This window comes from Mytilus californianus, unplaced genomic scaffold (genome assembly GCF_021869535.1).
Source record: "Mytilus californianus isolate M0D057914Y unplaced genomic scaffold, xbMytCali1.0.p SCAF_8, whole genome shotgun sequence".
Lineage (NCBI taxonomy): Eukaryota > Metazoa > Mollusca > Bivalvia > Mytilida > Mytilidae > Mytilus > Mytilus californianus.
In genome coordinates, this window is record NW_026262734.1 from 58565859 (window position 1) to 58637947 (window position 72089).

A 72089-nucleotide genomic window follows, 5' to 3' on the forward strand; every position below is an offset into this window, starting at 1 on the left:
ATAAAATTTATCAAGAACCTTCATTTGATCATTCATGCATATATTGGATTCATTTTGTAATATGGTTTCTAAACCAGAGGCTCTAGAGAGCATGTAATCGTTCACTTGGTTTAAAAGAAAACGGTTTCTCAGTAGAAATAGTTTGCATTTTTTCCCATAGGGTTCAATGTTAAACTATGTTCGACAGTGGCGGCCATCTTGGACTTCCGATCGGCACTAAAATCATAAAATTTATGAAGGACCATTATCTGATCATTCATGCATAAACTGGAATCAAAATATCACACAATGTCTCCGTAGACGTTGTTTGCATGCTTTTCCCATAGGGTTCTATGTTAATCTATGTTCGACTGTGGCGCCCATCTTGGATTTCCGATCGGCACCAAAATAATACAATTTATGAAGGACAACTATTCGATCAGTCCTGACATATATTGGATTCAATATGTCAAAAGGTATCTGAAAAAGAGCAGTTTTTATGTTTTCCCATAGGGTTCTATGCTAAACTAATTCCTGCGGTGGCGGCCATCTTGGATTACGGATCGGCACCAAATGAACAATCTTTGATAAGGTCTACCCAAGGAACATTCCTGCCAAGTTTGGTTTGAATTGGCCCAGTGGTTTCAGAGAAGATGTTTACGTACGACGACGACAGACGACGGACGCAAAGTGATGACAAAAGTTCACATGGTCCTTCGGACCAGGTGAACTAAAAAGAGCAGTTTACATGTACTACCATATGGTTCAATATTAAATGTCCATTTGTGGCAGCCATCTTGGATTTCTGATCGGCACCAAAATCATAAAATTTATTAAGGACTAATATCTGATCATTTATGCATAAACTTGAATCAGTATGACAAACGGTTTCTCCGTAAAAGTTGTTTGCATTTTTCTCCATAGGGTTCTATATTAAACCATGTCCGGCTGTGGCAGCCATCTTGGTTTTCCGATCGGCACTAAAGTCATAAAACTTTTGAAGGACCATTATTTGATCATTCATGCACAAGGCCAAGACAAAATATATGTTTCCTATTACACACTCAGGAAAAATAGTGTAGGTAGGCAGGTAGGCAAACTATTTTATTTTTCGGAAACATTTTACTTATTTATACATGAATTAAGAAAGATATTCCTTTTAACAGTGCTTCTTGAAAAACTGCAATAAAATGTTTAGGGTAGGGGATAACAATTAGGGTAGGTAGGGAAATAGGAAACATTGGTATATTTTGTCTTGCCATGGCCTAAACTGGAATCAATATGTCAAACAGACAAATAGAAATTTTTTTTACATGCTTTTTCCATAGGGTTATATGTTAAACTATGTTCGGCTGTGGTGGCCATCTTTGATTTCCGATCGGCACCAAAATTATAAAACCAATAAAGGCCATCATTTAATCATTCATGCATAAATTTGATTCAATATGTCATAAGGTCTCTCAAAAAGAGCAGTTTTCATGTTTTCCAATAGGGTTCTATGTTACACTAAATCCTGTGATGGCGGCAATCTTGGATTTCGGATCGGCACGAAATGAACAGTATTTCATGAGATCCACCCAAGGAAATGTCCTGCCAAGTTTGGTTTTATTTGGCCCCGTGGTTTCAGAGAAGATGTTGACATACGACACCGATGGACGCAGAGTGATGACAATAGTTCACATGGTCCTTTGGACCAGGTGAACTAATAAAAGTTTACGCCGTCTCGACTTTAGAGACTCGGACAGTCACAGGCGAGTCAGAAACTAAATGTATTGTTATCACAGGATTTCCACTTTTAAACATGATTAAAATATGTGAACTGTCCGCTATGTGGGACTAACACACCTGACATAATCAAGTACAATTAACTCCCTTTTAAGATGTTGGACCAGATTTGTTTTGCTTCATGCACATCTTCATATGGTGTACTAAGTTTCTTTGAAATCCATCCAACAGTTTAGGAGTTGTCAATACCATATGAATCAAATAAATGTCGAAGTCTAATTATCTCTCCTTCAAGATGTTGGACTGTCAATTATTTTGCTTTAGGCACATATTCATATGTTATACTACTCTGTTGTGTGAGGTTTCATTAAAATCCATCAAACGGTTTAAGAGGAGGCGCCCTTACAAGTATGATGGATAAAATAAATGCCCAAATTCAATTATCTCCCCTTCAAGTCATTGGACCAGAATTTATTTTTTCATATGGTGTGCTACCTTTGTAGGAGGTTACATTGAAATCTATCAGACAGTTTAGGAGGAGTTGTGCTTATAAGGTCACTACCATATGTTGAATTAAATAAATAAAATAAAATAAAAGTCCAAATATCTCCAGTTGAAGATGTCCGACCACATTTATTTGGCATATTCATGCACATCTTCATATGGTATATTACCTTTGTGTAAAGTTTCATTGAAATCCATCCAACAGTTTAGGAGGAGTTGTCAATACCATATGATGAAACAGCTAATCCCCTCGCCCATTGCCTATACAATAGGGTGGTTTGGTGTTGATATGACTAAGACAGAACTATGATTTGTCATGTTGATAATGTTTAATTAAAATCAAAAACAATAACGATGACCTAATCACACCATAATACAACCATACAATTTGTGGCCGTACAAAAATAGGAATTTCCATTCCAACAGAATACAAAAGAATAGTACTAATGCTACAAAATTCAATTTCCTGCCATACAATCTTGCATGTATATATATCAGCTTTACTGAGAAAAGACAAACTAAAGACTCAAATGAGGTTGTATTGCTCACTTGTCATCAGCTATCCTATAGTTTCAGAAGAGACATTTTGGAAAAATTTTGCATTTAACAAGTGTGAACAAATAAAAATGTCTCGCCCGAATATGGATGTGGACTCAGAATTAAGGTTATCCTATATCCCACATTGTCAATCAATGCGACACAATTCACTCAAGTGTGAAATTGATGTCAAGGTCATGTACATGTAGCATGTGTCAAACTGGCATGTACCCAACAATAAGTATTTGTAGACCCAATATGATGCAGGTTTTTACTGATTGTTTTTTCTCTTTGTTACCTTTGATAGTAGGATATGGGGAGGGTAGGATTCCAAAACTCGAGTTAACCCACCACACTTCCATGTGCCTGTCCCAAGTCAGGAATCAGAAGTTTCAACAGGTGTCTTTGTTTTTTATGTTAGTGCATGAAATTGAAGTCAAGGTCAGGTGATATGTGGCAGACTGGCATGTAGCCTCCAAGAAGTGTCTGTAGACAAAATATGGTGGGTCTAGTTATTTCAGTTGACGAGAAATAGACTTAATCAAGAAAATGTGACACAAGTCACTCATACGTGAAATGGAGGTCAAGGTCAGATGACATGTTGCAGGTTTGAATGTACCCACCAAAAAGTATCTATAGATCAAATATGGTGGGTCTAGGTTTATAGTTCCTGAGAAATGGACTTGATCACAAAAATTCAAGGCAAATTTTACAAATGTTTACGTGGTCATTGAACCATGAAAATAAGATCAAGGTCATCTGATATGTGTTAGGCAGGAAGGTTTTACATCAAAAAGTATCTGTGGATAACTTTAAAACTCGAGCGCATAACTGGACATCTATGGCGCTTGACATTAATTCTCCAGCACAAAACTTTGCACATCTCCAGCGCTAGACTTTACATCTCCAGCGCTTGATTTTACATCTCCAGCGCTTGATTTTACATCTTCAGCGCTAGACTTTACATCTCCAGCGCTAGACTTTATATCTCCAGCGCTTGACTTTACATCTTCAGCGCTTGACTTTACATCTCCAGCGCTTGATTTTACATCTTCAGCGCTAGACTTTACATCTCCAGCGCTTGATTTTACATCTCCAGCGCTTGACTTTACATCTCCAGCGCTAGACTTTGCATATCTCCAGCGCTAGATTTTACACATCTTCAGCGCTTGACTTAACATCTCCAGCACTAGACTTTAGATCTCCAGCGCTGGACTTTACATCTCCAGCGCTAGACTTTACATCTTCAGCGCTGGACTTTACATCTCCAGCGCTAGACTTTACATCTCTAGCGCTAGACTTTACATCTGCAGCGCTAGACTTTACACATCTTCAGCGCAGGACTTTAAAAGACACTTTATAATCTGTGTGAGACCAACAGGGCTCCGTATGTTATATGACATATTTTCCTATTCAAATTAAAAAAAAAATGTGTAAATATATGTTAGATTTCTTCTTATTTAGACAATGTCCCTTGTGGTAGACTTTTCGTAGATTAAAATCAATAATCCTTTCGGTTTTTGTTTGTAATCTTGGTTTGTCTTTTTAATCGATTTTTGAGATTTAAACAAAGGTAAACTACTGTTGCCTCAATGTAATCCTACAGTGTCCCAAATGGCAGCTACATTATGTTTGTATTCATAAATTATGTAGCTAATCGATCAATAACTCTGTCACAAAGGCATTGTCATGCTCAAACCATTAATCAGACTCAATGAAGAAAACATTTTTCACTTTATTTATCTATTGTTATAAGTATCCAATAACTACTGATAACTTGCAGATAAAAATGTAGAGCGTCAAATATTAGCTTTAAACTAAGATAGTAGAGTAAGGATATCAAATGAAAAATAGTATAGTCAAGCGATTCGGCTTATGATATTGGGATAGTTAGGAAACTTAAGTAGTTCGAGCATTTTTCTTAGTAGGTTTTAAACAATTTATAACAAATATACTTTATTGTGGGTAAGCATTCGTTAGCAGTCACTATCCTATAGATTAACAACTGTTAATTAAATTAATAATTAAGAATATTCATGCTGGAGAAAGAATGCGGTGTAAATTTACTCTTTTGATGTGTCATTTGTATGCAAGAGTGACATCCTTTGTTCTAATTCCAATTCCAACAAGTATATATCTAATCAATATATATATTGTCTGCATGGAACAGGTTCATTATGTCATATTTACGTACAGTTATTTGATTTCATTTTAAATCGTTACAACACTTATGAATTCAATAGATTTTAGTATTTATTATTGGTTTATTAATAACATTTATTTTAATATATAATTGTATCTATTTGTTTTGAAACGATATAAAATATGATATAATAACATGAACAATATAAAGAACCTTTCATAATTTGAGAAATATTATTAAGGTACAGGCCTAGGTTAGATATAAAGTGCTCTAGGGAATTGTACCCCAAGAGAACGTTTTATACATCACAAAAAGGGGTAATTCATCTTAAATAAACGGGGAAAGTGTCCATGAGACACAGATGATGCCCCCGCATACATATAACGTTATAAAGGGACATATTTAGAGAACTGTAAAAGTAACGCCACCCAAATTCGAACTTGATCTGTTTTTTGTTTCCATTGTGTATAACTTTAATAACGTTAAGTTGAGGCAACTAAAGCTAGAAAAGGAAAACCAATATTGGGACGTATGTACGTACGTACGGACGGACAAGGGTAACACTTAATGCCCATTTTGCCCGGCGGTGGGGGCATGAAAATGGGTAATGCATCTGTAACGAACTAATACTGGAATTGATTATATGGGTCATATTCAAAATCCGTCCATATGCTTGTTCGGCTGACCTGTGAGAAAAATACGGCTTAATCATCATTTGAATTTTTGTTTTCTGCATTGTGCAACGTAAGTTCTACTACTTGCAAAAGTAAAATAAGGAATAGGTCCGTGGGTTTTCATCGAAATCGTGCTCAAAGCTGTAAAATGACCCCAAACTGCACATGCTGCATGTCCCAACTAAAATAATACCACATATCGTATCAAAATAGACATTTTTATAATAAAACAAATCTTACAATTTTCTGTTTTAAGATAGAAAATGCAATGTAGATTGATATTATAAAGGCTTTAAATAGTAGTTGGCTATGGTTTCAGATTTAACTTATTGTTTTATAGCGTAATTGATATTTTGTCAACTAAATAACGAAAACGTTTTTGCGTGCTTTAATATAAATTCTGACACCCCTTTTTTATCTAGAAAGTGCCTCAGCACTAACTCTACATATCATTATAATAATGGAAGCATAAAAAGATAACTCTGTAAATGGTATCAACAATTATTGGCAATTAAGTCAATAAAGGTAGCCCCATATCTTTTAACTTGTCCACTTGGTAACGGGCTGTTTTTTTTCAAGATAACAATGGAACATCACACCAGTATCTATATTATTATAATCAATGTTCTGTGTTTTATAGAAAAAAGCACAGTTTTTGTAATGTTGAAGTAACAGTGGTATTAATAAGTGCCCCAAAGTGTGAATATGTCCACTACATAACAATTGATCTAATTTTGTTATATAGTGGACATTCTTGTTATGTAGTTGACAATATCGTTATGTAGGTGACAAAAAGCAAAAGTCAAAATCGGACGTTGAACACAGTGATAACCGAAGTAATTAAGAAAAAGTAAATTTATCTTATTGTATTTATGGAAAAGGTCATCATTTATTAGTACTAAACATTGAGATATCAACATAAATGCTATCGCTATGTAGTTGACAGTGGAGTCAGAGTTATATATGTTAACCGAATTATTTCTGCTTATGAACCAACGACATCGAATTAAAAGGTCTCAAGTATTTACGACTAACGACCGATATGTCACCGTGTACAACTGACGTCGATACAGACATCTCTCATAATAAATTACTGGATGCGCTTGTTAAAACATGTTGCAATGTTGTTATGCCGCGAAATATTCTAAAAATGTATAACACAATGTCGATGTAAAATGATCAGTAACATGAGTTTGCGCAATATCGTGGTATGTGAACACCCACTATTTATTCAAATGAACATAAAACAGGAAGTATGTATCTTACAGAATCACATTGTATAATGTATCACTGTCAAGCTGATGATTATATGTGAAGTCATTTTGTTTGGTAGTTTTTGAGAGTTTGGCACTCTCTCTCTACACTAAGCAACGGATTTAGCGTCCACATTCATACCATACGAGGCTTCGAATATATATATTACGCGCAACCAAACGGATACCCGAATTCTGCAACAGTTTTTCGACCGGGCGGAAGAAGACAAAGGGATGACCATTTTAAATCATTTCTCTGTCAAAAAGAAAAAGTTGTAGAATCTGCCGAAATGATTTTATGGGTGATAGATTTTAAAACACTTCCACGTGATAATTATGTGCACTGAACATTTCGAAATCTAAAATAAATGACTATCGAAAGTAGATAAATTATGTTAGTGGTGCATAGTGGTAGAATCAAGTGCTTAAACGATTAAAAGAAATCTTAAACTTTGTTAATCAATACGGACTCACCTTTTAATGTCGACAAGGACATTTTGGTTGCTGAAATATAAAAAGAAACACACTACTGAGGATTCATTTATTTTCGTGGGAACCAATTTTAATGGATTGCTTTTTTGTGGATGTGATTTCGTGCTTTTGGCAAAGTGTGCATACTACCTGATAGAAAATTTGTTATTCGTTAAACATTTAAATTTGTATTCTAAATAAGCTTAATTGAGGCGATAGAACGTGTCAAATAGTTATTTCGGTATAAATAAACACCAAAAAATAAAACATGATAGCAATCAGAACAAGTGGAAGATCATGAACAACAACTATGTATACATACGGATCAAAAAGTGATTAATAAAGAATATAATTCACTATTGAATCAAATCAAAACTGGTAAACGGATATAAGTACTTAACAAAATCAACGTTTAAACAGAAAGAACAGACACAAAAAACACAAAAATGAAAACATCAATGCAAATCATTTGATTATAGAAAAGAAAAGGAATAATTATATGACATGTGTACGAGTTGATAAAATCAAATCAACGAGCTATTAATCCCTTAATGCGTACATGTTCACATTCCATACGGTACCATCACAATTTGGTAGGCGGTTTTAGACATTAAGATAACTGGATGGTCTGATATGTAATTTTTACCAATTTTATAGCAACGCTTAAAGTTATATTTGTGTGTAGGTTTGTATGGCGGCAGATACATGCACTACAAGAATAACTGGCTTGATTGGCAATTACGATCTTGCTTTGTTAGAGTTCGATAGAGTTCGATAGATTTATCGTTTTTTAATATTGGTTCTTGTGATTTGTAGTCAGGACTTTTATGTGGACATGAGTTATATCTGTACTTTCAACTTTTCCAAATACATAGGATGTTCTACCCCAGGTGTGTTGAAAGGGTACGCGTCTTCCTTCTATACATGTATCACACGCCTAACGCATCTACAATCTTTAAAATATACAGTTTAGACAACTATTCTATAACCTAAAGATCTCAGACAAAGACATTTTGCTTTTGAGTTAAGCCACAGATATATAACACCGTTTAACCAATTTGTGATGGTGACCGTAAAACTTCTACAGTGTCGAATGCAGACGTTCTTCTTTATCAGTATGTTGGCTCAGTTTTGTGACCCCATATTCTCAAATGAAGTCTGTACAGTATAGGTATGCCCAAGCGTAACGTATCAACTGAGATAAATAACAGGATTCGACAGGGCAGCGGGTATTCAGCTCCTATCGTTACGTCCAGAAATCACCTTTAAACTGTAGCCAACAAAAGACACAAATCAATAATAAAATTTAACAAGATGTATTATACACAAGTTTACAAGAAGTAATACACAAATAGAAATGTCAACGTAACTGTCAAAATATATGTCCGATCCTTTGTCTTTTCTTTATCCGGAATTCTTCTCTTCACTGTTGCGGAATCCAAATAGAATAGTATGTTCAATTAGTCACAAGTCACAATCTAGTATGATGTAGTTAACGTAAATAAAAGTGCCAATCCAACTGAGAGAACTTCTGAGATTTTTAATGTGTGATCTCAAAGTCTAACTTAAGTGTCTATATATATATATAGTTGTCACGGAAATCTCTAGAACACTGTAGAAAGGAAACTTCTAGAAAACCGTAGAACGGAAACTTCTAGAAGAGGGTGGCAGCTTAAACTACACCTCGTAGATTATGATAATTCCAGAATTATTATGTAAGTCAAATAGAAAGTTCTGATCATTCCATCAGTATCTATGATTGTTCCAGTGATTTCTAAACTGCACAGTTATTTGGTTAACAACTATAATTGTTATGTAAACATATCATACATGTTATAAGGTCACACAAAACAAATTAGGCCAAGATAAATACACATAATAATTACAATATCATAACACCTCCCCCTTAAAAGAAGTTTGAGTGTAACGAGAACTTTTCATGAACAATATAAACAAAAATATATAGGATGTATACAGTGTTTTAATGAGATCTAGATAACGCATCTGCATTACATTATCTTTACCGTTAGTATGTTTTACAATAACATCATGTTCCTGTAACAATAAACTCCACCTAGTCAACCTCAGGTTCTTGTTTCTCGTTTTATGTATGAAGGTGAGAGGATTATGATCAGTATAAACAAGAAAAGGATGCATAGTGGGATTTAGATATACATCAAAAAGTGCAGAAAACAGCAAAACACGTTTTTTCAATAGTTGAATAGTTTTTCTGATGTTCATCTAATTTCATAGATAAATATGATATAGGTTTCTCAACATTATCATCTATTTCTTGATATAAAACTGCTCCAACTTCTACATCACTTGCATTAGCGGCAAGTTTTAATTGTTTTTCAAAGTCTGGAGTGATCAGAACTGGACTATTAATTAAAAGTGATTTGCTATTTTCAAAAACCGTTTTGACAATTATCACTCCAGATGAATTAAGAATCTTTTCGTAAAAGCTGAGTCAATGGTTGAACAACAGTAGCAAAATTTGAACAGAATTTCCTGTAAAATCCAATCATGCCTAAATATTTCAAAAGTTGTTTTTTATTTGTAGGAGGAGGAAATTTGGTAATTGCATCCACTTTAGCCATAATATGTTTCACTTCACCTTGGCTAACTCTTTGACCTAAATAATCAACAGTGGCCTGTCAAAATTCACCTTTACCAAGATTAACAGTCAAATTTGATTGTGACACTCTATCAAAAGTATCATATAAATGTGTTAAATGCTCTTCCCATCTATCACTACCTTCAATAAGATCATTAATATAAACATAACAACAGTGTAAATCTTTTATAACATTATTGATCATTCTTTGAAATGTAGCTGGAGCACTTTTCATACCAAACGGCATGACAGTATACTGAAATAAGTCGTCTGGTGTTACAAAAGCTGATATTTCACTCGCTCTATGTGTCAAAAGTACCTGCCAGTAACTTTTAAATAAATCAAATTTGCCCACAAATTTTGTTGGTCCAAAGTTATCAATGCAGTCGTCTATCCTTGGAATCTGATAGGAATCAGATTTTGAAACTAAATTTACTTTTCTGAAATCAGTTACGAAACGAAAGGTTTTATCTGGTTTGGGAACAAGGAGCCAAGAAGAGCTCCATTCATTGTTACTCGGCTCAGTAATATCACTGTCAAGCATATATCTAATTTCTTGTCTCATAAAATCAAGTTTGAGTGAATTGAGACAGTAAGGATGTTGCTTAATTGGAGAAGCATCACCTACATCGACATCATGACAAGCAGCAGTGGTTTTGTTGGACACATCTGGAAAAAGATTTTTAAAAGAAAATACCAAAGTTTTCCATTTTTCTCTGCGATCGAAAGTCAGGTGTGCAAGTTTTGAGTCTAAGTTTGACAAAATATCTGAATTTTTCAATCTTACTGTTTGTTCCATAGTCATTGAATCAAAAGATGATTCAATTATATCTGGTTTGTCATGATTGTTCTCCAATTTAACAATGGCTAAAGTGGCAACTGTCTTACCCTCACCTTCATTAGTACGCTCAAAATATGGTTTTAACATATTAATATGACACAAAAACTCTATTTTGTTTGCGCCGACCTGGAGTTTTTACAATATAATTCAAATCATTTCGGTAAAGGTCCGAAGCAGTCAATTAGTACTCTGCTGAAATGTTCTTCAAAGGCTGGAATTGGCAAAAGTGGTGCTGGTGGTATTTTATTGTTAGGCTTACCAACAACCTGGCATATATGGCATGATTTGCAGTATTTTGTGACATCATTTCTAAGTCTGAGCCAGCAGAAATGCTGCAAGATCTTAAGGCAGGTCTTCCTTATAACTAAGTGTCCAGCCAAGGGGGTGTCATGGGTAAGACCAATAATTTCTTGCCTATAGACTTTAAGCACCACCACTTGGTGTACTTCTCTCCATTCCTCCTCTGAGTTTGCCTCAGGGGGTTCCACTTCTTCTCCTCATTAAAATGTCGTCTTAAAGTAGTAACATTCGGCCACTTTGTCTGCTTCCTCCTGTCGTTGAGCCCTCTTGCGGAGCTGACGAATTTCAGGGTCTTTATTTTGTTCTTCCACAAATTTTCTTCTGTCTAATGAATGGCTGTTCACGTCTGGCCATGGCATTATTACATGCTTGTTAGTACTAGGTGGTCTTATTATGGCCTTTTCTGAGCCACAGGAACTGTCAACGTCGGCAAAGAAAGGGTTAGAAAGGTCTATGTAGTCAAACTGGTCTTCTTGTAAATCCTCATTTTGCTGTTTTCTTGAAATCGCCGTAGTAACAACACAAGCTTGCTACAGTTCAGCTTCATCATCCGGCGATTAAACATCCACAACCGGTTCACTGGTAACAATTGGTTCAGCAACCACTTCAGTTTCAGTGTCCCGTAAAATCTTAATAGGCTGAAGAGTAGTATTATCAACAATAGAAACAAACCCATCTGACATGAAGGGTTTATAATCCTCCATGTAATCACAAAAACTGGACTAACAAGCCTGACTCGCAGGACATTCCAACTTATTGGTAACAAGGGGTGTCGTACAAGCACTGGACTTGGGCTTATTATCGCTTTCATTCTTCTTCTGGAGTCTAAAACAATCAGCCATCAGGTGACCACTTTTCTTACAATAAGCACGTTAGTGACTTCTTCTCAAAAGTATCAAATTTTAGACTAGACATATTATAACTAGACATTCTCTTATTCTGTGGACAGGCTTGCTATCAGTACGCTCAGTATTTTGATTTTTGTAATTTCCACTCGAAGTATTAACATTTTGACCTTTGAAACTTCTTTTATGTGAAAGGGTATAATTATCGGAAACAACAGCTGCATCTTGCATGTCTCAACAGTTTTGTCATCTAAATGTGTTTTTAAGTCTAAATGAACACACTGCTTGAACTCTCCTAATAACATTAATTGTCTTATTTTATCAAAATTGTTATCTATTTTCTTTGACGTAAGCCATTTATCAAGAAGATCTTTTTTTCCTAGCAAATTCAACATAGGTTTGTGAATCAAACATTTTATAAAACCTAATTTTTTGTCTCAAAATTTCTGGCTCTAGCTCATAAGCTTTCAAAACTTCCTGTTTTACAGTGTCATAATCAGAAAATTTTTCTGATGAAAGTGCTGAGTAAATTTCAGCGGCCTTGCCCTCAAAAACACTTTGTAGCATTGTAGTCCGATAAGGCTATGGCCATTCCAAATTTTGGGCAATTTTTCAAACTGTGGAAAACGTTTATCAACTGTTTTTTTTCACAAAATTTGGGAACCAAACGTATATTTTTTGCTGCATCAAAATGTTATGATTTTGACACTACATCTCTAACCTTTCCCTCATTTCAAGTTCTGCCTGTTTTGATTTAAATTCATCTTCTCTTTCTTTTATTTTCTCCATCATTAGCCTTTCTTCTTTTTCCAACTGTTTTATTTTAACTTCGTTTTCTAAAAATTTTTCCAATTGTTTTAATTTAAATTCCTGTTCTAATTCAAACTTTTTAATTTGATAACATCAACATTTTCGACCCTCTTCACCAAAAATATCCGAATCAACTAAATTGTCTATTACCAAATTTTCATAATTTGTTTTCTCATAGATACTCTAAAATCAATTTTTAGATGATTAACAAGCAACACTAATTCCTCTTTCTTTAAGTTATCAAACCCTTCCAGGGTTGTCGTTTTCAAAAATTTACCGGCATCAAATGTAGATTTTTTTTCCTAATTCTATTTCAATAAAAATACTGAAAAAAATGTTAAATCTGATATGAACGTTATCCCTGACGAGCCCCCAATTTCTGTTGCGGCCAGAAGTCACCTTTAAATTGTAGCCAACAAAAGGCACAAATCAATAATAAAATTTAACAAGATTTATTATACACAAGTTTACAAGAAGTATTACACAAATAGAAATGTCAACTTAACTGTCAAAATATATGTCCGATCCTCTGTCTTTTCTTTATCCGGAATTCATCCTTCACTGAGGGGAATCCAAACAGAATATTATGTCCATTAGTCACTTTTCATAATCTAGTATGATGTAGCTAACGTAAATAAAAGTGTCATATTAATGTCTGATCTCAAAGTTTAACTTTATTGTCTGTATATATATATATATAGTTGTCACGGAAATCTATAGAACACTGTAGAAAGGAAACTCCTAGAAATCCGTAGAACGGAAACTTCTAGAATACGGTGGAAGGTTAAACTACACATCGTAGATTATGATCATTCCAGAATTATTATGTAAGTCAAATAGAATGTTCTAATCATTCCATCAGTATCTATGATTGTTCCAGTGATTTCTAAACTGCACAGTTATTTTGTAAACAACTATAAATATTATGTAAATTTATTAAACATGTTATAAGGCCACACTAAACAAATTAGGCCAAGATAAACAAACATAATAATTACAATATCATAACACTATATTATGACCCGACAAATAAAAACAGACAAGACTTTAACGTCAGGAAAAAACCAATAAGTGCTTAAAAAGGTTACCAATTCTTGGTTGTTGTTGAAGCAGTAGAAAATATGGAGACTCATGTGATACCTACCAAGGACATTAAGCTAGGAAACCATTACTTTTCATTGGACATTTATGTTGTCCCTATAGCTGATAGTGTTCATTTTAAGTGTGATATCGTAAATTAGATGGATATTGCAATTGAGTTAAAGACGAAAACTTGTATTTAATCCGTTTGTCTGTTTTGAGCAATTAAAATATGTCAAAACTAATTGAGGTAAAAGTGGAAAAAGCATAATTATCTAAAAGTGAGACAAAAATTAATGTTGCGAAAACGGGTTTTTACAGAACGTCAGGCAAACTGAAATTTGAAAATATTCAAATATAACTACATTGTATACACATTACTGACACAGCTGGTTTAGCAGCTGTAAAGAATGATTAACTTCTTGATTTTTGATACAATTAACAGGACATTTATCAACTATGAGGAAATATCTAAAGTTCAATATTGAACCTTTCCCTAAAGACTCTGACACAAAACTGACACAATACAATATAAAAAAGGAGAATTTTGTTTGAAAAATTGATAAAACTGTGGAATAGAATATTACTTATGAGTTTGAGTGTCCCTTTTGAAGCTTTCGTTCCTCTATTTAAATGCCTTGGATTAGGTACAACTAAATCACGACGATTTTGAGCATTGTTGTCGACTTACTTTGTCATTAATATCTATAATATTATAAAAAAGTAAAATAACAAAAATACCAAACTCCAAGGAAAATTCAAAACGGAAAGTCCCTAATGAAATGGCAAAATCAAAAGATCAAAAGATCAAACGAATGGAAAACAACTGTCAAATTCCTGGATGGTACAGGCATTTCCTTATGGTTTGATATCTAGCTAAACCTCTCACTTGTATGACAGTTATTTAGAATTTCTTTATATTGACAACAATGTGCGAACAAAACAAACAGACATAATATGAAAATGTAAAAAATTGAGGTACTGCAGTCAACATTGTGTTATACTCGTCATTCCTTTGGTTTTGGCATAAAGACACTCTATAGTCAAATCACATAAACAAAAATGAAAGACAAGAATACAAAAATGGTAAATTGCTGCTAAGGTTGGGGAATTTTATAATTTCAACATTAAAATCGTCTCGTTTGTCAAAGGTTCTGGTACTGAGATGACCACTTATGTCACATTCGAGTTACAAGTCTAAAAATGAGGCAGAGGAAGTCGTGTCTGTACTTTCTTAAATCTCTAGTTCTGGAGGATATATTAATGGAACCCAATTAGAAAGGTTTGGATTGTAAATCGAAAGAACATCATCAATATATCTGGATGTGAAATTGAACTATCTGGCTTCTTTGAACCTCTTGTGTGTGATAAGCGTCTGAAGGGATTCCTACTCATATGAAAATAAGAAGCGGTCTGCAAGGAGATGCTCACAGTTCGTTCCCATAGGAATACCGACAATTTATGGAAAAAGTCTACCTCTAAATTAGAAACTCTAGCATATTGATCACGTATTCCTCTGTGTAGAATGTTTTACCTTTTTTGTTCACTATTAACAAAATATGTAGTATGGTATCCTAAAGCAATAAATTTATAGCGTTTGCTACTATTTTTATATTGAAAAGCATTATGGACTATTTCTATTAGACGATTTCTCAATTTCACATGTGGAATGGTGATATGCAGGGTTGAAAAATCACAAGTTTTGACTGAATTAATTTCAGAGAAAGATCGAGATTGAAAATTATCCAGAAATTCTGAATTATCTCTTTCACCGCGAACAGAATTTTTGTCAATCAAATGGACAATTCTTTTGTAGAACATGCATATGAGCCGGCAATGTACCGTGGCTTGTACGGACTTTGGTATCAAATACAAACAAGGTAAGTCCTCAAATTTGCTTTTCAATGTTATGTTCATTGAAGCCATGGTGGACTTATGATTAGCCTAAATTTCATCCTTGTCAAATTATATGTTTTTGTATGTGGGATTTACATGAGTTTTAATTTATTCCTTATTTTTTTACAAGACACTCGTAGTAGTACGATGTGCATACCAATCAGGATAATTTAAAGCTTTGTAAACAGGAACAACAACATATTTATCGTAAAGAGATGATATAGATTTCAAAGCTTGTTTGTCTCTAAATACGGACTTTGGTCGATCATTCACTCAGTTTTTTAACCTATGAAATTGACGTTTTATCAGATACCTGATTGTTTTGACCCATTCTGACAAAATTTCCAGTTCAACGTCTTCTCGTTTGTTCAATGCCTTAGCGTAGTCCTCAATGGAATCCATTATTGTTTTGAATTTATGGTTCCAATTGATGTGTTGGGGTTCTCTCCATGTGTTATCACCTTTCGGAGATGGTCATGTCGCATTATGATTAGATCCCCAGTAATAACATGACCAGAGGGGCTGTAAGTTTAAGGCTAGTTGGAACAGTCACATATCAGATGTTTTTGCTCGAATTCGTGTACATCAAAATCCTGCAATGCTTGTTTATAGTTAAATACTTTAGGTGCAATGTTTTTGGTGTAACTGTAGGATACAACAGGAAAAGAACTGATTTTGAAAATAAAGTGGAATTGTAGATGTTATCTCTTTGTGATGAAAAACGTTGCTGATGTTTATAGCATCTATCCCCTTATTGGAAAAACGAACTGAAAGAAAAGTCCTCTTTTCATCATGTAAAGGTTCCGATCTTACTGGTTTAAAAAGACGGAAACGAGCTACATCACAAATTATACTGAACAGTCTATATATTGAAGAAAATGTATTTATGCATCCCTTGTCAAGTGCATAATCTCTCAAACATTTTCGAAAAAGAAAAGGCAATGAAAAAAGAATAGTTCTAATGTTATGAAACCCTAGACGATAATGAAAGTTGCTGATGTGTTGACAAATTTAAGCCAAACTTTTAGTTGTCTTACCTGATGCGTTATTTGAATATCAGTAAAAGTTTATGGACAGATGTCTTTTGAAATTGCCCCTTTGTCTGTTTCTCGTGTACTCGCTTTGGTTATTTCTAAGAAAAAAATAGACAGAATATATTAATTGATAGTACAACACTTAAATACCACAGAGATAGTAACATTCTAATATTTTGCTGTTACAATACTGTCATGGATACGGGAACGGTTGGTAAAACGATGCACTTGAAATTTTAAGTGCCTTGGATCGGGTCCAATTTAATCACGATGCATGAGTTTCATTTTAAATCTAACGTTTCTGTGTTGTCGTTGACGAAATTTTGCAATATTAAACGACAAACATAGACATACATAAAAATGACAATTCACCTAATGTAAAACTTCACCTGAGGAAGTTAGTTTTAGTACAGACGCACGTAAAAGGTATCTGGTGGTACAATCGTTTATGGCGTGTCGAACGTTGCATTATTCAAAAGACACAAAAATATATATTCATAAAACTAAATATATAATCATAAAAGTTATGTATATGTTTATAAATAATAAATGTATATTCAAAAAATCAAAATATGTGTTCTTGAAATAAAATGTCTATGCATAAATTTAAAAATATGTTGATAAAATGAAATATACATGCATAAAAGATAAATATATGTTCAGAACACAATTATTTGTTCATAAATAATAGATATATGTTCATAAAAACAAAATATTTGTTCATGAAAAATAGATATGTTCATAAAAAAACTAAATTTATATTCAAACAATCAAAATATGTGTTCATAAAATAAAAAAAAATATGTTCATGAATAATATATACATGTATGTAGGTTGCATAAAAGAAATATACGTTCAATAATTTGCACCATGGGATACCTTGTTGGTAGATTCTCCACTATTCGGAGCAGTCCTCGAGAGCTGCGATGTACAGTGGTATCCGTGTATACTCCCTATCGGGATTAATGGTGGAGGTAGTCAAAGTACTCGGAAACATCCAACAGGCTGCACGGCGGAAACAACTATCCGAACAGATATATGTGGGTACGTGGTCTAGTGGGAAAGACCGATGGCTGGAGTGGCGACAGCTTCGATTCTTACTCGGGGCGCTTGAAATTTCAGTACATCAGAAGGATGATGTTCGCCCTCTCCGACACACGTCTCTGGTACCCAGACTGGTGGTTAAACTAACATTAGACCTTTGGGTCCTCGGTTGGTCAAACTTGCACCAAACTGGAATAAGGAATCAATCTGCGTATATCTCTTCGGTTTGTCTGTTCCCGTCGTGCAGCCCGTTTATTCTCTCTGAGAAATTTGGTTTCCTCCACCATAATAACAGACTTCTCAGTCTTGTAGCGCTGTGTTTGAGTAGAGACTGTCCTTGTCAATACGTTAGTGACACATCTCCATTAATCCCGAGAGGGAGTGTACACGAATTCCATTTTACCTCGCAGCTCTCGACGGGTTCTACGAATAATCGAGTAATGGAGGAATCTGTCAGTACATACAAACAAGGTATCCCATGATGCAAATCATTGAACAATTTTTTTTTATGTAACCAACATATATATTGTTTTCATGAAAATATATAATCTTCTATTGACAAAAAGTAAAATAACAAAAATACCGAAAATTCAAAACGGAAAGTCCGTAATCAAATGGCAAAATCAAAAGCTCAAACACATCAAACGAATGGATAACAACTGTCATATTCCTGACTTGGTACAGGCATTTTCTTATGTAGAAAATGGTGGATTAAACCTGGTTTTATATCTAGCTTAATCTCTCACTTGTATGACAGTCGCATAAAATGCCATTATATTGAAAACGATGTGTGAACAAAACAAACAGACATAATAGGTAAACATGTCAAAATTAAGGGTACAGCAGTCAACATTGTGTTATAATCTTAATCACTATAAAAACAAACAAATATGTAAAAAAGAAACACAAAAAGGCATATAGACAAAGCACATTAGCAAAAATGAAAGACAAGAATACAAAAATTTACCATAGCACAATAACAAAATGACGGGATGCATAAGTACAGAGCCACGTCAAAGGAATATCACCATAAATAGACAAAACAGTAAAAGTAATATACATAAAGACAAATAAAAGAATAAATATAACACTTCAGTAAGATGATAAACAACGTCAGTACCCAGAATCTATACTTCAAGACTATCGTGTATTATTTGTGAAGTTGATACGGAATATTTATCAACAAGGTCTTGGTATTTTCCGATGAACTTTTTTAGGAAAAGGACGAGACATTCTTTGACATACCCCTGGTTCATCAACTTTCTACTCAGACACTGGTGACGTTTTATACAAAGTCTGAGTAGCAGCTGCAAGCTCTTGAATACCGAATAAGTTGGGAAATATATATCCCATATGCAGGTAAAGTTGGTATATTGCTACTAAGGTGGGGGAGATTGATAATTTCAAAATTAAAATCGTCTCGTTTGTTATAGATTCCGGAACTGAGATGACCGCGTATGTCAAATTCGAGGTATAAGTCTAAAAATGAGGCAGAGGAAGCCGTGTCTGTTGTTTCTTTAATCTCTAGTTCTGGGGGATATATTAATGGAACCCAATCAAAAACGTTTGGATTGTTAATGGAAAGAACATCATCAATATATCTGAATTTGAAATTAAAGGTTCTGGCTTCTTAAACTTCTTGTTTTTGACAAGTGTCTGAAGAAACTCCGACTCATATGAAAATAAGAAGAGGTCGGCAAGGAGAGGCACACAGTTCGTTCCCATAGGAATGCCGACAATTTGTTGAAAAAGTCTACCTTCAAATTCTACAAATATGTTGTCAATAAGAAACTCCAGCATACTGATCACTTGTTCCTCTGTGTAGCATGTTTTACCTTTTTGTTCACTATTAACAAAATATGCCGTATGGTATCCCAAAGTAATAAATTTATAGTGTATGCTGCCATTTGTATGTCGAAAAGCATTGTGGATTATTTCTTTTAGACGATTTTTCAATTTCACGTGGGAAATGGTGGTATACAGGGTTGAAATTTCAAACGTTTTGATAGAAATGATTTTAGAAAAAGGTCGAGATTTAAAATTATCTAAAAGTTCTTTCGAGTTCCACATTCCAGTTTTAGAATCCACATATAGTTAATACCACTTCGCGAGTAAACAGTTTCGCAGTATTTATGAAGACCCTCTTTCACTGTGGACAGAATTTTTGTCAATCTAATGGACAATTATTTAGTCGAAAATGCAGATGAGCCGTCAATGTACAGTTGTTTGTACGACATTTTTTGAAGCTAAGGTATCCAATACAAACAAGGTAAGTCCTCCGATTTGCTGTTAAATGTAATGTTCATTGAAGCCATGAAGGACTTATGATTCGCCTAAATCTCATCCTTGTCAAATTATATGTTTTTGTAGTGCTCATTTATTCCTAATTCTTTTACAAGACACTCGTAGTAGAACGACACATATTTTGATTTTTTGAATACATATTTAATTTTTATCAACAAATATTGTTGTTTATGAACAAATAATTTGTATTTTCGAAAGACATAATTTGTTTTCTGAACATATATTTTTCTTTCATGCATATTTTGTTTTCATTTTATCGACATATATTTTGATTTTTTGAATATATATTTTGTTTTTATGAACATATATTTCTTTTTGTGAATATTACAACATTTGACACGCCATACCCGTCGACCCATCATTAGCATTATTTCAACAATATATGTTATACTTAGTCATTTATTTTTTTAATTGCATGTTCTATGTTATATTTTTCGTATCTAATATCTTTTTATATCTTTTACTGAAAGGTTCGCTACACCGGCAGTGATATCGTTTGTCAACAAGGACATTATAACCAAATAGTTTCCCCCTTCAAGTTAAAAAGAACCCGTTTTTATAGAAGTCTACCTTCTATATTTCAATAATCATGATAATAGTATAAACCTTTATAATGTTATCCTGACGTCAAGCCTACAATTGAACCAAATGATACTAAGAGTAACTATCTACAATAACATCATACAGCCAATGCACGTATTAAATCTAACTAGCTGAAAATACTGGGTTCAAGTTCTACAGTGCAATTATTCATTTGTTACTGTAGTATCTAAAAATCTTTTTGTGAATTGACAAAAACATGTCGAATACATATATTCAAGGACTAAAATACTAAGGTGCTTTTGTACCTCATAGAATTAGTTTTGTATTGTTAGATTTAGTCGTCAGGCATATGTTAATCTCATCATTACAACTTGGGTCATTATATATATATGTAAATATAGTGCATACAAATCAACCTAACTTTGTTAGATTAAATTTCTTTACTTTCTGCCCAATCGCGGCTGGAATCTGTATTTTTCACTTCTCACTTCTACGACCGCCAATATATATTTGTATACGTCTCTTTTAAAATCTTTCCGATTTTTAGTTTTAAAAAAGCATGATAGAATAAGCTTTTTTGTTTGTTAAACGAAATCAAAACAAAGAGTTTATTTACAGGTAATCAAATTTCTTTCGTCAGCACAAAACACTCTCTGAGATTCTTTATTTTTTTGCGTTGCTATCGCTGTCATTCGAAGAGTTGTGAACAGACATTTTGGAAATGTTTAAAATCAATGATCTTAAATCTTTTATCAGTTTTCACTTTCCTGCAAACATATGTGCAGATAGAGGAGGGAGTCGCTATTAACCTTATAACTTTTCAATCTCTTAAATTGTAATGCAATCATTTATATGACACATTATACTCTCAGACACCTCCAAACAAATTAAGTAGGGAACGATATTTGGGAATCTTCTTTAAGCATATCATAATCTCGTAGGCATGGATAGAGTTTGGGTCTCCTGTTATAAAATGACCGTAGGTTTACGTATCAATATCGTAAGTTCAGGTCTGTAAGGTCTAGGAGTAACAATCAAAGTAGATCGTTGGTAAACGTCAATGCGATACAGCCTAACGATACACAGTACCAATCGAAAGGCAGTTAATACGTTAAGCTCCAAGATTTATGACTGTGACTAGGCAAATAAATGTCTCAGGTTTTGAAAAAGATACGAAAGGAACAATGGAAATACGAAAGTCAATGTGAAACCAAACATGCCTTAACAGAAAACGCTATAAAGAAGGAAAAAATATACAAGTCTTCCAAACATTTAATCAGAAAACTAGAGACTAAGCAAAAGAAAACCAATCAAATGACCAGAAAAGCGCTACGGACGCATATGATTAATAGCGTGTTGTTTTCATATTTTAATATACAGCACAGGATCGATATCTCTGCTGGTGGACTATCAGTTCCTGAGGTTATCATCATCTCAGTAGTCAGTTCCTCGGTACTGACATGATTTATAACAAACCTTTCTAACATTGACCGTTAAATTATTTTGGATTTAAAAGAAACTAAAGTTTCAGCTCACTCAGGGAAAGTTGACCTTAGATAAATGTGGCTAGTTTTTTAGGTCCTTTTTGGTCATATAGCTTCTTATTGTTCAGGTGATTATACATTCTTAGCTTCCAAATATTCGACTTTGAGAGTTCCCGATGAAGGTAAATCTAGAAAAGCGCTCCGGATGCATGAAATTTATAACGTGTTGTTTCCTAACAGCACTGGTTTGATACCTCTGCTGATGGACTATCATTCCCCGAGGGTATCATCAGCACTGTAGTCAGTACTTCGTTACTGACATGATTTATAACAAATAAAATCAACAGTAGTATACCGGTTTTCAAAGTCATAAATCGATTAAGAGAAAACAAATCCGGGTTACAAACTAAAACGGAGGGAAACACATCATCTATAAGAGGAAAACAACGAAACAACAGAAACACTGAACTGCAACAGAAACAAACGCCATAACATAAATAGAAACGGACAATTTGATAACAACTGCCTCAAACCTTTCAAAAATTCTCCGTTAAATAATTTTCAAATTATAAGAAACTAAGGGTTCAACTCACCAAGGCAAAGTTGACCTTAGATAAATGTGGCTATTTGTGAAGTCCTTTTTGGTCAGATAGCTCTTCAACTGTGTAGGTTAAAGTACATTATTTGCTTTCAAATATTCGGCTTTGAGCGTTCCTGATGAAGGTATATCCAGAAAAGCGCTTGGAATTTTCAACGTGTTGTTTTTATTTCTTAGAGTCCGAGAAATTACTTTTAAGTGCTTTCATCCATGTCATTCTGTTTCTGGGAATTACATTCTTATTTGCAATTAAACCAGCTGTCTTTATTTTTATGCTTATTCCGATATTGTTATGACAACAATACTTTGTTGACGGTAAGCAAAAATCCGGTCGCGGGGTATCACAAATACATTTCTCTTTTCGAAACCAACATATTGTCATACTGTCTTTTGAAATGTGTTTTTCGATCATTAGTGTTTTGCCTTTTTTGTTGACTGGTTATACCTGTCTTTTTTCTAAAGCTTTCGACATTATTACCAGTTAGCTTTCAAACTGTTTTCAAAACTTCAACAGAACCAGCTTTACACTCATCGTCCATCTATTGAGAGTCTGTCAATTGTCAGAAGTAACGGGACAGTACTAACCATGTTACATAAAAAGAAATTGCTTATGACTTTATAACGTCCTCTACTTTGATATTATTTAGGTTCCTTCTTTAAACACATTATAGTCTTGGTTTTTGTCTACTATAACAAAATGACCGCATGTTTCACATCTTAAACTCGCTTTACAGGTTTTTGTGGACTAAGTGTAACAATAAAAATAAAGTTTTGTTAAAGTTAATGAGACAGCAGTCTAACGATCTAAACAACCAACATACATTTAGTGGGTCAATTTGTAATCTTCAACGATAGGCAATCTTCTATACAATATGTCAAGTTTTTTGTGTGTTGTTTTCAATATCAACATTCGAAGTAGTATCTGTATTATTATAATTTTGATATATGATAGACTTTATGATAATTCATTATTTATAAGTATGGAGTCACGAGTTTTCAAACGTTCCAGCAATTAAATAGTAGATTTTAAAAAGGTCTTCTATTGCATATATTGGCGAAACGCAATTAAAATCATGTTCTCGGTCGTTTTTTCTGTCTATAAGAGGAAAGCGTACAGTAGATAAAGTGACAATTATAGGTATCATAACAACTTTCATCTTAATAGTAGTTTATTTCTGTGCAACCATTAATTAATCGTGCTTTTTTTACGTAAAAAATGTATTTCTCTTTTTATTATTATTATCAAGGACGAGAGAAACAGGAAACGAAATGTGAAAATAATTTTTGCTTTCTACTTACAATACTAAGTTAAAATTCCAGTTGTACTTTCTCCACAAGTACTTACGTATGGAGAGATACAACGACGTGATACACTTTATATCACTTTACCTGTGTAATTTGTGGAAAATCGACTTCTCATTATTTAAAACATCTGGTTTTATGGCTAGCCAATCCTCCCGCTTATATGGCAATGTCAACTGTATGAATGAATTATTGAAGTAATTATAAAATACGTATTTGCGTACACAATTTTGTTACGTGTATTAATGAATTATTTCAGTAATAATTAAATAGGTATTTGCGTACATAATTTTGTTCAAAGCGAAACTAATATTAATATTGACCGACTAGTTCGAATATTTAAGGATATGAAAATGAACAATGTATGTATTAAATGATGAGATAATGATGTCTTATTATGATTCTCTGAAGATATACTCTGTTACAAAAATAGAATATTGTGTCTTAGAAATAATATTGAGATGTTTGGTTTGGTTAAGGATTCGTTCTTATTTAAACATCTCTGAAAATATATGCTATTACAAGGATAGGAGAATTGTGCCATAGGGATTGTATTGAGATGTTTGAATTGGTTAAGGACTCGTTTTTATCTAAAAATAGCAAAGAATAAAAGTAAATTACCACCTTTATGCTTACTAAAAAAATATCATCCTAGAATTAAACAACTGGGAAAAACTTTACAAAACATTGCCACTTAATTTATAATGATAGCACAGCAAACCAATTATTAAAAAAAAAACCCATAATTGCATACCAGAAACACAAGAATTTAAAAGAATATTTAACATCTTTTAAATTAAAATAAAATATAGCAGATTAAGTTATACATGTTTAATAATATTTTAATTTAATATATGAAAACAGAAAGAAAATTCACAGGGTGTCGTGCCCCAGATTTTTCGTTTGTTTTTATCACTTTGCTGTAAGGCTACGGTACCTGATGAGGATACAAATGCCTAGGTAATATAAACCTTAACCGAAACACCAGGTGAAATTACATCATCAAATCAATTATATCTAACAATACATCTATTCGTGTATTAATGAATTAATGAAGTAATAATAAAATAGGTATTTGCGTACATAATTTTGTTCAAAGCGAAACTAATATTAATATTGACCGACTATTCAAAACATTTGAGGATATAAAATGAACAATGTATGTATCAAATAATGAAATAATGATATCGTATTATGATTCTCTGAAGATATATACTGTCACAAAATTAGAAGATTGTGTCTAAGAGATAATATTGAGATGTTATGATTGGTTAAGGACTCGTTTAGAGATTTAAACATCTCTGAAGATATATGCTGTTACAAGAATAGGTGAATTGTGTCTTAGGGATTGTATTGAGATGTTTGGAGAGGTTACGGACTGATTTTTATTCCCCAAAAAGCCATTAGCAATACATAGGAAATTTTAAAAAGATGCAATAAACTGTACAGTATATCTTGATTTGGATATTTTTATGTATTTTATGTGTTAATGGTTTAATTCATTAAACTTTAAGAGAACACTTCCTATTTCGGAAAATAGCTTTAATATTTTATGTAGCTGTACCTATTCAATAGTTATCAAAGGTACCAGGATTATAATTTAATACGCCAGACGCGCATTTCGTCTACATAAGACTCATCAGTGACGCTCAGATCAAAATAGTTATAAAGCCAAACAAGTACAAAGTTGAAGAGCATTGAGGACCCAAAATTCCAAAAAGTTGTGCCAGATACGGCTAAGGTAATCTATTCCTTGAATAAGAAAATCCTTAGTTTTTCGAAAAATTCAAAGTCTTGTAAACAGGAATTTTATAAAAATGACCATATAATTGATATTCATGTCAACACCGAAGTGCTGACTACTTGAACACTGCAATTAGATCTTTGAATATTGTTTTCATTGGTATCAATATTAGTTTTGTTATCAGTAAATTAAAAGCAAACTTAATATTATTGTTATATACATATGCACATTCATGGAACTACAATCTGTCGGTGTCTGTATCTTGGCATTGCACAAGGTCATGTTTTTCTCTGACTGTTTACGACGTCTTTACACTAAATCCCTTGGATGTTGGATGTGTAATGATTGACAATTTAGTCTAAGATGCATAATTTTTTTATTAGTTGTTATTGGCTTTGAACTAGCTGTCAGTAACTGCGAGTACTCTCAGATCTGTACTTAGTGTCTTTCTGTTGTTAGAATGTACCAGTACCCGGCCTCGTCCACTTTGTGTTTTTGTTAGATGTATTTCTATTTGTATCCATCTGATGAGTTGAGCCTTTTTCAACTGATTGTATAGTTCGTTCTTATGTTGTACCGTTAAACCACTGTCCCAGGTTAGGGGTAGGGTTGGGACATGTTTAACCCCACCAATTCTGTATGTATGTGCCTGTTCCAAGTCAGGAGCCTGTAATTCAGTGGTTGTCGTTTGTTGTTGTGTTCCATATTTGTGTTTCGTTCTTTTTTTTGTATATAAATTAGGCCGTTAGTTTTTTCGTTTGAATTGTTTTACATTTGTCATTTCGGGGCCTTTTATAGCTGAAAATGCGGTATAGGCTTTGCTCATTGTTGAAGGCCGTACGGTGACCTATAGTTGTTAATTTCTGTGTTATTTTGGTCTTTTGTGAAGAGTTGTCTTATTGACAATCATACCACATCTTCTTTTTTATAAATAATACTATATTCTAACATATGAATTAACTGATTTATCATTCAATGAATTGTGATAAACATGTAGTTTTTGACACTTGTTTCCTTGGGTGCTCAGACCTGTGTAATGTAAATATTTAGTTTAATTAAATATCATATTCTGTATTATTTTTTGTCTGACAAACTTTTTAATATAAATGTATGCAAAGGAAGTTCATGCATACATTTAAATTGAAATGAAAACAAAATGTTTTTATCAAAATTAAAAATAGACAACAGGTTATTAACAAAATTGAAAAGTATATTATTCATGTTTTTAAATTGAATTAAATCATCATGCACATTTCAAACGTATTTGACAGTTTGCACTAAGATATTAATCTACGTTGTGCATTTACTTTAACAAGAAGTTCAAATTGTTAGTTCATTCTGTCATGCGTATAAATTTCCATGACAAATATAAATTATGTCAGCTGTTTCTTATGACTTCTACATACTGCTAAACTATTTAATATAGTGTTACATGACCTTGTTTCACACTGAAATATTTATATCTTTACATCTTTTTTTTTTACAATTTTATATCAATTACATTTATGGTTTTCCTAAATCAACACAAATAAATCTTGTTTTCCGACATGTTGTGAAAAAAAAAATAATGGATCTTTATGAATACTTAGGTTTATTTAAAAAAAAATAATCGCCGACGTCAAAATTAATATCTATTGGTATACATCATTTTGTACATTTTATTTGTACTTGCCTTTGTTTTAAGGATATGTTTAAACCAATAGAGATTTTTTTCTAGTTTCTGTCTCAATGTCTCGATTAGATTTATTCACAACTGTTCATAAAAAGTTGAAAGAGCTTCTAATCAAACGATTTAGCATAATTGTTTATATATATGTAAGACAACAAAGACATTTTATTTGCAAAGTAAACATTAAGTTCAAAGGACATTGAAATGTACATTTTGAGATAGTGACTTTAGGAATGATTCGTTGTGTGTGTCTATCAAATTATCTACATTACCCGATATACACAAACATAAATAGTAACTGTACTAACATTGACTCGTTTGAAATTAGATGATAGATCGCATGTGTGGAACATTAACTGGATTGAAACAATGACTATTACTATAGTACATGTTAGGGGGAAGGTTGGCGCCTATTTAAACGTTTAAACCCGCTGCATTTGTTTGCACCTGTCCTAAGTCAGGAACCTGATGTTCAGTGGTTGTCGTTTGTTGATGTGGTTCATAAGTGTTTCTCGTTTCTCGTTTTTTATATAGATTAGACCGTTGGTTTTCCTGTTTGAATGGTTTTACACTAGTCATTATGGGGGCCCTTTAAAGCTTGCTGTTCGGTGTGAGCCAAGGCTCCGTGTTGAAAGCCGTACTTTGACCTATAATGGTTTACTTATACAAATTGTGACTTGGATGGAGAGTTGTCTCATTGGCACTCATACCACATCTTCTTATATATATGAACAAATTATTACTTTGGCTAATCGTAACTACCCAGTAAACAATCCAACGTTGACATTACGTTGTGACAACGTAAGACTATCGTTGTGACAATGTAGTAAAATTACGTTGGTACAACGTAATTTTGTGGACTCCAAGGCACGTGCTGACAACCATCCACACAACGTTGGCACAACGTAATTTATGACGTAATTTATGACCATCATAAGACGTTGTAACACCGTCACAACACAACTGTAAATGTCCCTTGTCCTCATTTGATTGATAGAAGCAATAGAATTCCATTAAAGAAGTACACAGGGTCTATATTTTATTCTTTTGACCTGTTTTAAGTTGTAAATTTTTCTATGTAGGAAAGATGGACACAATGTCGATATGTACTCTATTTGCAAACTGCCAGCTGTGTATAATATAGTAACAATCTTAATGGCGGATCCAGAAATTTTCATAAAGGGGGGCCCGTTCCAGTCATGCTTCAGTGATTCCCTATATAATCAACCAAATTTTTCCCACAAAAGGGGGGGGGGGGGGGGGGGCCTAGATCCGCCTATGAATCTCAAAAAAGGGTTTCTTTACCTTTTTGCCAGGTTTCAATGTCAAATGTATAAATATCTCTGTTATCCCTAAACTTTGCATTATGTTTTACATTAAACCTGTAGTTTTGTCCAATTCATGTTTCACACAGTTGTTTAAGGTTAAAGTCTTAGTTTTTAACTTTTGCAATACTGAAGTACAAGATTTACACATTTCCATTTAACAATAGCAACTTCTCTTTAAAACATTTAACACATAATATTCAAAAAAGGAGATTTGGTATGATGGCCAATGAGACAACTCTCTATCCTCTATCAAATATTGTTGAAGTATGCAATTATATGTAGCTGTACAGCCTTAAACATGACATCTTGGTACATGCTGCAACTTCTGAATGTTTAGGGTTTCAGTGTTCTAGAATATAGATTTCACTATGATGGAGGAAATTCTTGAATGTAGATTTCACTTTGATGAAGGAAAACATTTTTTAATGAAATACAACAAACTACTACATATACCTTGATATTTACTGTAGATTCATTCAGCTGGATTCACTACACAATGACACGATAGGAAAAAAGGTTGGAAAAAGGCCCATGGCTGACTGTCTAATTTACAAATATATATTCTACACAACTTATACATACTTCTAAAAATATCCCAAATGAAGAAAATACCTGAACTTCAATCAAACTATAAACTATTGCTTTTTTTCCATTGACCAACTAGAGATAGACCTATCCAAAAGTTAAGACTTTTTCTTTTTTCTTAGCTACATGAACCAATAAAAAGATAATATGATTCTTATTTTTTTTAATTTTTATTCCAAATTTTAGTCTTGTGTTGGTTGTATATATGTCATTCCAAATTTTGGTTTTCTGCCCTCTGATCAGCTGGTCTTGTGTTGGTTTCAGGTCTCTGAAAAAATAAATAATCATTAATTACTAAATACAAAATAAACTGTTTCGCTAAGCGCAGCTGGATACGCCCGCAGAGGTCCAACTCTGAACAGTTGGGGCAAAAATGGACACAATATTCAAGCTTGATACAGGTCTGAATTTGGATTGTAATTAAATATTTGACATATTTTAGGTTTCTGAATAAATGTAGTCAAAGAACTTGAAATTGGTTATATGAATTGAATTTATATTCAACTAAAGATTTCTTGCTGTTGTGCAATACACTGTGCTGTTGCGCAATACTTAGTAAATCTGTTGTCAGACTATAAACAAATAAAGTTCAATAACTTCTCAATATTATATCAGAAATTTAAAAAAAAACTAAAGGGAAGTAGGTTATCTTAATAGATATAAATCAGTCATCAAAGTTTAATGAAAACTGCTCTAAGCACTTTAAGGATATTGTCCAAAAACTTGAAAATCACCCCTTTTTTATGAATAAAATCTAATAAAACGGAACGTAAAATCTAAAATTTATAAAAATCAAAAGGGAGCTTACAACAGTAGATATCAACAATTTACCAAAGTTTCATAAAAAATGCTTTCAGCATTGAGTTATTGTCCGAAAACTGGAAAATCCCCCTTTTGTAATGAATAAAACCCCATAAATCGGAAACTTATAGTCTAACATTTATAAAAATCAAAAGGAGCTCATGTCGATAGAATTAAACAATTCACCAAAGTTTCTTGCAAATTGGTGAAATTGTTCTTGAGTCATTGTCCGAAAACTGGAAAGTCACCCCTTTTTTAATGAATAAAACTCCAAAATTCGGAAACGGTAAATCCAAAATTTATAAAAAAACAAAAGGGAGCTCACGTCAATAGATATAAACAATTCACAAAAGTTTCATGCATATTGGTTAAAGCGTTTTTGAGTTAATGTCCGACATGCTGACGACGGACGGACGGTCAACGGTATACCATAATACGTCCCGTAAAACGGGCGTATAAAAGAATTGATCCCAGCTTATGAATTACAGCAGTTCTTAAAAAACAACCTGTGTGTAAACATAATCAATATTTTTTCTATTGCTGGTGTTTAATAAATCTTGCAGATTCATAATTATGTTATGTTGTTACTGAGATGTTTGTACCTTTGCCAATTATACACATTTTGATAATTTATGTTAGAAATTTTAACATAATTTCAACAGTACATAATAATTTATAACTTTTGGTTAACCTTTGTTCTTATTTAAAAAAAAAACATTGTTGTTAAATTGAACATGTGTTAATGAAATTATGGCTGTTCCAGAAAATACTATGCCCCCCCCCCCCCCCCCCCACCACATATTACAAGGGACAACCTTTTTTTTAACCCCACCACCGACAGAATTAAAAATAAATAAGAACAACACTCCTTTTGCATTTTGGTATTTCCAATACAACCACCCCCACATAAAATTAAAAAAATAGCCTTCCCTGTGGGGACATAGTATTTTCTGGAACAACCACTAGTTATTCTACAAATAATAATGAATCCAAATTTAAAAAGGAAGTTTGGTTTCTCAAAATTGTCATTTATCAATTAATTTAAGATGTTCAAAGGAGTTTTTTTTTTTGATAAATTTAGAATTTACACCAATACAGCACGACCTTATATCATAAGCCAATGAAAGCAATCTATAAAATCAACAAATTATAATTTGATAAATAAAATTAATAAAAGAAGAATGTGTCTATGGGCCACAAATGATGTTATTAAAGGACATAACTAAAGAACAGTAAAACAGATGCTCTCCAAATTCATTCAAACTTATGATAATCAGCATTGTGTATAAATTTCATAACATGTGGTTCAATCAAGCAAACTTAAGTTAGAGAACAGAAACCAATTTTGAGTTCAATGTATGTACGTACAGTACAAGAGTAATACTATATGCTCCATTCACTCAGTGAAGGAGGGCATAAAAAGAGCTAATCAACTGATGTTTGCCTTTTATATCTTTGTCCATCTTTTTTTAGCTGGTTCATGCTTGAGTGTTTCTGCAATGCATTCCTCAACCTCTGACACATTGCATATGTGGATTTTTATACAAGAATCTGGAAAAAAAATTATAAATACATTCAATTATTTTCAATATTCTTACGTCTGTTTACATGCGTGTCAGTCCAACAAGTCTTTGGGAAAACTAGGTAAGTGACAAATTTACATGCATTCCAAAATTCATAAGTTTTATGATTGATTACGACATTGTTTCTGATCACACATTTAGTGAGAGTTGATTATAGCTCGTCATTGATAAACATGTAGATTGCATACCATAAATTGAATAGCAAAAAAGAAGTCCCTATATACTGTTTTTTTAACACCAGTAAACTGGGGTGTACCCTGAAAAAAAGGAAATTATTCCCCACTTTTCCTGACTTGATCCTAGTCCAAATAATTATGACGTCTTGGAAGGCTATTTCAATTTTTTTTCTGACTGTGACGCCTCCATATGACAGTCTTTATTGACACAATTGTCTACAGACCCAGTGATTGATTGTTGGTAGCTTAACGTCCAGTGACAAATATTTCATACATGTTCAGGACGACCCCAAGTGATATATGTAATATTATTATTAATAGGCTTTTGTGATATGCCAAGTTTGTAATGTGCCGAGTTCGTAATGTGCCGAGATGTCTTGCTTCGCATCTGTGATATTGATAAAACATTTATGCTTCAAACATTATTAAAAAATAACATTGCAAAAACACACTTGCAGCCTTAATATATAGGGATAGTAGATCTTGTCATGGATAGAAAACAAGTGCCTGTGCACCCACCCAATCCCCCCTTTTTTACTTCCTACAGTTTATTGCATATATCTTAAAAAACAACACAAGTTAATCGAGCAAATCGAAAATGGATTCAAATTACACACAAATTTTGGCTAAAATATCAGTGCAATATACTGACAGTAGAAGAAGAAGGGATATTGTATGTCAACATGGTCACAGACAACAGACTTGGAAGAGGCGCCCAACACGACAACATATGTTTTATTTTCTTCAATCATTCTTGTTTTTATCATGGAGAACCTGTTTGGCGTAATGTGCATTTTTATATTACCTTTTCTTTGTTCTGGAATCTGGATCGAGCTAAATTTCACTGCAAGTTTTATCACTGTTTAAATCAAGCGGTTAGAAAACACTTGTGAAAGTGCGCATGCTCAGACTTTTCATAGAATGCAGCGGTAAAACCCGAGTACTGCTGAACGTTCCACTATAACCAATCGTAAAAAAACGATATTGATATCGTAATAACAAATGATGACAAAACTTTAATGATATATTAGACAATAAATATTCATATTAAATATATATTAGAACATTAAAATTGGATTTGTAAAATTTTCTTGGACATTTTGGTGCAAATTATGTCTGTGCGGAAAAGGGGGGAATATTTTGGAAATCGAAAAAATCGTGAATATATTCTGGGAACAGGATATAGTCTAGTGAAGGTGAATGATATATCCAGGAATGCTCATACCCACAAAACCAGATTTAAATGTGTCACTAGTATTCACAGGGTTTGCTCACTACGTTATTATAACGTTGATACGACGTAACAAAATGTTACGTCGGATTATGACAGTTATAACCACATTGTCAAAACGTAATAAAATGTTACGTCCTGACAGGGTACTAAATTTACGTAAATTTCGACGTAATTTTATAACGTTGTCTGTACGTCTGAATCCAACGTTGGGTTTTTACGTTCCCACAACGTTGGTACGACGTAAACTCAAGACATGACGTTAAGACGACCATCAACCGACGTCGGGAGTACGTCGTGTGTTTGCTGGGTAAAGGTAGGATTGAGACCATTAATTAAATTTCGTCAAAATGAATACACATAGAAGCATGCAAAATGAATGTGTTTTTATAAATAATGTTAATATAGCTATTTACAATTTTAACAGAACACGGAAAGAAATTTACTAACTAATTTGATAAACCCTTCTCACTAGTAAAACTAAAGTATTGTAAACTATGCTGACACAATTATTTTCCACAATACTTATGTATTGTAATCGATGCTGACATGATTATTTTCCACAATACTTATGTATTGTAAACGATGCTGACACAATTATTTTCTACAAGACGATGTATGCATTGTTTAAGGAACGATAACACGTTAAACAAAATATGGCATATAAGACGACACGAGTTGTCTTTCTTGTACAAAATTCTGTTGCGAATGATAAACAAGTGTGACGTAAGCATTTATAATTCAGACGTGGAAAAACCGACGATTTGCGGGTCACTATTAGCAATAGACATGTAAGATAAATAACTATTGTTGACAATTGACAGTCGAGAGTCTATAGTTGAGATATTTAAACTAGGAACCATCTCAAAAAATTAATTATTGATTTACTCGGTACAGTAATGACTCTTTAGCATTGCTTCCCAGATGCAGATCGAGCTATTTTGAAAGAGGGAGGGAGCGGGGGGGGGGGGGGGTCCAACACTCTGAACACCATGAAACCTTCACATTATATAAAAAAAAGTCGGAAGACAAGGGGGAGTTCCAACCCCCGGAACACCCCCTGGATCCACCAATGTTACCTCACTCGACGATAATGTTTTGCAGTTCAGAGAAATGACTCAAATTAAAAGTCATGAATAAGAACGTCTGTATTATATTTAGTTTTTTTTGTGACATAGAAATATATTAACAAAAGTAAACGAGTCATATACTAGGATATTCTGATAATTTTAAGTATAATCAGAATCAGATACAAAAGCCTTGGTAATTTTGGTACTTGCTTGATATGAATCGGTCATATGCAACTGGTCTCCCAGAAATCGCATTTTGATGGTGATCTTGTGGTTAAAAACATATCCATGTTATTCGATTTTGTCTTTGATGTTTGATGTTTTTTCATTCACTATGTCACATACAAATGATGGTATAGTACCGTTGTTGAGGGAGATATTTTCTAAATTGGATTGGCCGTCGCATAACTAGTGATTGTCCTTGCAAGGCTGATGGCCAGAACGGCCAAACGCAGTGGCGGCAGTAAACGATACATCTCATGCAATTTATAGCTGGCAATATGAGCCGCACGAACAGTTTTATGCCGGACACAGACTTATGCACTGTATTCCCACCCAGGTTTTGATTGACAACCAAAACCACATACGACTTGTACGCAGCGGTTTCCCGGGCCACCAAATGATGCACAACAATTCAACTCGATGCCAGAAATAGGACACGGACTTCAACTTGATTTCTCAGAGAACCTTTTTATATTAGCGGATAAAATATATGCTAACCTTTATCTAATAATGACGCCTTAAAAAAGACACCAATTAAGTCATACAACAAGATGATGATAATGATGATGATGATGATTGATGGTTGCTTAACGTCCAGCTGTAAATTAATATGCATATTCAGGACGCGAACATGTTAATGTATTATGAATATTTACCCGGCGTTGTACGAGACCGACACGCTGAGCTAGACTTTTAACGTGCTAGTTTCACAAGAAAACAGTTCACACTCCACGGGAAGACATGTCACCTTACCGGGATACATTTTTCTGACTCCGAGCCCACCAGTCTTTGCTCGAACTCCTTAATGCCGCGTGCTTAGCAGAGAAGCAGCAAATATCAATTTTAAAGTCCTTGGTTTGATCCGGCCGGGGTTCGAACCCAAAATCTCCCGCACTCGAAGCGAACACGCTGCTACGAGACCACCGAGGCGGTTCATAAAACAAGAAGAGACAGTTCTAATTTCAAATGCAACAAGCTAAATCGTCGCATTGGAGAATGCAAAGTTAATGTCGAACATACTATTCGCAGACTTACATGTTATAAAGTACTTGGTACAATGTGGCGTCATCCACGCTGGAAAATAAATCAGATTGTTAAACTTTGCGATGGTTTGGTAGAAAGAGGGCACAATTTAATCAACTGAAAATATAAAATCCTTACTTTATCATGTTTCGTTTGACTTTACATAATGCATTATGTTAACGATAGAAAAATTCAATACGTCTGTTGAGACGACCCCTTAAACATGTTTATAGTCTCTTGACTGTTGTTTGTTGTTTGTCAAAAGTAATTATTTATCTAACACGTCTAACAGATGATGAAAAGAATGGCATTTTAGAATGAATAAATTACGAAAAAAGTAAAATAACAAATATACCGAACTCCGAGGAAGATGGTAGATTAAACCTGGTTTAATGGCTAGCTCAACCACCCACTTGTATGACAGTCGCATGAAATTCCATTATATTGACAATGATGCGTGAACAAAACAAACAGACATAATAGGTAAAAATGTCAAAAATAGGGGTATAGCAGTCAACATTGTGCTATAATCTTAATCACTATAAAACTGATTAGCAGTGCCCCAAAAAATCGTTTTCCGGACTTTTTGAATTTCATTTTTTTTATAATACTGTTTAAACTAGCCAATTCAATATTATTATGGAGCTCGCTTAGTTCCCCGACTGGTGAGGGTTACTGTAAACCAACTAATTTTTGCGAGCAATTTAATTTCGCGAATTTCGCGAGTAGAATAATAACGCGAATATACATCGTCGCGAAAATTTAAAACTTGGATCTTTCCTTATCTAACCACAACAAACGCAAAATAAAGTATCCGCGAAAATAAGTTGGTTTACAGTATGCTGTTAAAAAAAAAAACACGTGACAGAAATGTTGTCAATAAAAAATTCATTTTGAAGATGTCAATTAGAACTAGTAGGAATGAACTACTGACCTTTATCTTGTCGTTGAGCACATAAAAACAAGTTTATATATATATATATTTCATTTTGCTATGATTGGAGGAATTTTGTAAATTTGGCTTGATGTAATAGATTGTCCCCAACTTCACAGATATTTTGATACAAGGACTCTTCATTATTGTATGTAGGTTATCCTTTATAAGGAACAAAAATGTTCCCATTCAACGTACCAATTTGTTCTAGTGGCCGTCTAGTTTTCCTGCCTTTAAGTTGGATTTATTGTTAGGTCCTATACAGTAGTATATACCTATAGTGATTAAGATTATATTACAATGTTGACTGCTGTACACCAATGTTTGACATTTAGTTATTACCTATTATGTGTGTTTGTTTTGTTCTCACATTATTGTCAATATAATGGAATTTTATGCGGCTGTCATACAAGTGAGAGGTTTAGCTAGCTATAAAACAAGGTTAAATCCACCATATCCTACATTCGAAAATGTCTGTACCAAGTCAGGAGTATGACAGTTGTTTTCCATTTGTTTGATGTGTTTGAAATTTTGATTTTGCCATTTTATAAAGGAATTTACGTTTTGAATATTCTTTCGAGTTCGGTATTTTTGTTATTTTACTTTTTATACATTAACATTTCTGAAATATTTGATAGAACTCCTACAATGTTTTCGTTATGTGAAAATAAAACTATGGTAGTATAATTCAGTCAAAATGTTCCTTATGTATATACTCGTATTGTGTTTTTATGTATAGCCCATGGATTGTATGCATAATATAAAAAAAACATACACACTACATTTTTCGTAATAGATACACTTTTCTTTAGCATTTTGTCCGTTCTTCTCAACAGTGTCTTTGTTTAAAAATTACTTATGCATGTTATGTAGATCATTAAAACAATTAATAAGTGATAAATATGGATGTTTTAAAACTTAACTGAGGAGTAAAGCGGAAACTTTCTAAAAGGCATTTTGAATTTCGCTGTTTGTACAGTATTTGTAATATAAAGATCAAGGAATGTTTTACTTTATTGGTGGCCTAGAGCATTTTTCTGCTCTTTGGTCGAGGTGCTGTCTCTTAAGCGCATTCCCTGTTTCGTTTCCATTATCTATTCGATGATATATGTAAACGATATTCGAGGGGTTTCGTTTCCTATTATGATTTTCTTGAGTTCTTAAGTAATGATATTTGATATTGAGCTCTGAACTCTGAAATATGAATGATCCTTCTCGGCTTTCGTAATATACAGTTATTAATTAATTAATCAAGAACATGGTCAGGATTTGTTAACTTTGCTAAGTACTTCTTTGAACAAATGTGGTACTGTTTCCCTTTGTAATCCGATTGATCGATATAACAAAAACGGAAATTCAGGTTATTTAAACTCTTGTTTACAACATTACAATGGTATTTGATAATATGCCTATTCAAATTATTAAGGAAACCTATTTAGTGAATATTGTGCATGTACAATAGTGTATTTGAAGTATTTAGGTTCGATTGAAGGCCTGAATATCAGTTTAATATATTATTGACAACCTGTCTTTACTCGTTCAGCTCTAGATTTTTCTTTTTTAGTGTTAGGCTTGTTGACGCATTGATGTCCTCTTTTTTCTCTTATGAGGTGATCAATGACACTGATCTCAACAACAAGACAAAAAATGAACCGTAATATACTTGATTTTTTATTGACATCATATTATGTGAATAGCCACAAGGGTCGAAATACAGGTGAAATATGTCGGCATTCAAGGATAAAAATTAAGAGTTGTCAAAACAAACAGTAATTATAATGTATGCAGGAAAGTTTAGTCTTCCAATTACAATTCAAGGTAATATATTACCATTTTCTGTTTGTTTGTAAATAAAATATAACACCGATTCACTTAAATAACATATATTCAATTTAATTTGATGGCAAGGAATATATAGTTTATACATTATATTCTATCCAGTGAAGACCCAACCACGAGAATGGTAGGCTTATTAGGGGTACCTAGTCTAAAATGAGTTCTTCTATATTTTTCCAGTACATACGCTATTATAGATAATGCATATGTTAAGGTTTTTCTTGTGGTATAACACACCAAGGAGTGTCAGAATTGATCTAATGAAAGAAGGTGGTCTTTCTTTGGTCAATCCTGACATCACGAGGTGTGTTTTACGACAAGAAAACCCTTATAATATGCATTATCTGACTTATATAACGTCAAAAATATTATTTTCTGCAAAATATTTTAGGAATTGTAATCTATTTTACCGATCACATAGAAGAAGGATATCATTTTCTTACGCGTTTAGGTATAAACATGCCCAACGTTTTTTTTTAAATGTGAAATAAAACTAACTAATTAATCTAGATATATACTTTAGGAATAACTGTCCAGTTACAATATAAGTAAAGGCAACAGTAGTATACCGCTGTTCAAAAGTCATAAATCGATTGAGAGAAAACCAATCCAGGATACAAACTTAAAACGGGGGAAACACATCAACTATATGAAGAAAACAACGGAACAACAGAAACACTGAAGTGCAACAAAAATAAACGCCAACATACGATGAAACGGACTATTTGATAACAACTGCCATATTCCTGAATTGGTACAGGATATTTTAATAATAAAAAGAATGTTACTATAACTGCATGAAGTAAGAAGCAAACTAATTGTAAGATTATGAAAAATACAACTCTCTTGTAAGTTATTTATCATATATGCTAAATAAAGGGTAGCATATAAGCTATATAAAGTGTACAATGTATCATATAAGCTATATAAAGGGGATGCTATATTTTTTCACATGTTTCACGAAATTTTTGTCACGGGAAAGCAGATTATTTTTTCAACAGTTTTTAATCTGACTTTTCTCTCTTATGCATAGCAATACATTGTTTTTGTCTTCAAACATTGAGAATCAGGATTAAACATTATACCCCTCCTTTTATCAAATATATGGCTGTTCCCCCATCAAAAAAAGGAAAAATTTGTCATTTAATAGAGTAAACGTATGTATTTTAGCCTAATAAACGGAAGGAATGATTGTTTCTGCCTTAACTTTTAAAAATGTTCAAGATACAAAATTGTACAGTAAAACTCCAATTGGCATAAACACACGAATTAAATGTACTCTGTAGTTTGCATTTTGGTCATGGTAAACAACGACCTGACGCTGGAAATTATTTTATGCCTTGAAGCACATTTCATTGAAACTTGGTATCGTCCAGATTGTTTCTGCAAAAGAATGACCTGTCGTTCTGAAGAACTCCAGATAGGTATATAATGAAAGAAAACACCGTGATAGAGGATATAGTGACAGATTTGTTGAAGAAACAGTGTAACGGGTCTTTTTGTATATCAGCATAAGTAGCATATTTTGATAAACGTACACACGTTTGTTTATGAATTACAAATGAATTTCATTGTCGCTGCGTTAACAGAAAATTGTTATTGAATACGAATTTCAATTTTGATATTTATGAGAAAAAGTAATGCATAATGTACCAATGAAAAAAAAATACGACAGAAAAATGCTTCACTAAGATGATCATGTCTTTAAGACATAAATTAAAAGAATAAATTTTACCGAACGTCACAAATTCATGTTTCCGCTTATGATTAGTTCTCTAGTTTTAGCTAAAAGCTTCAAATTACATTTCATATGTAATGCTAAAAAGCAGGCTTTAAATTCAGTTCTTATCTTGTAATCTTTTTACAATCCAAAGAGTGTTCTGCTGGGGTTTTTTCTTTCTTCAGAAAATGTAACTTAAACTTATTGTAATGAATTTATTGAAATATTTGTCTAGATGAAAGCTGGTATAATATATTGTTTTTAATTTGTCTATTAAGATTTACTTAGATCCACGATGCATGTCTTTACCACACAATGCGTTCGAAGCGTAGTATTCAGTTGAAAAGTAATTTACAAAATAACAACTCATAAGTGTATCTGATACGATGCATTTAGTTTAATGAAACAATTTTAATGAAAACTCTGTAGAGTAGAGGATTTAAAATTTTAAACACATTGATATAAGATTATCAATTTATTCAGGTACAATTATTTTCATTTCAAACAAAATTTTAATATTTCTTCAGTATGTATGTACTTGACAGGAAAATTTGAAGCCAAAGGGAAATGTTATACCTCCTTCATAAATACTTCAAAGCGTTATTTAACTTCATTCAATCAAATATAGATAAAATCGAAGGAACTACATGTATCTGAATACAATTATACAATTGTAAATGTTTGATTTTCCTTCAATTCATATGCATATGACTTACCTGGCTTCAAATTTAAAGTAAATCATATTTTAAATGTATAATGCAAACATGATTAACAACTTCCTTGGACTTCTATAATTAATGTTAAATACAGTTTCAGTTCTTTTGTGTTTAATTATATAAAAGGTATTTTGAGGATTTGAATTCAAAATAATATATTGCATATTTTCATTTCTATCGTTTTATATTAACTGAATAGCCCTTACATACCAAATTCGACTTTAGAAAAAAAAAAAAAAACAAGCTGATCCTGTTGTAATACTCTTCTATTCTTATTGATGGTAAAATAGTTTGCACATCTATGTAGATAAAAGCGTTGAAAATTATACAAAATGGGAGACAGTCCTTTGTTGAGCTTCTAAAACTAAACAAATTACGTTCATCTTGAAAGATTATTAGCTGTATAAAAATATAATGTCAAATGAATACATTTTGAACAAATTGTTTTAATTGTATAACATAAACATTGTCTGTTCAATTCTGTGGTGTTAAAAGGCATACCAAAATGATTGCTTGATAAGCATGAAAAGATTCAATATATAACTTACATTGCCACCCTTTCGATTTACGTACTTATTTTTTTATTGTCTACATTTTATAAACGCCAGCGACAGATATCACATGAACTGTGTACTATTTAATACTAAGACATAATCAGGGCAGATGTCAACAGTACACACACATTTGGAAATTATTTAGTATTGTAGCATTATGGATTGATATTTAATAAGCATATATGAGAAAATGTAATGCACAATGTACCAATTGAAAAACTACAAAAGAAAACTGTTTAATTAAGATGTTCATGATTTTAAGACAGAGATTTAAAGAAGAAAATGATACAGACTGTCCAAAATTCATGTTGCCGCTTATGATCACTTCTCTAGTTTTAGCTACATAAAGGCAACAGTAGTATACCGCAGTTCAATAGTCATAAATCGATTACTCGAATATAAATCCGTGTCACAAACCAAAACCGAGGGAAACACATCAACTACAACTATATGAGAAAAACAACGGAACACCAGAAACACTGAACTGCAACAAAAACAAAAGAGCTTTGAATTTTAATGTAGTATAGAAATAACCTGTAATGTCCTTATATTAAATCAAAGTCCAGATATGATATCTACCATATGTAAGTTTTATAAAGACATGTATATTCATGATGTCGATAGTGTTATATCCTGGTTTAATTATCGCACAGAAAATAAAGTGTATTCAACTAAGTTTGAAACAAAACATCTACAACTATAAGAAATGTTTATAACCATAAATGGAACCTGTATTCATAATATCCATTTTTTTCTAAAATTATTAGGTGACATTGAAAAAAATTAGTCCTAGAAGAACTTGTTCATCGTATATGTAAGATTATCTCATAAAAATATCATCGTTTTTATTAATTTTAAGAATATTTGCCTATACACATAATGAAACTCGTTCAAAATTCACATACTTTACCATGCATAGACTATTATAGTTCAGTTTGGGGAAATATATCTCAAAAGTTTCCGATAGACTCTAGAATAGAGCAGAAAGAATTATATTCATATGTCCATCAAATATAATGCTTTTATTCTTTATATGGTAATCATTCACGGAAAGAACAACATACAGAAATAGAATTTAAATGTATAACATTGTAAATGGACTAACTCCTGAAACTTTATTCATTCTGAGCAATTAAATAATGTTAACACTAGATTTTAAAATCAGTTTCTTATAACGATATCTTTTACCAAAATCATCTAAAATGTTCAATGAGATATATTTCATTATTCTTCAATCAAGGAATATACTGATTTAACACTCACGATAGATATTTACCATTATGTAGAATTATTCAAGAAACATTAATACTGTTACAATTTTTATTATTTCACTTGGAATATAGAGAACCGTGACAAATATTTGTGACCTTTTATGCATAAACTCGTGATAATCTGATGAGTGAAGTCCTATCCATCAGATTTTTACAGTTTGTTTTTATGTCATGCTGTTACACAAATGTCTAACGTTATAGGGAATTATGTAAGGTTATGTGCTCAATCCTGTCGTTACATAAAAAGTCAACCTTAATTAAATAAAAAAATTAATTGTATCTGACTGTTCCTAGTAAGGAGCTTGTAATTCAGTGGTTGTCGCTGATTGCTATCTATCAAGTTTATTGTTTTAGCATCACCGTAGCCGGTGATTTTCTTGTTTAATTTCATATGTATTGGGTAGTGAGAAATTCTATAGCTTACTTTACGGATTAGGTTAGACTTATAGTTGCTTACAGCCATAGATTGGGTTTCTTGGGGAAATTTGTCTCAACGGCATTCACACCACATATCATTATTTTTATGCTCATCCAGAAATTTTGTTTTTTTTTTATTTAAAGAGGGATTATTAGTCAAAGTCGAAGATATTAACATGACATCATAATGTGTTTTACAAAATGGCAAAATCTGTGTCACGAAAAGTCGAGTACGATGTAAAATGCATACCTATTAGATGTTTTAAATACTAGGTAAATTCAATCGCCATAACCAAGGCTTAGATTATGTTAAACTTAACACTACACGAAGGCTTCCATCGTCTAATGTGGTCCATTATATATGTTTAACATTACTGTTTTAACATGTTGTTAAACATTCGAAATGTTTGCTTGACCAAAGCATGTTCAAATAAAGGTTTTCTATTCACAAACAGAATTAAGAAATTAATGTAATAGATATTGAATATTAATACACTACATAGTGTTCCTTATCGAAAAAATTATCAGCATGTATATATAGTCACGAAATGCTTTCCTGAAGTCTTTACTTTTAGTTGTTAAGTCTTGATATCGCTACCGTTAAACGAAAGGAATAATAATTATGTCCCAATTAGTCATGCTGGATATGTATCATTAGGATTGCATCCTGAAACTCCTTTTCCTTGAAAACACATTCCCAAGAATAACCCAATGGAAAGACGAAATAGGTTTGAGTTGCTCTGTTTGCGCGTTGGACGACCCACACAGATAGTCGAAATCTGTTTGGCGAATTAAGTTGTTTCAACACGCATGCACAGTCACGTACGGTCAAAATTGGGACGGTAAATTTGATGACTCGTAGAAGGTTAGTGTTATGTTTTCTGCAACTCAATAAAACTTTTTATTATGTAACAGCTCTTTCAGAGGTTAAACCATTGCAAGGCGAAATATATGCATGTATCCAACATGTCGAATTTCTCAGTGTCAGTCCAAATATTTTGCCCTTCACCCTTGTCAAACCGTTGTGTTTTCAGATTTATTTGTAAATTTTTATCAGTACAAATGCAGTGATAAGTCTCATTCGGAGGTGTCATAATCGAAAAAATAGAGGATGGATTAATTGAATTATCAAACAATTATATGATTGTAAATAAAGACAACAGTAGTATACCGCTGTTCAATAGCTATAAATCAATAAAGCGAAAACAAAGTCGGGTTACAAACTAAAACCGTGGGAAACACATCCATTATAAAAGGAAAACTTTAGAACAACAGAAACACTAAACTGCAACAAAAACAAACGCCAACAAACATAGAAACGGACTATATGATAACAACTGTAAATTAATAAAATGACACATTATTGTTGAGTGTTTGAATAATAAACTCCTTTTCTATAAACAAAATATTTAGCAAAAGAATCCAACTTCCAAGGTAGATTATTTGATGTAAGAAGTTGTAAGCTTTTGTATATCTCATTAGACAAGAGTCTGTAAAACAAGAAAAGAAAAAAATATTTAAATTAATCTTGAAACGCCATCTAAGTTTAATAGCTATAAAACTAGACACTTTGATGAGTAAATAAATCTATTTAATTTAGTTTCACCATTTAAGTTTTATCTATTGATTATTCACGTGCCTCCAAGTGCCATATAGAATCTGCCCCTGACAATCTATAATTCTAATGATGAATAGGTTTTACACATGTAAATACATATGTTTTCCTTTCACGTTGATTGCTGCATTGCCTAGTTCCTAACTCTTTGCCTTTCCAATGATTGATTAGCGTTTTGATCTTGTCCTGAATGTCCATTTTATTGTTTCTATCGGACGTTAAACAAACAACAAATCAATCAATTGATCTAACATATTTTATCTGAAACTTCAATTACATTTTTAATGTGTATTCAATTTTGTTCCCGAAAAATACTTTTCTCGTTTAGCATTAGTCATTTATTAAATCTTCCCACTCGAGAAAAAACAACCTTGATTTCTTCATGTTCTGGTAGCATTGTTTCTTTAATGCTACTTAACACTGAAATTTTAATCTCGGATAATACTTGAAGAACATTTATAATTAAGAACGTCTTTTACCAATATGTTTTAATCCAGTACTGCAGACTTATGGCATTACCAATTATTCTACGCATTAAACAATCAATGTCCGTATGAACAGCTTTCTGAGAACCGCTTCTATCAGTAACAAAACGACAAAATTTCACAGTGACCCATTCAGATCATGCGATATCGCCCTAAAAGGTAACCAAAATACAAACCAAATTTGAAACTGTAAATTACTTGAAACTTTTTATATAAATGTATGAATACATTTAAATATACTTTTAAATGCATCCTAACAACACAAAAACATAAACAACTTTTAGAGGTCAATAGACAACCTTCAACAGTATACATATTTCTACGCAAGATGTAACATCGCTCATAATCGAGTCTTACAGACATAAACAATCAAAGATGTGTTCTATAACAATTACAAAAATATATCGAGATTTGACAAAAGGCAACCAATAACGAGGTTCAGAACTTGAACTTGTAGATAGATTGATCTTGTTTGTTAAGTTCTCCATTGTTCTCTATGCTCCTCCCTTTTTATTAGCTTACCGTTCCGAAGGAAATGTGAGCTTTAGCCATCACTTGGCGTCCGTCGTCGTCCGTCGTCGTCGTCGTCCGTCTGGTGTAAACTATTTCAAACATCTTCTCTGAAACTATTGAACCAATTCCAAATAAACTTAAGCTGAATGATCCTTCGGGTATCTAGAATAAAGTTTGTGTTTTATTTTCTGTTTCGTCATAAAATATGGCCACCATGGCTAAAAATAGAGCATAGGGGTAAAATGCAGTTTTTGGCTTATATCTCAAAAACCAAAGCAGTTAGAGCAAATCTGACATGGGGTAAAAGGGTTCATACGGTAAAGTTCTCTCAGCCCTAAAATTTTCAGATGAATCTAAAAACCCATTGTTGGGTTGCTGCCACTAAATTGGTAATTTTAAGGAAATTTTGCAGTTTTTGGTTATTATCTTGAATAGTATTAATGATAAAGATAAACTGTAAACAGCAAATATGTTCAGCAAAGTAAGATCTACAAATAAGTTCAATATGTCCAAAATTGTCAATTGACCCCTTAAAGAGTTATTGCCCTTTAAGGACAAGTTTACACAATTTGTTTATCATGCTTTCTAACTTTGAAAAATCTTCTTCTCAGAAACCACTGAACCAATTCCAACCAAACTTAAGCTAAATGATTCTTAGGGTATCTAGAACAAAGTTTGTGTTTTATTTTCTGTTTCGTCAAAAAACATGCCCACCATGGCTTAAAATAGAAAATAAGGGTACAATGCAGTTTTTGGCTTATATCTAAAAACTAAAGGAGTTAGAACAAATCTGACATGGGGTGAAAGTGTTCATTAGGTGAAGTTCTATCAGCCCAAAATTTTTTGGATGAATCTAGAAACCCATTGTTGGGTTGCTGCCATTAAATTGGTAATTTTAAGGAAATTTTGCCGTTTTTTGTTATTATCTTGAATAGTATTAATGATAAAGATAAACTGTAAACAGCAAATATGTTCAGCAAAGTAAGATCTACATATAAGTTTATATGACCAAAATTGGCAATTGACCCCTTAAATAGTATTGCCCTTTGAGGACAATTTTACACAATTTGTTTATCATGTTCTCTAACTTTAAAAGATCTTCTTCTCCGAAACCACTGAACCAATTCCAACCAAACTTAAGCTGAATGATCCTTATGGTATCTAAAATAAAGATTTTCTGTTTCGTCAAAAAACATGGCCGCCATGGCTAAAATTACAAAAAAGGGGTTAAATGCAGTTTTTGGCTAATATATCTCAAACACTTAAGCAATCAGAGCAAATCTGATGAGAGGTTAAAATGTTCATTAGGCCAAGTTCTATCAACCATGAAATTTTCAGACGAATCTAACAGTGCATTGTTGGGTTAATAGGGTTACGATAGCATATTTAAAAAAAAGAAGATCTGGTATGATTGCCAATATGATAACTATCCATCAGAGACCAAAAGGAGTTCAGCAATTATATGTAATCTTTACGTATCAAATAATTAGAATAGTTGTATGTTCGTTTCAGGTTTTAGTTAAAGATAAGAAATAAATGGAAGGTGAGTTCATCTTATTTCATTTAAGATTTCTTGTTTAAAAGTCGGTTACAGGTCTTTAAGCACCATTTACAGATCTGAAATAGAAAAGAATTAATTGCCTGTTTTCTGAAAACATTATTTCGGGATATATCAGTTACCTCTATAACGAAACGTTTCAAAAACAAAATTTTAATGAATGATCCCGTTAAAATGCGATAAGCAATACATCTGAAATAATGATTTTCACTAGGAAGAATCAAAACTAAATATTTAAATAACATGTTTTTTTTTGCATGAACCTCCTGAGGGGTTCACGCTTATATATTGGCGAGTTTTGGGAGTGTCTATGGGCCACTCAATATCCTCGGAATCACGATTCTCGGAACGTCTCGAAAATTTTCCATAATTTATATAGGTAGTTATATTTATGTCTTTGATACCGTCCCTCTATGGATAGGCTACAACGTGACATTGTATATTTCAACAATCTGACATTTATATGTTAGAACCTATTTGCCTTTTGACAAAACATATATGTTTTCAATAATATGAATGTTTATTAAATATCAAGTATAATGATAACGCAATTATATAATTCATGCTTTGAGACGGTCCCTCTACGCGTTGTGTGTGTTGTATTTAATAAACCTGGGAATAGTTTATTGATATATAATGACCCAGTAAAAACTGATTATTTCTGAACGTTTATCATTTGATATTTAGAATTTCAATCATAGCATGAGAAAATGTCGGAAAGAATGAAGAAAATTAAGAAAACGAAATTTCTGTTAAAAATATTTATCTAAGGTCGGAAACACAGTGGTCGGAAATCAGAAAGATAATGAACTTAAAGGATTTTTCTGTAAAAAAAATTATCTAATTTCATTGATAGATACTACCATACTAAGAGAATATTCATTGTTAAGGTAAAACTGAGACTGAATTTATTCCTAATAATTATAGAATATACATTGTAATTAAAATTGTAATGTATACGTGCATAATTTTTTGCACCTGTCCTAAGTCAGGAATCTGATGTTTAGAAGTTGTCGTTTGTTGATGGGGTTCATAAGTGTTTCTCGTTTCTCGTTTTTTATATAGATTAGACCATTGGTTTTCCCGTTTGAATGATTTTACACTAATAATTTTTGGGCCCTTTATAGCTTGCTGTTCGTTGTGAGCCAAGGCTCCGTGTTGAAGACCGTACTTTGACCTATAATAGTTTACTTTTATAAATTTTGACTTGGATGGAGAGTTGTCTCATTGGAACTCATACCACATCTTCTTATATCTATATATTATGTCTCGCAGGTTTGATCAGTCATTACATTTATGAAAATTATATGTAACGTATGAGCATCAATGAGCAGGGATGCGTTCCCAAAGTTAGCTAAATATCTAAATTTTAAACGGTCGTGAAACAAAATATAAAGATGTGATAGATAAAATAAATGCATCCAGATTACAAAGCAATCAGAGTGCTTAAATTTATATTGCGATTGGTTTGTGCAATTTGCATTATACATCCGGTTTGTAGAAACTGGGATTTGCAATAGGATTATAAAAAAATGATGTACAATCCCAAGTAATAAATGAAGTAGTCGAGCTTTAAAATGTATATTCAAATAGTAGCTGCATATACACTTTTCTATTCACATCTATCCAACATTGCTCTCAACTGACCTGTGCAAGAATGTACACACTATTACATATTTTTGATAAAGGTAGTTTAACTTCATCATAATCTCCTTCTATTCACAGTCAATTATTTCAATTCAAAATCAAACAAATTTTCAGCAACAATCTTTTGATGACCAGTCAGCGGTCTTAGGTTCCCGTATTGCTTTTCTTTTTTTAATAAAGAATTTGCAATATTTGATATTTCCCATTAATATGACCATTATAAAAATAGGAAGATGTGGTATGATTCCCTATGAGACAACTCTCCAAAAGAGGCCAATTGACACATAAATAAACAACTATATGTCACCATACGGCCCTCAAAATTAAGTACAATCAATAACGCATAGTCAGCAATAAAAGGCCTCGAATTGACAAATGTAAAATAATTTAAACGAGAAAAGTAACGGACTCATTTATATTAAAATAATAAACAAAAAACAAACATGATATACAGAAACAAACGACAACCACTGAATAACAGCCAATACTCCTGGCTTGGGACAGGCACATACAGAATGTGGCTGTGTTAGATGGCGCCAATCCCTCTCCCTAACCTGGGACAGTGGTGCAACAGAACAACACAAAAACAGACTATACAAACAATAAACAAAAAACAAATACGAAAAACAGCAACAAACAACAAGAAACAACAACCACTACTCAATTACAGGCTCCTGACTTGGTACAGGCACATAAAGATTGTGGCTGGGTAAAACTAGTTTGAAGGCACCAACCTTCCCCTAACCTGGCGCAGTGGTGTAACTGTACAACACAAGAATAAACTATAAAATATAAAAAAAATCAGTTGAAAAAGGCTAAATAAAATACAAAGCACAAATACATCTAACAAAACACAAAGTGGATGTGGCAGGGTACATCTAGTTCAAAGTCAATAAAAACAACAAAAATTATGCATCTAAGTCTAAAATGACTTTAACTATGACAAATATTAAATTTGAAAACACTTCACATAGTATTTTCAGTTATACTCGTTATAATAGACCTATAGTATAACATTTATAACACCAATACTAGTACATAAAATTGAGAATGGAAATGGGGAATTTGTCAAAGAGACAACAACCCGACCATAGATCAGACAACAGCCGAATGCCACAAATGGGTCTTCAATGCAGCGAGAAACTCCCGCACCCGGGAGCGTCCTTCAGCTGGCACCTAAATGTATGGATTTATTAATTTGAGATTCTTACCTGCATTGTTTTATGCATTAAAGACGATCCTTTCCTGAAATTATCAAAACGGAAAACATATTACATACACTGATTTATTTTGTTTATATATATATCTTATGTTTTTCTCGAAAGAAAATAGTTGCTGACAAGAACTCAGCTTTTCGTCAATAAAATGTGGTAGGAAAAATAAATTTCAAAATTTTAATTGAACTGTAACGGAATGTTGTTATATTTTCTTCAAATCAAAACTTTGCTATATTACTTAATTTTTAAAATGTCTTATCATGAAGTTGTGGTATTTTAGATCGAAGTGCAGAAATATTCATATAAACAAAATCGTACTGCACCAAACATAATTGCAACACACTCACCCGTTCAACCAATGATTTTACACGAATTTACACACCCAACATTTACTTTTTCCGAAATATAGATGAGCAATTGTATTAGGTTTTAGGGGTTTGGATAAATTTGACGTTCATAACGAACGCATACAAAACTCGTTGATAACATAGTGAACATATATCTTTAAAATCTTGGTTCATGTTGTGTCTTTTGTTTTGGCAGATCTGTATGAAGAATGAATGGATGTGTATCGTTCAACTGAATCAAGTTATATGAAAGAGATGCGAAAGATACCAATGGAACATTCAAATTCATAAGTCGAAAATAAACTGACAACGCAATGGCAAAAAAAGAAGAAGACTATACAACAGTACACAAAACACATCATAGAAAACTAAAGACTGAGCAACACGAACCCCACCAAAAACTGGGGGTGATCTCTGGTCCTCCGGAAGGGTGAACAGACCCTGCTCCACATGTGGTTCCCGCGTCGTGTTGATCATGTGAGTGCAAGCCCGGTCATTAGTTTAATTCGGTAGGCAAGATTCTATGAAAAGGGGACGGGATTGTAGTTACTACAGTTGGAACATATCCGTCGTCATCTATCCGTAAAATGTACAAAAGAATGATTTCAACTTTACCACATGGAAATATTGGTTTAATATCTTCCTTGTGAGCAGCAACCATCAACAGGAAATCATAGTAGGAAAAACAAGCCATGGAATATCGTATCAACTTCAAGATATATACTCCGTAAGCAGGCGCTGCTGGAATGTTGCTACATAGAAATGAAAAAATCACAATTTGAAGCTGAAATCATCTCTTTTGTCGTAAAGTTTTGTTTTCAACCTACCCTCATTGTCAATTTCAGGATGTAATTCGAGATATGATGCAGAATTACCTGTATTTGTTATATCACCCTTTATCTCAAGTTCGATGTGATAGCTGTTTTCAACATATCACCACATTTTGAATTATGTAGTGAGAGAAAATCATCTATATAGCGGAAAGTGAAGTTAACGGATACTGCTAACTTCTTTTCTTTCTTCCTATGTATAAAAATAAAATAAACTAAAGATACAGTTTATCACATGATCAGCATCAGCAAGTTTTTGATTTTTTATCATACAATCATATTTTAAAGTATTATACCAGGTCATTGATGAATATGTATTTGAATAAAGTGGTAGTCTCATTTTATATCAAAGCAACATCGATAATTCACTTACGATAACAAAGGATTTTCATGCAATCACTCAAGGAAGGAGAAACACTCCCTGAACCAAAAATAAAACGTCGTCAGGATTATATAAACAAGAGTAGCAAAATCAGAGGTCTTTTTTATCAAGTGGAACCCATCTTCTGTACTGGATATATGTTATACATTTAAATGCATTCCCGAATGAAAACAAATAAAGATATTTCCATATAAAATATAAGCATTGGTTCATCGTGTCTCTGATGCTGAATTGTTAAAACAATTTCCTTTAAAGCTTGTAGCTATTGTCTTTATTTTTATTTATACAAAGACGAGAGTTTTTATCATGTTTATGTCTATGCAACAAGGCTCCGTGTTGAAGGCCGTACTTTGACCTATAATTGTTTACTTTTTAAACATTGTGACTTGGACGGAGAGTTGCCTCATTAGCACTCATACCACATCTTCTTATTTCTATGCTCTAGTTCTTTTTATGTTTTACAAATGTGTAAGTGTATGTAAAATAGAGTCGTGTTTGTGTTTTCTCATAAAATTATCAATTATTAATTTCTGGATGTTCGAATATAATTTTTAATTTATGGGGCTCTAATAACGAAAGACACTTACCTGGTGGGTAAGAATCCCTGCATATTTTTACACAATCTTGTTGAATCACTGTATATATATGAAATATTAGGATATTCACTACTTATTATACATTATATGTTAACATACAAAGACAGAGATTTTTGAAAGACATGTTATGGGTCCTGTTAACAGTTTTGTATTAAACCCAAATTGTATTTGTTCTTGGATTCTAAAAATGTTGATGGCGAGCAAACTTGATGGAAGTTATGGACGTGAAGCGTTTAAAATTCAACAGCAGAAAAAGAAGCTTTTAATTCTTTTAATTACTTTTTATGCAATAATCATGAAACAACCAATTAGATAAAGATTTTTTGTTAATTCTATATGTTTTGCTGTGTCTATGGCACGGAGATCACGGTAGTTATCGAATTTTTGAATGTCTGTTTATTGTTTTATGCCTATCAATATAAAGGAATCTTTTAAAACATCTATTTGATATAACTTTATTCTTTCAGTTAGAAAGGCTTTCGATGTTTTGATTATTGCGAATGTTGGGACGAAATAGAAATATCGCAATAAATGCAGGCAATCAATTATGAATTTACATTAATTTTAATCTTTGGGAAATTTAATCAGTGGGCAAATTGTTTTGATCAACATATTGTGTATCAAACTTGTTGAATTAGTGAATAGATAGAACCACACTAGTGTTATTACTATACTTTATCAACATTGGTTCTAATGCAAACTAGTACATAATCAGTATTTGAAATAAAAAATCTACCAAACTGCCACATAACTGGCTATTAGACTCAGATGACCTATAGTAATATTTAGAACTGTAAATAAGTATTATCTTACCATAATACATATGAGGCTCCCTATCTACAATGCAATACTATATACAAGTAAATCGGAAGATACAAAGCATGTCCTACAGTCCTTGGATGGTGTAAACTTCCCACTAACACCATACACCATTACACCATTCACCATACACCATTACACCATACATCCTGTGCCATTACACCATACACGTTACACCTTTGCACCATACACCTTACACATTACACCATAATGCAATTTAATTTTTAAAGAAAGCGTGCGACTTCAAAATTATTTATTTATTTTAAAAACGAATTTTGATCACAAAATTGTAAATTATTGTTTAAAATTAAAAATCAGTTCTTGTTAATATTTTGCATAGTTTTAAATGTCGTACACCATTCATTCACACCATTTCCGATCGCACGTTACACCATTACACCATTCCCCTTACATCATACACCATAGCACCATACACCTTCTACCATTGCACAATATGCCATACACCATTACACCATACACGTGTTTTTGGGAAGTTTACATCATCCAAGGGCTGAATTATAAGAGCCTGGAGATGGAAGCCTAGCCATCAGTCATCGAACTGTGCAGCAATATTAGAAACAATGTTAGTGATAGTACTAATACTGATAAAGTATTACTTACTCTCATCACCCAAGACTTGCTGAGTACATGTCAAAACGACTAATTTCGAAAAAGTAGCAAATATGTTCATGGCGTCGCAGTCGTTGAATATTATGAACCTGAAGTTAAACACAAAAGTATAATTGTTTATTAACAGAGGAGTGTTTGGCTTTCATACTTCATTTCTGCGATACATGTTTACTTGATTTTCTCAGTTCATTTGGTGTTAAAACAAAAAACAACAAAACGACCTTGCTTTTACAACAAATATGTCATCATCAAACATTACCTTGCTTTTACAATAACGTATCAATATCAACAATAACCTTTTTAATATATTTATTTTTATAAGTATATCTCAGATGAAACAAAGGTGAACAACCTTGTGAAATTTCTAAACTATTGTATGATGCCTATCAGCTAATAATTTACATTTCATTAGGAACTATAATTTGTTTTTTTTTTTGTTTTTTTTTTGTGCGCTTTTATATACAAATGTATATTTTATTGTAACACAGTCAACCCTGTCGGTTACAGTTTCATATAATTACTCGCCAAAATGTAATACTAAAAATAAATTTAGGAATGAGCGTATACACTGTATACATGATATTTGTGTTATCTGAATTTACGGCGCAGTTACTACATAATAAAGCCGCCTACCAAGACCAATGACAACATCAACAATGACCTTGCTTTTAAAACAAATACATCGACATAAAAAATGACCTTGCTTATACCATAAATGCATCAACAACAAAAATGTCCTTGTTTAACAGCAAATATATCAACATCTTGATATCATATGTCACAACACTTAGAAAATCGAACTGTGAGTTTTCAATTATGATCTTTTAGACACAATGACGTTATCTTTAAGATTAATTTTATATCTTGATCTCCTTAGGTTTTACACCGCGTTGAAAACAACTCAAATTCAATTTTCAAATATTGGGAATGAAATAATTTTATACCTTTTTATCAAAATGCTTTTAACAAGGATTTTCATTATTTGTATTTGCAAACATGTTCTGACTATTGTTTTTATAAAGGATTTTAAAACAACAAACAGACAAATATTTTGTTTTCTTATTTGCAAACATGTTCTGACTATTGTTTTTATAAAAGATTTAAAAACAACGAACATATCTAACTTTCATCTACTGTCTTATTAAGACCATTACGTTGCTGTGTAGGATGTTGAACATCTCAAGATAGATAGACTTCTATGACCTTTCTTTTACAACAAATCCATCAACATAAAAAATGACCTTGCAAATACATCCAGATATGAAATGTTGAAAATATAAATACTTTTTTTTGAACGACAACTCACATGGTCATTTGAAAATAATCCCAAAAAGTTTATATTTTCGGAAAAAACTTAAATATTTTTGAAAATCGTAAATTTTGAGTATCATATTTTCTGCTACAATTTCAAAGAATTTTTATGTCAATGATATTCCATATTTCTATTAAAGTTAAATCTTTGATGGAGAATTACTTTTTGCTAAAATATCACATATTTTAGAAACAATTTTTTGGCTACAGTTTCAACAAAAGATGATATATAGGTACAATGCCTTACACTGGCTTTGAGATGAACACAACAAAATAAATTTCTGTTCCGTTGAATTTTGTTTATGGATGTGCGCATATTCATTTTTAGAGCACTATTCCGTTGAATTTTGTTTATGGATGTACGCATATTGATTTTTAGTCATGAATTTATACTCTATATCTTAATTTTTCATTGTAATATGCAATTCCAAATTGATTTCTGCTGTCAAAAATGAAAGTAAGATAATATAAAAACAAGGAGATGTGGTATGATTGACAATGAGTAAACTATCCATCAAAGTTCAAATGAAATTGGTGTAAGCAATTAGATGCAACTGTATGACCTTCAAAAAATGAAAAACCCACACGATATAGTCTTCTTTGAAAGGTATGAAACAGTTTAATTGAGAAAACTAACGGCCTAATTTATACCAAAACAATTTACGAGAAACAAATAAAACAGTCATGAAACAACAGCATCCACTGAATTACAGGCTCCGGACTTTGAACAGGCACATGCAGAATGTGGCGGGGTTTAACATGCTATTTAGTGCTCAATTCTCTCTATAACCTGGGACAGTGGTATAATGGCACAACATAAGAACATACTATAAAATCAGTTGAAAAAGGCTTAACTCATCACAAATCGTTACAAAGCAGAAAACCTCTAACAAAAACACAAACCAGACGTGGAGGGTATCTATACATCATTATAGTCATACTGCATGGGTTTTTCTCATTGATGTATAAAAGAAAATTTAGTCATGTGTATATATACTTTCGTAAAATATCACTGTTATTTTAAAATAAAAAAGTGGTTTGATAAGGTTTGTGTTATTAAAAACCAAAACTATAATTATGCATTCCACTTTCACATTTTCAAAATAGACCTAAATCAAAAATGGATTAAAATTCTACATAATATGTGACGTTTCTATGCATTTCATTAATTATATATATTTATATTCATAAAATTCTGATCATCATTTTTGGGTAAAAATTCAGGGATATGACAATTTTTTTAATCGTGACACCATAATTCTCAGAATGAGTTCAACACTCTTGTACATCCTTATTTGTACCGACCACTTTACAAGGCATTCAATATTAAATACGCCACTATCCCGATAGGATATGTCCCAATGAAATAAGAAAAAATCCCTGAAATAAGGAATGCACTTTCGTTCAAGATGCAATATGTTTTACTCATAGGAAATTCTCTATGTTTTAGGTATATTTAATAAAAAATATCAGATAAGACATCGGCAGATATTACATTTTTAATTTTATACAAATATATCTAAATACAATGATGGATACCATATTTGGTAAACTATAACGTGTACGTGCAATAACTTTAGAACTGTTAGACCAAAGACTTTTTCGTTAAGATATGTAGTAACTGATTACAGAATAAAAGCTCAATTTAGTATTGACATTTATCATTTATGTCGATCAGGATTTCTGGTCCATAATTGTTTTAACAATGAAACAGATACATATCATTTGGTCGTTATGACAGGCCCATGTAATCAGTATTTGTTCTAATGTGAGAAAGAAAAGAGTCGCTGTTGCGTTTACGGAATTCTCACAATTTAATATAAGAATACTGACAATTCATCGTTAAAAATTAGCTTAAATATAAAACCTGCTACATCAAAGAAGAAGTGATCAGAATGCTTAAGTTTTTAATAGACAACACGTTTGTTGAATTTGAAGTAGAGTTTTCCCGCAGGCTGTCCGCATTCGTATGGGCACCAACTGTGCACCTCTCCTGGCTGACCCTTTCTTATTTTTATATGAGTCGGAGTTCCTTCAGACACTTGTAAAATACAAAAATATCAAAGAAGCGTAATCATTTAATTTCACATACAGGTATATTGATAGTCATCTTTCCATTTTCTGATTGGATCCCATTATTAAATCCTCCTGAACTAGAGATTAAAGAAACAACAGATACAGCTTTCTCCGCCTTAATTCCAGATATTTACCCCAAATTTGGCAACAGCAGTAATCGCAAGACCAGAATCTATGACAAACGAGACGAATTTAACTTTAAATTATAAATATTTCTCACCTTAGCAGCAATACACTAACTTCACACGCGTATGGAGTATACATTTCTCAACTCCTATGATATTCAAGAGTTTGCAGATGTTACACAGACTTTGTGAAACATCCTCGTTGTCTGAGCAAAAAAATAATGAAGCCAGGGTTTTTTCAAAGATCTTCTCGTCCTTTATCTCCAAAATTTCCCCGAAAAGACCTAAAAGATAAATATGTAGTGTCCACTACATAAATAATGCAAAATGGTCTTCAATCATAGATTATTAGTACTGACATTGTTTTTTTTACAGTGCTGTTCCCATTTTTTTCACCCTTGTATTTGTATTCTACTTAATTTGTAATTTATCGAAATGGTTTGTGCTATAAAGTAAATGCACTATCAAATACAAAAAAAAAAAATGATCGGCGTCTCTGTAAATATATTATCAATTACAAACACGTTTTTGTTGACGTCTTTGTTTAAGCTATGATAGTGGGCGTTTTTTTTTGCCCCCTCCCCAAATTAGTTAATATTTATATCATTGATGGTCTTAGTACAGTGCCTTGAAAAAAAAACCCAATTATTTTGTTGTACTCCGGTGAATGGAGGGTTGCCTAGCAACGGTTTTTATTAAATATCAAAATCATCACATATTAATTGCTTTATCAGTACAAATTAAAACAATTCCAAACATATTGTTTGTTTAAGAAGAACTTGAAGTCACAATGAATAGTCCCTTTGATTTCGTTTATTATATGCTTTAAAACAGCCTAGCAACCGAAATGTTGCCCAGAAACTGTTCATTACTATTAGTTAGAAATGAAAAGACAGTTCAATTGTAGTTCACTTAATGCTTATCAACAACTAAAGTACATAAACAGTGCTGAGCAACCGCTCAATAATGGGTTTCTTATGTTATCTGAAGTATGAATTTAGTAATTTTTGAAGAATCTACTTCCCAAGATGGTCTTACACTATGCTAGTAATATAAACATCAAGATTATCGTTAATCTTTTCTGTCAATGTCCATATCGACTTACACATGTTGCTTAACTACCAAATCTATGGTTCATGTAAAGGTATTTTCATAATATCAATAATATAAATGATTTACTAGTTAGGGTTGAGGTCTGAACATTTTTAAAGACATTTAACAGTTATTGAAATACAAGAGGCGTGGATTGTAACACAAAGAGACATCGTCCGGAATAAAATGTCTAATCATCCAGGCAACTAGGAATTAATATGATATAGGGGTGGGAATATGAATATGTCTCCTGGGTACAAAACCTACAATGAATTACAAATGGCTTATCAAGACAAAGAATGGGGATATAAATCATTTTGGAGGTAATAAACGATTTATTTTATAAGGGTGATATGACATCTAGGGATAAATCCGTCGGTGCAGTTAAAATGAATCGACATAGCTTGTAAAAATATATATGGTTTTTTGATTGGATATATTAAACTCAATTATTTTAACTCAATGATATTAGACTGATATGATATCTTATGGTTATACAATTTATGCCAAATATCATAAGTCAAAGTCAAAAAAATAAATCATTGAAGTGTTGGCCCTGGCAAGTTTGTATGAGAATATAGAATCCAAAGGAAGCAGAAGAGAAATACAACTTAAGTTAAAAATGATGTTTCCATTCCTTTTGAAGCCATGGAAATATGATAAAGAAAACTGAGAACTGAGTATTGAATAATCTTGCGTTTCTTTCATGATGAAATGAAATAATTAACTATTTTTTTTGTTTTGTCTGTAAATATAAAGTGGATACTGACGGAAACGAAAATGGTTTCCCTTTCCTGTCGTTGTCGATTGAAGCGTGAATTATCATTTAAAATTCATATTATGTGTTATTTTTATTTTGTATTTTTTCGTTTTGTTTTTGTGTTTTATTCGTCAAAATGAACAATTATATTTGGATATGCAAGTTACTGATAAAAGTATATGATTGCAGAAGTCAATTCTTTGGGTGCATGCGTATGTTTAAGCAAGGATTTATATAATAAGAAGGATTATAATTATATACACCCTTCATTTTAATTCAGAGTACAATTTTATAAATTGAATAAATAAATTCAAACTATTCAAAATCTTGTCAAAACATTAATTTTTTTTCAATAATTACATAACATGTATTTTGTCGGGTAGTTGATGACGGAAAGCGTTTGACGTCTTTCGCCGAGCAGTTTTATCATTTTTATTTTATTATATTCCTGTGTGCTGGTTCATATTCTGGACGCCATTCATTGCTCTTTTCAATGTTAAAACGGATAACAAAAAAAAAATAATGAAACTTCGAAATGGAAAAATACTTAATTCTAAACTCTGTCACAGGGTATCTACACGTCTCAATCTTCAAAATCGATTATCTAAAAATACTACAATCGCTAACATTTTTAATAACAAAAATCGTGGTTACCCTTCTATCTATAAGTGTCATGCCAAAAAATGACTTACATGTCCCCGCCTTTCCACCAGCAATACGGTAAGGTCCACGTTTAATGGTCGCACATTTTCCTTAAATTTGAAACTGATATCACTTGAAAAAATAACAGTATCATATATTTACTCACATGAAACAAACCGGGATGCGGTATTCAGTACGTAGATGAAACTGGACGATATTCATCTAAACGCACGCAAGAACACCTTTATCGTTTTTAAAGACCCAATAAATTCAAAAGTATCATTTATCAACACCTTAAGAAGCACAATCATCCTTTTAAATATTTAACAGTTCAAACTTTAGAAGTAGTTAATAAGCAGCCTGGGGAATCTCATTCAAAATTTGTACGATCACGAAAAATAATTGAATTAAATTGGATTAAAAAATTACAGACAGTCTATACTCTTGGTCTTAATGACAATATCATGGGAATTGGTAATATATCTAGAACAGATTATGTTAACATTTTGGATATAGTTTCTAAAACAGTTCGTAAAAATCGTTTTCATTGGCGTAGAATAAATCGCAATCAAAGAAAATTTCGTAATAACAATACAAATATTTCGGACCTAATTTCCATTTCAAAAAACAACGGTAGACATTATCTATTAACCAAGCTCTGTTCTTTACCTGTTAATATATTACATCAAATTTTGAAGGAATGCAACACAATTCCATATTGCAATCCTAAGTATGAAATCGTCCAAATTATAATTGCATATTGTTATTCTAAATTGTTTCCAAAAATTGATCGCCCTGAAGATCACAAAAACATTTAATTAAAATTAAATATGTCAATAAAGGCTTTGATTTTGTAAATATTGCCGGTATTTGTAATGATCATTCTGTTAAAGAACAAATTCCTGGCTATTTTGATAATACTGAACTCCCTCTTATTTGTTATGTTTACAAAAAATCTACCCGGAGAAGAACTCGCCAAGGAATTTGTTTTTGTCCCGGCTGATAAGGCTGCTAACCATTTCATTATTGTTTGACGTAAATTTTACATTGAGGTTCTAAAAAGGAAATCACGAATTAACTAACATTCCAACTGACTCCATTTTCGGAAAATGACACCTGTAACAAACATTAACTTTTAGCTACCTCTTTAAAAGCAGAACCAAATACAATGAAAGTTCCAACTATGTACTGGTTTCCGAAGCTGCACAAAACTCCTTACACATATAGATTTATTTCGTTTTCAAGCCATTGTTCCACTTCTAAACTATCTATTCTACTTACTAGTACACTTGGTACAATCAAAAACCTGGTAATAAATTGTTCAAATAAGGCCTTTGAAATTAGTGGAATTAATTACTTTTGGAGTGTCAAAAATTCGTTGGAAGTACTTGTTAAATTGCATGCTTATATTGGTGATTTTGAATCTGCTCAAAGTTTTGATTTTTCTACCCTATATACCACTTTGCCTCATAATCTTATTTAGAAAAAAATCACACACCTGATTAAATGGGCATTTTAAAAGTCGGAATTCTAATATATGTTCGAACTCTTTTAGTAACAACAAACAAAAGAACTATGTCAATTGGACCTGCTTTGATACTATAACTGCCCTTGAATTTTTACTTGATAACATTTTTGTTCGCTATGGAGATTCCGTATATCGTCAGGTTATCGGAATTTCCATGGAAACTAACTGTGCACCACTTATTGCGGACCTGTTTCTGTATTGTTATGAGTTACAATTTATGACTAAATCAGCAAAGACCCATCGAAACAACATATGATTCAAAAATGTAATAACACTTTTAGATATTTAGATGATATATTGGCTCTCTATAATGACGACTTCAGTATGTACACTAAACAGATTTATCCTGCCGAACTGACTTTAAAAAAAGCTAATACTAACAATGAACACTGCCCTTTCCTGGATCTTGATATCTATATCTTTAACGGGAAGCTTAATACCAAAATTTATGATAAAAGAGATGATTTTTCATTTCCTATTGTTAATTATTCATTTTTAGATGGCGACGTTCCCTTGTCACCATCTTATGGTGTTTATATATCTCAACTTGTTCGATTCGCTCGTGTATGTAACAACGTATTTGATTTCAACGAAAGAAATCTCTGTACTACTGAAAAATTATTACACCCGGGCTTTCGATATCACAAACAAGTCAAAACATATACTGAATTTTATCATCGGTACAAGGACATCATTCGTAAATATAAATCAACATGCAGACATCTTATACGTTCAGGTATTTCACATCCAATATTTTATGGTAATATTCTTCACAAAGCACAAAAATGTCGGCATTCACCTCAAAAGCTAACCAAACCTTTAAACAGACTTATTCGGAAGGGATATAGTTACGATACTGTTGTCAGATCATTAAGGATTGCTTATTTTGGTATTAATATTGATTCACTCATAGGGTCTTTGCATCGGAAATAAACACATTTAATCTAAAACCAGTTGTTGGCATGATACGGGTTATGTTCTTCTCATATATTTTATGATGGTATGATGCTAAACCCCTAACGGTAGGGATTGTACCTGATTTTCATATGATGAAGACATATTCTTTCAATCAGTTTAATTGAGGTGGAGCTGGCATGTCAGTAACTGCTAGTAGTCCTTTGTTAATTTATGTATCATTGTCATTTTGCTTAGTTTCTTTTGTTACCTATTCTGACATCGGACTCGGACTTCTTTTAAACTGAGTTTTACTGTGCGTATTGCTATGTGTTTCTGTATTCTACATTGGCTAGAGGTATAGGGGGAGGATTTAGATCTCACAAAACATCTTTTACCCCGCCGCATCTTTGCGCCTGTCCCAAGTCAGGAGTCTCTGGCCTTTGTTAGTCTTGTATGTTTTTTTAATTTTAGTTCCTGTACATGTTTAGGAGTTTAGTGTGACGTCCATTTTCACTGAACCAGTACACAATTTTATTTAGGGGCCAGCTGAGGACCACCTCCGGGTGCGGAATTTTCTCGCTGCGTTGAAGACCCATTGGTGGCCTTCGGCTGTTATCTGCTCTTTGGTCGGGTTGTTGTCTCTTTGACATATTCCCCATTTCCATTCTCAATTTTATGTCTCATAAGAAAAAAATAATCAAACTCTAAATTTAATGATTGTAGCCTAAAACTGTAATCATGCTTTGAATTCTTCATTTGCAACTTCCGCTCTTCATAGAAAATGAGCTTCGGTCATCGCTTTAACACTTCCAAAAAAAGAAGTATTAAATTCTTAAGAAGACCGCAAACTAAATGCGGATATATATACAGCTCAGAAAAAGTGATGATATGTATAATATATTGTATTATGTTCTAAGACTGAAATATAAAACGTTTATAACCACATTTATTTAAGTCAAACCAAAGACTTTAAAATTGGTTTTAATCGAATCTCCGATTATCACGTGGCATTAAGGTGTATTAGCAAAGACTAGTTGGCTCGGGGTCAGAATAAAGTGTCCAGTCTTCCAGCGGACTGTTACCTTGTGAAAAAGCACGTTAAATATCACGCCACAAATAACCTATGCATTAACACGATGTTCAGTAGTCACCAGTTATGTGTTCACATGAATTATCATTGAAATGGTCATATTTATAAAATAACTGTTATTTGTTTTGGAAAGGAAGTGAAAAAAATATCAAAATCATCACATATTAATTGCTTTATCAGTACAAATTAAAACAATTCCAAACATATTGTTTGTTTAAGAAGAACTTGAAGTCACAATGAATAGTCCCTTTGATTTCGTTTATTATATGCTTTAAAACAGCCTAGCAACAGAAATGTTGCCCAGAAACTGTTCATTACTATTAGTTAGAAATGAAAAGACAGTTCAATTGTAGTTCACTTAATGCTTATCAACAACTAAAGTACATAAACAGTGCTGAGCAACCGCTCAATAATGGGTTTCTTATGTTATCTGAAGTATGAATTTAGTAATTTTTGAAACTGTAATCATGCTTTGAATTCTTCATTTGCAACTTCCGCTCTTCATAGAAAATGAGCTTCGGTCATCGCTTTAACACTTCCAAAAAAAGAAGTATTAAATTCTTAAGAAGACCGCAAACTAAATGCGGATATATATACAGCTCAGAAAAAGTGATGATATGTATAATATATTGTATTATGTTCTAAGACTGATATATAAAACGTTTATGACCACATTTATTTAAGTCAAACCAAAGACTTTAAAATTGGTTTTAATCGAATCTCCGATTATCACGTGGCATTAAGGTGTATTAGCAAAGACTAGTTGGCTCGGGGTCAGAATAAAGTGTCCAGTCTTCCAGCGGACTGTTACCTTGTGAAAAAGCACGTTAAATATCACGCCACAAATAACCTATGCATTAACACGATGTTCAGTAGTCACCAGTTATGTGTTCACATGAATTATCATTGAAATGGTCATATTTATAAAATAACTGTTATTTGTTTTGGAAAGGAAGTGAAAAAAATTTGAATTGTTTGAAAAAAGACGAATTTTCTATTCAGCAGTATATAACCTAACATGTAGCTGCATGTATTTGGTAAAACGTTTCGGAATTTAGGTCCTTTATGGACTTTTGGCTTATTTAAGTATTGTCAGCCATGAATATGATCATGGGCCGTAGGTACGCTCATACTTTAAAATTCAGAAGAAAAAAAAAACATTTGGAAACTGTCTTTTAATCTACACTCTTCGCGATTCTTGATGTTACAGCAACAAAACATGAATTTGGCAAATCTATTGATGTTTACAAAAATATAGGTTTCAACCCTTTAAAAATATATTATTATAATTTATGGCACGTCACTTTTAATTTGAAAAAAAAGAAAAAAGGGGGGTGGCGTTCTCCAATACATTTGTTCACTTATAAATCATACCTTGTCCTTTACTTCCAACTACAACACTTTTTTGATTGGCTTCTCTTTGTCATTCACTTGTATGCTTATTTTGATTTTGTAGTCCGGTGTCATTTATGTTTTAACAATAAAATATAATAAATAATCTAAAACAATAAATAACAGAAAAATACCATTCTCATTTTGATATTCAACCTAAATTACGTTCACCGTCCACTTTGCATCAAGAGTGAGTATAGGTTGTTCATGTTTATACAGGTTTATTTAAATTTAGGGAATTCACACCTATGTCGTTCAAAAGCTTTTCAAACTAAAGGAATATTAAGTGTGTTCCAATAAAGTCATGTTGGGTACGTACCATTAAGGGTTCAGAAGACCCGTCCTCTGTTAGTTCGGTATACTAAAACCATTGTTGCTTCTTCGAAACAATGAATATCGGAAATTGATAACCCTAAAACTTATCAAAACTTCTAGCTGCGCAATCAGTGAAATTAACTTTTCTAGTTGACGACGTTGGGTATTCACCTTTTCTGCAATATAATTCTATATTATGTACGAGAAAAATAAATAAAACACGACACAAACAATAGATATATCTTGCATTTGTTATGTTGGCAGCAAATATTAAAGGTCATGTACCAGATGGTTCTGTACGCCACAATTCTTATGATTCATTGTCTCTGTAAAAGCTTTCTTCCTAAAAGTTTATAAATGTTGTAAACATAGATGTTGCTATGGTATGTAAAGTTGACCCATGACCATTTGAACAGTACTGTGTATGCCCCTTATTTTCTGTTAACGATTTAATTCTGTTTCTGATTCGCTTTCCTTACATTAACTGTCTGGCTAACCTGATGAAGATTTTAAAACAAGCACTGGTTAAGCTCAATGAATTCAGATAATTCACGTTTTTTAAAATCATATTCAAGATGAAACTTTGCCTCGTCATTGTTGAGTAACCCGAGTAAGTAATAGATAGATGTTTTCGACAAAAGAACAAAATTAAGAATATATTATATCCATGTCTTCAAGCGACGAGAAATGTCGAGTAAAGTAATTATTTCCCTCTAAAAAAAAATTAAAGAATAATTTGTTCTGTTACACCACTGTCCCAGGTTAGGGGGAGGGTTGGAAATCCGACATATTTAACCCCGGCGCATTCTGTATTTCTGTGCCTGTCCTAAGTCAAGAGCCTGTAATTCGGTGGTTGTCGTTTGTTACTGTGTTACATATTTGTTTTTCGTTCATTTTTTGTACATTAATTAGGCCGTTATTTTTCTCGTTTTAATTGCTTTACATTTGTCATTTGGGGGCCTTTTATATCTGACTATGCGGTATTGGCTTTGCTCATTGTTGAAGGCCTTACGGCGACCAATAGTTGTTAATTTCTGTGTCATTTGCATTTGACTCTTGTGAAGAGTTTTCTCATTGGCAATCATACCACATCTCCTTTTTTATAATTAGACAGACAAAGTTATGTTTCGCCCGTCTTTAACAGTTATTGATAGATTTTTGTTTTGTTTTGAAAAATATGTTCCTAATATACACGAATTCGTCACTACCTTGTCCTTGCATGAAGGAGTGAAGTTCTGTAAAAATAATACGTGCTACTCGAAAAGTGTGGTTTGTTTTACAGTAGTACTTCGTTGTACATTTCATGATTAAAGTAAAGTTTGAAAAATTCTTGAAAAGACCATTTGAATTTTATAAACCTTCAAACCTGAACTATCAGAAATCAGATTTTAAAATAACATTGCTTATTTTGCAGTATTTATTTATCAATGTTGAATATTTACTCTGACAATTATTTATTATCTGAAGTATTTGTGAATATGCTAAAATGAATATTACATATGTTCCTAATATACACGAATTCGTCACTACCTTGTCCTTGCATGAAGGAGTGAAGTTCTGTCAAAATAATACGTGCTACTCGAAAAGTGTTGTTTTACAGTAGTACTTCGTTGTACATTTCATGATTAAAGTGAAGTTTGAAAAACTCTTGAAAAGACCATTTGAATTTTATAAACCTTCTAACCCGAATTATTAGAAATCAGATTTTTAAATAACATTGCTTATTTTGCAGTGTTTATTTATCAATGTTGAATATGTACTCTGACAATTAATTAACAATTGTTTGATTCGTCCGCTATTAGGTTTAATGTTAAAAATTTCTTAACAAGGTAAATAAACTAATGGAGAAAACGAGTCGACCGTGGCAGCAACTATTCAGACTTTCTTTTCTTCAATCTAAACAGAATAATTACAATATGAATATATATTATCTTGGTCAAGAGTATTCAATTTGTATTTTTAGTGAATATTACTGCAAAGAACAAATGAATGGCTGTTGTGGTAAAACTGTTAAGTACGAATTCACGATAGAGATCTAATGGATAACTTCATAATCTTAACAAAAAAACAAATCATCCAGAAAAAAAAATCGTAGTTCGTGTAACGATTACAAAAATATGGGAAGTAAAATTCAGCTACTATAAATAAAAATTGGGATTATGTATTGTTTATTTTAAAGATATATAGAATTCAACTGGACCATAAAAGTTAATGTTTATGAAATTAGAACAGAACAATCCCCCTTTTACAGGAGGGGAAAGCAACCGGCCAAGTAGATACTCAAACTCATCAGTCGAAGTATGACGTAATGGTTCCTTGTCGAGTATAGCTTAAGCTTTCTGACAGCAATTTATGAAATTACTATTATCACAGCTTATATATTAAGAGATTTAAGAACGTCGTTCAAGTATTCATCGATGATAAAATGGATTAGTGTCAGAGTAATCATTAAATATAATAAGCAGAAACTGTCAATGAAAAGTTTTGTAATTGAACGGAATGTGCCTTTTATGTTATGGTGAGAGAGGAGGGAGAATTTTTATGTTAAATACACACAGGTTCTAATGTTCACTTATGGTATTGCATATATTTACATATTTCGTTCTTGTGTGAGTCAACCCTAAATTCACGACTTAGACATAAAATGAGCAGATCATGAATTTAGATTGTTAGTCCATGTTTTCAAGAGGAAGCGTTAATTCATACACGCATAATGAATATTTGAAAATCGCATATTTCCTGTGAAATTCTTAGCAAGAATTGATACATATCACAAGTCTTCCCACATATTCGAAAAATATTGAAAATATTCCAAAAAGGTTCTTTAAACCGCTATATGTATAGATACAAAAATAAGAAGACGAGTACAATGAAGCCGGGCAAGGTCCGGTGGTTGAGTACAACACATACAATGGAACCTTTCTGAGAAGCTTCTGTACGTAAATAGTAGCCAATGAAAATAGCAGCATACATAATGTTCCTACTGCGTATCCATAAAGTTATCTTAAACACGCCTCATGTCTAATAAGAGTTGTGCTAACTTTCTTAACTTTTAGATTAAAGCGTGATCTAATGGAATCCAACATCTTATCTTGTTCAAGATACTATCATTTTCACATTTGATGCGTAATTTAGATTTCATTGAATAAATAAATTAATAAAAAAACTGATCAAGTGAGCATTAAGTAATAAAGATTGCAAATCTAAAGATTGCAAATCACTCCATGACGACTTAAAATATAATAGTCTGTAAAAGTCTCAGTAAACCACTATACGTATAGCTGAACCAATCAGTACACTGAAGATGAGCAAAGTCCGCTTGATAGTACGACACTAGAATGAAACCTTCCTTCTGTACGTATCGAACAGTCAATTAAATAACAGCATCACAACTGGAATGTTCCTCCAACGAACATAGCACGTGGTGTAAAATATTCATTGATAATTTGAATTCTGCCTGTTCAAAGAATATTTCCCATTAGCCATTTAACAGACATTTATAACCACAAAGTTTCTCCAAGAAGGTATACCGTAAATTAACTACGTTGTGACATAATTAAGAACTCATTGATTATCGTCTGAAGGTTACAACTGGTAATTGACCTTAATGACCTGTACCAATTCAAGTTAAATTAAGCTGTCTGTAATTAAGTGGCTGGTGGTGCTATAACAGAGACAAAATGTCTTACTGAAAACGAATAATTTCAACAGAGAAAACTTGTCATAGAGTGAAACTTTGCACATTTATTTCTTATCTCAGATCGGTATTTAATTGCCCACATTAATTTACTATGGTCAAGCGTGTTAAGTATTTGTAGATTTATTGTTTTCATGAACTTTAGCAGACTGTCTGATTGACCGTTAAATTTAATGTATGATGAAGCTGTGTTTTAACTGCAATCATTTCTAATTAGTAGCCGTATAATTTATGGTTCTGTTTGTTTATATTCTGTCCCTATACTTGTGTGATCTTGAGGCGAATGACGATTTAATGTGTGAGAAAGTCATGAAAGTAGGAAAGGCCTTTTCGATGATAAAAAGTAGGTGAATGTTGAGATGCGAGAGAGTTTAAGATAGTTAGTGTTAGAGAATGGATGTGTCTCTATATTGAACAATGTAATTTAATGAAAGTGTATATATATGAACTTGTACATAATAAATATGTATATATGAAAATTAGTTTTTAAAGCCAGTGCCTTAGAATAGCTCCGTGACATTATGGTGGCCAGCGACGGGATTTTTTTTGGATTTTAATTAAACATTTTGGACTTTAACTTTCAACTCTGCAATATGCCACCCAAAGGACGATCAAGAAGAAATAGATCGGAAGATGATGAAATTGAAATACGGACAAACTTAAGTAGATTTAAACCATCACCTACTAAAGACATTGTGAAACCAACTATATTTTATGGAAATCTGGACGAAGATATTGACAGTTGGCTGAAAAATTTTGATAGAATTGCTACTGCAAATGAATGGAGCCGTGAAAGAAAATCAAATACGCTTCCTGCATTTTTGAGAGACCGTGCAGCGGAATTCTACGAATCTCTAGAGGACGACAAAAAGGAAGATATAGCAACATTATGTGAATCTCTAAGGAAAAGATTTATGCCCAAGGAATTACAATCATTGTATTACAGTAACCTTTTTCAGGCAAGACAACGTGAAGGACAAAATGTTGAAGATTTCGCATCAGAAATTAATAAACTTGCAACACGTGCATATTCCGATATGAAAAGAGACCAGAAAGACGTTCTAATTAAAGAGCATTTTATTCAAGGACTCAAGCAGGATATTAAACGATTCGTCATGTTATCGAACCCTACAACATTTGAAGAAGCATTCAGGTCAGCGAAAAGAGAGGAATGCGACAATACTTTGACAAATCGGGACAGACAAACAGTTGCAGCATGCGCAATAAGTAATAACAATTTGGAGGACAACGTTTAACATTAAAGATCTTTCTGAACAAATGAAAGTGTTGGCAATGCAGATGAACAATATACCTACGAGAGGAAGAGGTGGTTTTGGAAATCGTGGGAATAGATTTCAACAATCGAGAGAACAAGGAAGAGGACGAGGATATGGAAGAAATTTACGTGCATCAGACGGTAGGCCGAATTGCAATTACTGTATGAAAGTTGGACACGTAGAGAGAAGTTGTGATGAGAAGAATTCTACTTATGCGTCGGGAAACTAAGAGCTGTTTCCTTAATAGGAGGGAAGGCAGCAGGAAAGGAAATGAATCCTCCTAATGTATGTGGAAATAGAAATTTCGGAAATTCGTCTGTCGCGACGTCTGTTCTGAATGATGTAGATATTAGTACTGAAAAATCTTGTCTCGCCAAGGTTAGTTCAGATGTTTTAAAGGAAAATGAAATGAATCCTCCTGAAGTACGTGGAAATAGAAATTTCGGAAATTCGTCTGTCGCGACGTCTGTTCTGAATGATGTGGTTATTTCCGATGTTGTAAAGGAAAATGTTATTTCCTGTGAATTAAATCCAAAGTTTTGTGTCGCCAAAATTAGAGGATTAGTCAATGAGAAAAGTGTTTTAATGTTAGTTGATACGGGATCAACAGTTAGTATTGTAAATGATTGCTTTGTTAATAGGAGGGATGTATCTGAAGTAAATAATGTATGTATCATTTCGGCAGCAGGTGATAAAATTGAAATAATTGGAAAAGCAAATGTGGAATTCAAGTTTGGAAAAAAGTGTGATTTTGTGTATAATGTTTATGTAGCTAGTAATTTTTCTTATCAGTGTATTATAGGATTAGATATTCTGTGTGATTTTTCATGCAATGTAGATTTAGGAAATAATTGTATTGTGATTAATAATGAGGAATCTATTAATTTTGAATGTTTAGAAGATATGCAGTTATCCGATAGCGATAATTTACAGTATGATTCTATGAATGGAATAGATATAGTAGAAAGTATTGATGAAAATACAAATACTTTCAATATAGATGAAGGATTAGAGAAAAGTGAACTAGAGAAATTAGAAGTTCTTTTGCAAAAGTACAAGTCTATATTCGCATTTTCTGATAATCAGCTTGGAAATACTACATTGATGGAACATTCGATTGATATTGGTGAAAGCAAACCAATCTATCAACGTCCGTTTAGAATCCCATTCAGTGAAAGGAATGTGATCGATAATGAAATTAAAGTTTTATGTGATCAATGGATTATTCGGAAGTCTAAAAGTCCGTTCTCTGCTCCGATCGTTTTGGTTCCCAAACGTGATGGATCGATAAGACTGTGCATCGATTATCGTCGGATTGATGAAATTACAAAAAAGGACGTATATCCGATTCCAAGAATTGACGAAATGCTAGATGCTCTAAACAAATCGAAATACTATACCGTTCTAGATATGTGCCAAGGATATCATCAGGTACCGATAAAGAGAAAACAGCCTTTTCATATTTCTGTGGTCACTTTGAATTTAACTTTATGCCGTTTGGATTATGTAATAGTGCTCCAACGTTTCAACGACTTATGGATACACTACTTTCTGGATTATTGTGGAATTCTTGTCTTGTATATATTGATGATGTTATAATCTTCTCTGAAACCTTTGATGAACACATGAATAGACTAGAAAGTGTCTTTACAAAATTTCAAGAATCAGGATTAAAACTCAAGGCTAAAAAATGCTTCTTTGCGAAACGGGAAGTCACTTTCTTAGGACATTGTGTAAATGAACATGGTATTTCACCTGATAAAGAAAAAGTTAGTGCAATCAAAAACTTTCCGAAGCCAAACAATGTCAGTGAACTCAGAAGTTTTGTAGGATTGATATCATATTATAGGAAATTTATTCCAGACTTTGCTAGTAAAGCAGACAGTTTTCATAAGCTTTCACGAAAAGGGACCAAATTCATTTGGGACGAAAACTGTGTATGAACCTTTGACATGTTTAAGCAGGCCTTGACACAATATCCCATACTACACTATCCGGATTTTAATTTGCCTTTCCTATTGATGACAGATGCTTGTGATACAGGCCTTGGAATAGTCTTGGCTCAACAGGGACCAGAAGGTGAAAGGGCGATCGCGTATGCAAGTAGAACACTAAAACCGAACGAACGTAATTATGCTGTGATAGAAAAAGAAGCTCTAGCTATCGTGTGGGGTGTGAAATATTTCAGACATTATCTCTATGGAAGAAAAGTAACAATTATTACTGATCATAATCCATTGAAATGGCTCATGAACATTAAAGACCCAGCTGGAAGGTTAGCACGTTGGTCATTGACCTTACAGGAATATGATCTTCAAATTGAACATATAGCCAGTCGAAAGCATCAAAACGCAGATGCACTATCGCGAATTCCTCCTATTGCG